We start from the raw sequence: 61,181 nt of genomic DNA, 5'->3' as shown, positions 1-61,181 counted from the left end.
ACAGCTGTACCCCCAAAAATTCTGTAGAAACACTAAGTATATGTACCTATAATATTTAATTATGTAAAACATTATCAAATAACAAATTCTTGAGCTCAAGTACTCATCTAAGATGATGGACTATAGCTCTTTCTTCTAAAGCCTGGGAATCCAAAGTTAACCTTGTGCACAAACACAAGTATAAGATAAATACGAACGAGTTTTACTAAAAAAAAGATAAATATGAAAACGAATTAATTGGACAGTTTTTTTTTTGGAAAAGTTGACTCTTTTTCCTTCCAAACCATCATTATAGTTTTAATTCGTGAAGTTTGAGTCTTGATTTTGTTTGATAATCAGACAATTTTTGGAAAGAAAAGTCATCTGTAGATTAGTCGACAAATAAATAATTTTACTTTTGTAGAACATTGTGGTATTAACAGAAACAATGATCTAGCATTTTTAATATATTACTCTATATACAAAGCACAAAAGATTTCTTGGTCTACCCTGAGTCAGCAAGAAACTAATATGCTTATGAAGACCTTGGCAATGACTATATCTGTATACTCCTAGATGAATGTTGGTTAATTGTATCCTTAGAGCATCGATCTCCAATAGTCTTTGTAAAATTTACACTCTAAATCATCATTTGGAGAGTTATTTTATGAAAAACACTTTCTATATCTCTGCACACTCCGCCAGCTTTTCTATAAATCATATGAAAGATATACAGTCTTTTGGAGTTGCTCTTAGTGAACTGCATCACTTAGATCGTTTATATCTTTAGTGAATTGTTTCACTTAGGTCCGTACCCCCGTGACTGAAATCATGGATCCGCCACTGGTAGCTAAGGTGTGAAGCCTCTTATCAAAATTCTAGAGACACAGAAGAAATATTCTCTATATTATTATACACCTTCTGTTACACGTCTGGTCCCGTTTTTTCTCAGGTTCACGCCATGCATAGTTTTGTAGTTTGGTCGGCGTACGTCCTAAAATGTGGCGTACAAATTAGATCATTTATGCATGGATTCTCACGCTTACACACGTCGTGTATGTACGTGCATGTGTATTTAGCCGCCTCGATTGCAACTCGAAAAGCAGGAGCCTGGAGCAAGGCGTATGTACACGTAGCGTGCGGCCATCGTTACATGCGCACGCCGTTGTTTCTGTGAAAGGGTCGGACGGCAAGGGCTGCTTTACATCGATTCATCAATGGTGCGCAAATGGAAGGCCGCCGCCATGGGCGGCGGGGGAGACTACCACCACCTGCCACGGCATTGTGTGGCGCTGTCGCTGTTCATCCTGGTCTCGGCCACGCTGGCGTTCCTTGCGTACGTCGCCTGCTCTCCGGTCCCGGGTGGCGCCGCCGCCGGTGGACTATACCAGTGGTGGAGGTGGCAGGGTTCCGCTGGCACGTCGTCCGGCGAGCTCATCCGGACCCACGTCGATGACGGCGCTAGGTCAGGCGTCGCTCGCACGCCGACGTCCCTGTCGCACATCGTGTTTGGCATCGGCGGCGCGGCTCGGACGTGGGGCCACCGCCGCGGGTACGTGGAGCTGTGGTGGCGGCCCGGGCAGACGCGCGGCCACGTCTGGCTCGACGAGGAGCCGGCGAGCCCGTGGCCAGCGGCCACGAGCCCGCCGTACCGCGTCTCGGCGGACGCGTCCCGGTTCGGGCGCCGGGCGTCGGCGTCGCGGATGGCGAGGATCGTCGCGGACTCCTTCGCGGCCGTCGTGACCGCGGCGAACGGCACAGCAGGGGAGGACGGCGGCGGCGAGGTGCGGTGGTTCGTGATGGGCGACGACGACACGGTGTTCTTCCCGGACAACCTGGTGACGGTGCTCCGCAAGTACGACCACGAGGAGATGTACTACGTCGGGGCGCCGTCGGAGAGCGTGGCGCAGGACGTGGTGCACTCGTACGGCATGGCGTTCGGCGGCGGCGGGTTCGCGGTGAGCTACCCGGCCGCGGCGGAGCTCGCCAAGGCCTTCGACCGCGTCGACGGCGGCTGTCTCGACCGGTACAGGGACTTGTTCGGCAGCGACGAGCGCGTACATGCCTGCCTCAGCGAGCTCGGCATCCCGCTCACCCGCGAGCCGGGCTTCCACCAGCTGGATTTCCGCGGCGACGCGTATGGGTTCCTGGCGGCCCACCCGGTGGCGCCGCTGGTGTCGCTGCACCACCTGGACCTGATCCAGCCCATCAGCCCGCACGGGGGGACCTCGCTGGACGCCGTGCGGTCGCTGGTCGACGCAGCCCGGCACGACCCGGCCCGAACGCTGCAGCAGACCTTCTGCTACCACCACGACGACGGCGGCCGAACCTGGTCCGTCTCGGTCGCGTGGGGCTACACCGCGCAGGTGTACTCGTGGGCCGTTCCGGCCCACGAGCTGGAGGTCCCGCTGCAGACGTTCGAGTCCCTGAGGAAGACGACGGCCGACGGGCTGTTCGTGTTCAACACCCGGCCCTGGAGGCCTGCAGACAGCGCGTGCGCCCGGCCCTTGACCTTCTTCCTCAGCCGCGTCCGGAACGAGACGGCGGCGGCGGCGGCCACCGTGACGGAGTACACGAGGCACGCCGTCGGGAAGCCGCCGGAGAAGGAGTGCGACATGCCTGGCTTCCGTTCGGCTACTGCTGTTCGGACGGTCAGGGTCCTAGCGCCCAAGATGGACCCTAGAGACTGGCACCGGGTAATTGACTAACCAACGCATCATCGGCTCGATCGTTTCTGTCATCTCGGATTCTGCAGGAATTGAGCGCTCCAAGCATGTTTTCAGGCACCACGGCGGCATTGCTGCGAGACCGAGAGGCATGGGCCGGGCACGGTTCTGGAGGTGCGGATACGGCGGTGCGCCGCCGGCAGAGGAGAGCTCGCCGTGGCCACGCCGTAGATCCATCCATTTTGTCGCGGCACCGAGATCGAGCGACGTAAGTGACACTCTATCTGATCTTGATGCTGACTGCCACGGTGAGTGATGATGGATGATTGTCATCAGAGCGATAATGTTCCTAATACAGGTTCTTTGTTCATTGCAGAGGCGGTGCGGTTCTCATCTTCTCCAAACCGGCAATACTATTCCAAATAACATGGCCGTGTCGATTGCATATACGGAGTATTTACTAATACCATAATGTCATTTTTGAGTACCAGTTATAAATTTTCTGCTGGTCTAAATCATCATTGTAAATCTACCTTTACAACAGGCACAGTTGATTGCATTTTTTACCATTAAAGGCTTGTTTGATGTCCATATATTTACCTCAAATCCACGTATGTTGAGGTCTTGTTTGGATGCATGTGTATCCACTTCAACCCACATGTGTTGGAGTGGATCGGAATGAAACTTAGTTTAATTCAACTCCAATACACTTCAAAACATGTGGGTTGAAATGAATACATGCACATCCAAACAAGACCTGAGGTGAAAAAATATCTAGATACATCTCAACATATGTGGATCGATATAAATACATGGGTATCCAAACAAGCCCTAAATTGTGTTGAAAACCCACGTGCTTAAACTAAATAAAGGTACCAATGTAGTAGTTGCGGGCATTTTTTGGGCACTGCCCCTAGAAATGGTGAGGTGAGATTCACATAAATGCTCGTTTATGCTGATCATGCATTTGCATATATGAGCATACTAAGGTGGCCACCTCTGTTAATCGTCGTTCTATAGGGGCGGCACTCTTAAAACGGCTGTCTCTAGAAATAGTTGTCACAAGAACAACCCATAACTTTTCATATCAAGTTGGATGGAGATGAATGTTATACCAAAATTGTTGATCACAATGTGACTTATAACTTTGTAGTTGACAATTGTTTTATTTGAAATTTTCGGTCCAAAAATCATTTTAAATCCTTAGATTTTGTAATTTAAAATCTATAATTTTTAAACAAACCTCTGATATTAACATAGTCTACACCATTGTATTTCACAATGCAATCTATAACTTTGTAATCGACAAAATTTTTATTTGAAATTATTTGGAGCACCAAATATGTGTTTTAAACTCTCAGACTTTGAAATTTAAATATGAGAATATCCAAACGGCATCAAATGTTGACATGATCAATATGAAAGTTGTAACGAGCTTGACAAGTGTTTTAATGTGAAGTCCATGACAAGTGGGGGCAAATATGTAAAACACCTTTCCATCAGCAATAATATTTGTGCTTGATACATCCTCTTCCTTTCTGGCATACATTGAGCTTCAAATTTCGAGTTAGGGCTAGAGGGTTGAGGTTTGGCAATTTTTGGACCAACATTTTGGTGTCAATTTCATCATATAGAATCTATCCAACTGAGTTACTCTTAGCTTGCGAATGATTCCCACATGGACCAACAGATATACAAAATTCTCCGTGTTGAAAAGAAAATAATGGAATGAACGAAATTATATGTATTAGTGTTTTTAGTCACTGTTTTAAAGGAACATACACTTTTGGTTTGTTTGGGTATACTTGTATCCATCTTGACCCATGTGTTTTGGAGTGGATTGAGATGAAATTTGAACTAAGTTTCACCACAATCAACTTCAAAACACTGATGGGTACAAGTGCATCTAAACAAGATCTTAGTTGAACAGGTGAACATACGGGGAGGGTGTTATAATCAAGTAAAGTAACACTTCCTCACCTCTAAATAAATTAATTTATATAACTAAATTTATAAATAAAATATCAATATTTATAGCACCACATATAAGCGTCTACTCTGTTGTCGCTCCTTGATTTAGCGATATAAATTAATTTGCGGTGCTATAAATATTTGCGGTGATGCATCTGGAGTGGACACTTGACTCTGTTGTCGCTCCTTGAGCCGGGAGTGGATCCTGGCCAGTGTCTCCCGGAACCTGCCGAGGTCCAGGCTCACGTTCTGCCCGCGCAGGTACACGTGCTCCACAAGCTCCCACTCCTGCTTCCCCTGCTCCCGCCTCGCCCGCGCCGGGTCGGCCACGACGACGTGGCCAGCCGGGTACTTGCGGCTCAGCGAGCTCTCGCGCGCGCTCACGTCGTACTGCTCGTAGTGCAGCCCCATCCTGGCCGCCGGCACGCCGAAGAGGTTGCGCGAGAGCATGGTGATCCCCAGCGGCGCGATCTGCGCCAGCGCCGCGCGGCCGCCGGGGCGCAGGAACAGGAACGCGGTCAGGTCGGCGCCGTGCACGCCCACCAGCGCGTCGTACGAGCTCACCGACGCCTAAACCGCCGAGAGTGGCACCCCGGTGGCCGTCTCCATGACCTCCACGTCGAACCCCACCGACGCCGCCAGCCGTGCCACGGCCTCCTGGTTCTCGATCACGCGCCTCCCCTTGCGCGACACGATCCCGAGCCGTGGCCGCCGCTCCCGCGGCGGCGTCTCCTCAGTCCTGCTTCTGCCGCTGCTGTCGTCGTCGTACACGCCGGCGAGAAAGTCGTGGAAGTCGACGATGGTCCTGTTGTCCCGGAGCCTGGTGGAGTTGACGGCGAGGTAGTCGTGGTAGCGCTTCCCCACGACGGCGCCCGGGAAGCAGTGCGTCCTCTTGTCCCTGAGCAGGTCGATGGCGTGGTACCTTGACAGGCCGGAGAGGATCTCACAGTAGGTGCCAGCCCACCGCGGGCTGTACGAGAGCACGGCGAGCACGACGTGGCGGCGGAGGTGCTGCGCCGTCAGCCACAGCGGCAGGAACCCGTCGTTGAAGACGTGGAACATGTTGTGGCTGTACCCGCCCGCCGTCACGACGAGGACCGGCGCGTCGTGCCGGACGTCGCACCGGTGCGCCGCCGCCTCCTCCGGCCGGGCCACCCGTCGGAGCCTGACCTCGTGGATGGTCTTGGTGATGTTGGCGTCCCACTTGCGCGTGTAGGGCCGTATCCGCTCCTCCGTCACGGCCGCGGCCGCGGGCTCCGGCGCTGACGACGATGCTCCTCGCGGCGGCGGGAACAGCAGGAGGGACAGGGACGCGGCGTCCGTGCGCACGTCTCCGGCCATGAAGCAGACGTCGGAGCGGTCGCAGCAGATGGTGTGGCTGGGCAGGGACGCGCACGGCGAGCCCACCTGGTTGTCAAGAACCACCTGCTGATGATGCTGGTGCTGATGGAGCGCGCCGCCGTGTCGTTCCTGGTCTGCATCGCCGCGGCCAACAACGTGCTCCTCCAGCCCAAGTGGTGATGCTGCTGACGACGGCGTACGGTTCGTCGAGCTGGGCCTGGGCGCGGAGATGGCGACGAGGGCCCGGAGACTAAGAAGCGCGGGGCGTAGACGACGGCGCACAGGGTGATGACGGAGAGCACGAGGAAGACGTGGGCGAGGAACTCCCCTCCCTTGGTGGCCTTGACGGCTGCAGCTGCCGCTGCCGCTGCGTCGTCCATGGCGGGCGGCTTGAGGCCGGACGACGCCTTTGAGGCCGAGGCCGCCATGCTAGATTTCTCGATCGGGTCGGTGTGGAACGGAATTAATATCAGAACGGGCCGGGGACCGGGGTCTCGCTTCGCGTGCGACGGATCACTGACGCTGCCGTCCTTTGTCTCTACGTCCTACACGATAGAAGTGCACCTTAAAATTTATAAAAACAGTAATTTTGTCTAGATTTTCACCAGTCCCACAATGCACACATCTTAACCTTGTCTAGATGCTATGCGAGAGAGTGGCCAACCGTGCATCTCAGTTCTATGCACATATATCTTCAATTAAAAAAGAACTGTAGCCGCATGGGAGGAGTCTGGAGCCTTGTACACGGAATTTTCTTCCTAATTTTCTAAACTTTGCAGTCCCGCGCATTCTACTCAACCAGACTCTATATATGCTACTCTTTGTTTGTTTATTGCCACTCTCGAAAAGCTGAAACAAGGTCGAATTTGCTTCCCAAGAAAAAGGGTTATCAGTGTGTGTGTGTGTGTGTGTGAGAGAGAGAGAGAGAGAGAGAGAGAGAGAGAGAGAGAGAGAGAGAGAAGAGAGAGAGAGAGAGAGAGAGGGCGGCCGCCAGCCCCCGCTGCTTCCGGTCCAGGTGTCCATTTTTTGTTTTTACATCGTCCAAGCATGCACATGCACTTGTGTCTTGGTAGCCAAAAAAAAAAAAAAAAAGGAAAAAAAAAGAGTACACTTCCAACCAAGAAATTTATATGGTTTCTATAGCATCAATTACTGTACCAACTAAGCAAAAGGCTAATACATCACTATAGTAGCTATATTGCAGACAGAGAAGTGAATGATTTGGTATATAGAAAACCATGTCTATATACACATGAACCAAAACATAAAGAGATGTGATTGGATGAACATTTTATTTATACTCATTCTAAATTATAAGGCGTTTGAATTTTCTAGATATATTGATATTGATTTTATTATGTATCTAGATATAGTGCATATCCAAGTGTATAGCAAAAGTTACATATTTAAAAAAGTTAAAACATCTTATAACTTTGGAACGAAGAGAGTAGAAAATATCCATTAGGAACTTACTTTCCATATGTCTATATTAATTTGCAAATATGAAAATTATCGCATAGTTTCTACGCTGGGACTACTCTTGCACTTAGGTCCGTTTGGATCCCTTGCATTTTGAGAATACGGGTTAAAAAAAATCTCACAATCAAAGATTCTCATCCAAATGGTCTAGATTTTATAGGAATTTTAACTCGGATTTTTAGAATCTCGAAATCCAATAAAATTGTTGGGATTCTTTTAATCCTTATTCTCAAAATTCCTTAGGATCCAAACGTCACCTTACATTCCATGATCGAGAGTACCTAAGATTCTCTAGTCTAACTTTTAGTTGACTAGAATTGAGGACTAAAATTTTAGACCACTTTATCTCACTTGTGTGGTCTAAATTTTTTGTGAGGTTGACTAAACTTTAGACAACACTTTAAACCACATGTTTGGAGCCTCAAGAGCCAAAGTAGTCTAAAGCTAGACTTTAAACCATAGGATCCAAACAGGATCGTATTGCACCTGTAACATCTCTTTATGCAACAGCAACAACAACAATTTATATTGTTAATTTAAACATGCATTTGGTGGATATTTTAGTTCACGTATTATAGTGAAATATGTGAATAATTTAGATGCAAATTAAAGGGTTACTCAAAATCATCTATCATAATTACATATGTAGATAATTTAAAAGATATTTTTTGGGTTCATCTAAATTATTTTTCATAATAACATATATAGATTGCTAGTTGATTTGTAGGTTAAGAGGTTATTTATGTTTTATTTATAATGGCATAAGTTGGTATTTTTTAAGAAAACATTGTCTAGCAATATATCTGATTATCACGATAATCGGAGAATTCATAATAACATATATAGATTGCTAGTTGATTTGTGAAGAATATGTTGAGGATCTCCGATTAGTAATATTGAGGTAAGTTGTCACCCTTTACTTTCCATCTAACGAGTTTTTGATATGTACTTAGTCGAAGTATAAGTTTAAGTTACATTAGCTTTTATTGTATCCAGGTGATGTCATAAATCTATATATTAGTTTTCAACTTTTGTGCTTATTAGTTACAGCAACAGAAACGCTAACGAGCAATCAGTTGTTTGGGCGTCTCCCAGCAACCGGATTTTGAGCCGTTGGATGTGACACATGGCCTGATATGGGACGTCCAATCTTCTTCCACCTCCCTCTCCCTTTCTAGCTCGCGATTTTCTTCGAGTCCGACGCCGCCCACGTCCTTGGGCCGCCGGCTCCCTCCGTCACTAGGTTGGCCGCAGCCGCCGCCCCTGCCCCTGGCCGTTCGCCGCCGCCACCACTCATCCCCGGCGCGCGAGCGCGGGCGTCCCCGGCATCGGTGCGAGCGCCGCCCCCTCCTGGTTGTGTGGATTTTGTATTTTTTTTTAATTTCTGAATAATTTGTGAACAATTTGACATATATTTTTCTAATGTTTCGAATCCATATAAAATAATATATTTGTGTTATTCGTAAATTAAATCACTCTGTCCAATAAATTACACTGAAGAAATTATCTTAAATATAACTATAGGACAATGTAAGTGCATGGACAAAAATCTGGTTGTTGGGAGGTGGCTAAAAGAACCAGTTGTTGGCTAGACCGTTCCTATTGCAATTATAGATATTTGTGACTTTTTTTTTATAAATTTGGTAAAATCTACTAAAAAATGATTTAGGGCAAAAACAAAATGGTTCACAGTTTGAACTTTGAAGTTTGGAACGGGAGAAAGTACAACAGAAGTTGATTTTTGAGGTAAGGTAACACGTCTACTCGGGGCCCTCCTCCCTCTCTCGTTGCCGCAGCAGTCGAGAGTGCATCCTGGCCAGCGTCTCCCCGAACCTGGCCAGGTCCAGGCTCACGTTCTGGCCGTTGAGGTACACGCGGCCGATGAAGTCCCACTCATCGGTGCTCCCCTGTCTCCGCTTCGCCCTCTCCGTATCGGGCACGACGACGTGCTCCGGTGAGTACTCGCGGCTCAGCGAGCTCTCGCGCCCGCGCACGTCGTACTGCTCGTAGTGCAGCCCCATCCTGACGGCCGGCGTGCCGAAGAGGTTGCGCGAGAGCTGGGTGACGCCCAGCGGCGCGATCTCAGCCTGTTTGGTTGGCTGGTTCGTATCGTTGCTGGTTCGTTAAGAAGTACTGCTGGCTGATTTGTGTGAGAGAAAAATACTGTTCCGGCTGGAAATTTACGATCGTTTACGACAAGCCACAGCGCAGGAACAGGAAGCTGGTCAGGTCCGAGCCGTGCACGCCCACCAGCGCGTCGTGCACGCGCACCCACACGCATGGCGGACACGACGCGCACCCACACGCATGGCGGCGCCATGGTGTTGCCCGACTCCAGGACGTCGACGTCGAACCCGATCGATGCCGCGAGCTGCGCCACGGCCGCCTGGTTCTCGATCACGCGCGTGCCCCTGCGCGACACGATCCCGAGCCTTTGCCTCCGCGGATGATGCTGACGTGCTCTCTCCGCCGGCTCTCGCCGCCTTGGGATTGGGACAACGGCTCGTACACGCTGGCGAGAAAGCGGTGGAAGTCCACGATGGTTTGTTGTCCTGGAGCCGTGCGGGGTCGACGGCGAGGTAGCCGGTGGAAGCGGGTCCCGACGATGGCGCCCGGGAAGCAATGCGTCCTCCTGTCCCTGAGCAGGTCGATGACGGGGTAGCCCTACAGGCCAGAGATGACCTCGCGGTTGTTATAGTAAGCCCAAGATAGTGTTTCTTTTCTTAGGAAGTAGATCAGTGCGCGATCTTCATGGCACGTCCTAGGGCGCTGGGATGGCAGTGGTCGATCACGGGCGTGCCGTGATTTTCTCGGTCCTTAGTGACCATGTAAAGATGCATGTATTTCCTTTACATAGAGATAAAAAGCAACTGAAAACGTTGCCACTTTGCAGCACCAAAATCATCGTGTGTCCACTGTGTTCGCGTGTGTTCATCGTCTTCTCCCTCTCGCCGGTTCGGGATTCTGACATTTGGTACCAGAGCCAGGTCCTGACGTCGCCATGTCGCAGTCACCATCCAAGAAGCTGCTGACTGGTGATGCCTCCGGCGAGAAGAAGGTCTAGCCGTCGAACTCGCCGCCACGTTGCCGTGGCCGCTCTCACAGCCGCCACTCGCGCAACTGGGACGCCGGGTCACGCGTCGTCGAGCGCATCATTGAGTGACCATCAGCGAACGTCGCGTGGCCGATGTTGACCCGGACCAACTATCCGGAATGGGCCCTGGTCATGGAGGTAAACTTCTAGACCCTCAGAGTCTGGGACGCCGTCCACCATGGCATCGCCGAGGACCCCGACGGAGATGAGTACCACAACGACCGACAGGCGATGGTTGGGCTCCTGCGCTCGGTACCCTCCGAGCTCTAGAGCACCCTCGCCGTCAAGCGCACGGTGAAAGAGGCGTGGGATGCGGTCAAGAACTTGCGGATCGGCGACGAACGCGCGCGCGACGCCAGCGCGCAGTAGCTCCGCCGAGAATTCGGTAACCTCTCCTTCAAGGAAGGGGAGAGCGTCAACGAGTTCGGCATCCGCATCACCGCGCTCGCCACCAACCTCCGCTCCCTCGTCGACAACATCACCGACGCTGAGGTAGTGAAGAAATTGCTGCAGGTGGTCCCCGAAAGGCTGAACCAGGCCATCGTCTCCCTCGAGATGTTCCTTGACCTGAACAAGGTCACCATCGAGGAGGTGGTCGGACGGCTGCGCGTGTTCGAGGAGCGCGCCAAGCCCAAGGAGGTCACGGACGCCATGGGGCGCCTGATGCTCTATGAGGAGGACTGGGAGGCCTGCTGTAAAGCGCGCCGTGAGCAGGAGAACTCTGGTGGCAGCGGTGGCCCCAGCAGCCGTGGGAAGCGTCGGGGCACGGACACTGTCGCGGCGGTGCGGGATCCTCGACGCGTGACGACCGTGATGGCCAGAATGCAGGCGCCGGGAACATCGGTGGCGGGAGGCCACCACCCGGTACCCTCTGCAACAACTATGGCAAGTCCGGCCATTGGGCCAAGGATTGCCGCGGGAAGAAGAAGGGCGCGACACATGTCGCGTAGGCTGAGGAGGATGAGCACGTGCTGATGTACATCGCCGTGGACGCCGAGGTAATCGCACCGTCCGTGTCATGCTGCCACCCTAGGTCGCCGCCGCCCATCGTTGAGCCACAGGCGCGTGTCCACCTCATCGAACCGAAGGTGCTCCTCCACCTCAGTGAGGAAGAGAAGGAGGCCGTGGTGTCTCGCTGCTGGGTACTAGACACCGGGGCCACGAACCACATTACAGGTACACGCACTGTCTTCGCCGAGCTGAACACCGGCGTCACTGGCACCGTCAAGTTTGGGGACAGATCGGTGGTCGACATCCAGGGCAAGGGTACTGTCCTCTTCGCCTGCAGATCGGGTGAACATCGTCGCCTTGACGGGGTCTACTACATCCCGCGCCTCACCACGAACATCGTTAGCCTGGGGTAGATGGACGAGGACGGCTACAAGGTCGACATCGAGTCCGGCATACAGTGCCTCTTTGACCTGGAGCGGCAACTGGTGGCGAAGGTGCACCGATCACCGAGCCGGCTCTACTTCCTCGACATGAACATCGCCGCTCCGGTGTTTCTCACCGTGCATGTCGACGACATGGCATGGCGCTGGCATGAGCGGTATGGTCACCTCAACTTCTAGGCGCTGCGCAAGCTCGGGCGTGCGGACATGGTGAGAGGACTACCGGCGATCAACCACGTAGATCAAGTCTGTGAGGACTACGTCCTGGCAAAGCAGAAGAGGACGCCGTTCCCCAAGGCCGCCAAGTACCGAGCTCAGGAGGAGCTTGAACTGGTCCATGGTGACCTTTGCGGCCCGATCTCACCATCAACACCGCCCGAGAACGCCTACTTCTTGCTGCTCGTCGATGACATGAGCCGCAATATGTGGCTCACTCTTTTGCGCTCAAAGGCGGATGCACCGGCGGCGATCATGACGTTCCAAGCATGCGTTGAGTGCGAAACTGGTAAGAAATTGAAGGTGCTCCGCACCGACAATGGTGGTGAGTTCACCTCAGTTGAGTTCGGTGAGTACTGTGCAGGAGAGGGCGTCCAGCGTCACCACTCGGACCCATACGCACCACAGCAGAATGGCGTGGTGGAACGTCAAAACCAGATGGTCGTGGCAATGGCGAGGAGCATCCTACGCGCGTAGGACATGCCGGGCCACTTCTGGGGCGAGGCGGTGCACACCGCCGTGTTCCTCCTCAATCGGGCGCCCACCAGCGCTCTCGACGGGATGACCCCGTACCAGGCATGGTACGGGAAGAAGCTGCCCGTGCACTTCTTCAAAGTGTTCGGGTGCGTCGCCTACATCAAGCGCATGCGCCCGCACCTCAGCAAGCTCGACGACCGTGGGCAGAAGGTTGTCTTCATCGGGTACCACGACGGGTCAAATGCGTACCGTTTCTATGACCCTGTCATCGAGAACGTCCATGTCTCCCACGACGCCACCTTTGACAAGGGCGCGCGCTGGGACTAGGAAGACGCCTCGATTGCCATCATTAAGCACCCCTTCACCATCGCGGGCGACTATGAGCTGCGGCGCCAACGTGTCGAGGCGACGGCCCAAGAGCCGACGTCTCCTAAGCAGCGCTCACCGGCTTCCTCACCACCGACCGCATCACGCTCGTCATCGTCACCTGGCGCACCGAGCTCACCGCCACCCGCGTCGCCGGTCTCGACACCATTGATGGCTAGGACACAGGTAGAGTTCGCGACACCACTCACTGCTGACCCAAACCTTAATGCCGATGATGATGAGGAGGGGGAGCACTGATACTAGACGCTGGACAACATCCTTGGCACGGATGCAGCACCCGGACTGGCACACCGCGACGCCGTGGAGGCTGAACTACACGCAGTGAGCCACGCCGTGAGCGTGGAGGAACCCAGGCCGCTGAAAGAAGCCGACAGTGACCCCAACTGGGTTGCTACGATGGAGGAGGAGATGAAGTCAATCCACGACAATGAAACATGGTCACTGGTTGAACTTCCGCGTAGACACCGAGCCATCGGTTTGAAGTGGGTGTACAAGGTTAAGCGCGATGAGAACGGCGGCATCGTCAAGTACAAAGCTCGTCTCATTGCTAAAGGCTATGTGCAGCGTCTCAGCATCGACTTCGAGGAAGTGTACGCGCCGGTCGCTCGACTGGAGTCGGTGCGGCTGGTTATCGCCATCGCGGCGCACTACGGGTGGGGCATCCATCACATGGATGTCAAGTCGGCGTTCTTGAATGGAGAGCTCCAGGAGGAAGTCTACGTCCAGCAACCTCCTGGCTTCGTTGATGACAAGCACAAGCACAAGGTGCTCCAACTTCACAAGGCACTCTATGGCCTCCGTTAGGCTCCACGCGCATGGAACCAGAAGCTGGATGCCGAGCTACTGTCGCTCGGGTTCATGCGCTGCGTCGACGAACACGAGATGTACACCCGTGGCAAAGGTGAAGGGCGCCTGATCATGGGCGTATACAGTCGACTGATCTTATCATCACTGGAGGTAACGCAGATGTCGTGGGGAGGTTCAAGAAGCAGATGCTAAGCACCTTCCGCATGAGTGATCTTAGGCTCCCTCTCCTACTACCTTGGCCTCGAGGTCACCCAAGGAGCTCATGGGATCACGCTGCACCAAAGTGCCTACTGCCACCAAGATCCTCGAGAAGGCTGGTCTGGTAGGTTGCAATGCGAGCGCCACGCCCATGGAGATGAAGCTGAAGCTTCTAAAGGAAGGCTCGATGCCAAGTGTGGACGCCACCGTACGCAGCCTCATTGGCAGCTTGAGGTATTTGTGCAATTCTAGGCCAGACCTGGCGTACACGGTGGGCTACCTCAGCCGGTTCATGGAGGCACCATGGCAAGAGCATCTGGCAGCTGTGAAGCGCATCCTTCGCTATGTGGCGGGCACGGTGCACTAGGGGTGTGCACTACCATCCGAGAGGAAAGAAGGGAGCAGTGCCTGGGCTGCTAGGCTACTCCGACAACGACCTAGCAGGCGACGTTAACGATCGGAAAAGCACAAGCGGTCTCATCTTCTTCCTTGCCGGTGGGCCAATTGCATGACAGTCGGCGAAACAAAAGGTGGTTGCGCTGTCGTCCTATGAGGTGGAATACATCATGGCTGCTGGAGCTGCATGCGAGGCAGTTTGGCTGGCACGGTTGCTGGCTAAGCTCATTGGAGGAGCCGTCCTCGCACCCAAGCTCAAGGTGGACAATAAGTCCGCCATCGCCTTGATGAGGAATCCTGTGCATCATGACCGGAATAAGCATATCGATGTGAAGTTCCACTTCATCCGGGAGTGCTGCGACAGGAAGCTGATTGACGTTGAGTTCATTGGCACTGAACTGTAGCTGGGCGACATTCTCACTAAAGCGCTCGGGCGCGTTCGGTTCCAGGAGCTTCATGGTGACATCGGCATGAAGAATTTAGTTTAGGTACTCCAGGGCTTAGGAGGAGATTGTTATAGTAAGCCTAGGATAGTTTTTCTTTTCTTAGGAAGTAGATCAGTGTGCGATCTTCACGGCATGGCCTAGGGCGCTGGGATGGCAGTGGTCGATCATGAGTGTGCCGTGATTTTCTCGGTCCTTTGTGACCATGTAAAGATGCATGTATTTCCTTTACATAGAGATAGAAAGCAACTGAAAACGTTGCCAATTTGCAGCACCAAAATCATTGTGTGTCCACTATGTTCGCGTGTGTTCATCGTCTTCTCCCTCTCGCCGGTTCGGGATTCTAACAGCGGTGTTAGTTCTTAGATCGTCTAGTGGGTGAGTCCTTTTTAATTTAGGATAAACGAGCCTAGATCCGACCTAGAACATGAATTAGAGAGAAAAACTAGAGAGAGAGGTGCAGAGGTAGCTGACTATCGGTGGGCTTGGCGGAGGAGCTTGCCATAGTGACGGTGTCGGTGGTGGGGTCGGTGAAGAGGGTTCAACGCAATGCAGGGCGGTGGCGTCCCAGCGACGGCGAGGCAGTGGGGCTTTCTATCGCTGGCAGCGCCTCCCTAGATCGGTTAAGGTTGTGGGTGGGGTTGCTAGCGGCACAGTAATCCTTGTACTGAGTGTCCTGGCCCCCATCTCCTTTTATATGGTGTTGTGCGACGGGCCCTACCAACCATGGCTCGGTTGGGCGCCTCCAATCTGGCGCGGATCAAGGCCCCGACTCGGTTCAATCTAAAAATTTTCCCCTTGATCTCACTTTTCAACTTGAACTTAAATACTTTATCTTTTTTCATTCCATCATAAATTAGTGCACTAGAGCGTGCCTCGTCACAATAGTTAGTACCATTTAATTAACAACTATAATACACCTCTCTGTCTTGAAACAGATTCTCAACTAGGCCCTCATTGCCAAGGATCATAGGTTTTCCCGTAAACCCATGCCGGCTAAGTGTTCTCTGAACATATTGGGCGGTAAACCTTTTATAGGTGGATCCGCAAGCATTTTCTTTGTACTTATATGCTCGAGACTAATTGAATGATCCCGGACTTTGTCTTTCACAATATAAAACTTTATGTCAATGTGTTTGGTAGCACCACTTGATTTATTGTTGCGAGCATAACATACAGTTGGCTCATTATCGCAGTACAACTTGAGTGGCCTATGAATGTCATCGACCACTTTTAACCCAGGACATAAATTTCTTTAGCCAGTTCACCTGCCATGTGACCTCATAACATGCTACAAACTCGGCATGCATTATGGACGATGTAGTGATGGTTTGCTTGGAGCTTTTCCACGATATAGCTCATCCTGCGAGAGTAAATATATAGCCTGATGTGGATTTTCTATCATCTACATCTCCCGCAAAATATTAATCTTAGTACCCCTCTATATGAAGGAATCAGATCTTCTGTATGTTAGCATGTGATCTTTTGTGCCTTGCAAATAACGCAAAGTTTTCTTTACCATTCTCCAGTGTTCTATTTCTGGATTGCTCTGATATCTGCCAAGTATCCCGGTAACAAAAGATAAGTTAGGGCGTGTACATACTTGAGCATACTATAAGCTTCCTACAGCTGAAGCATATAGAACCGCTTTTATTCGATCGATCTCATATTGGTTCCTGGGACATTGAAATTCCCCAAAACTATCACCCTTGACTATAGGAGCAGGTGAAGGCTTACATGCATGCATACTATATTTCTTTAGAACCTTTTCTAAGTATGGGTTTTACAATAATCCTAAAATCTCCTTTCTTCTATCTCAGTGAATCTCTATCCCTAAAACAAACGAAGCTTCACTGAGATCTTTATGTCAAAATTTGAGGACAAGAACGTCTTCGTCTCCAGCAGTAGATTAACATCACTACTAGCAAGTAAGATGTCATCCACATACAGGATTAGGAAAATGAATTTCCCATTCTTGAACTTTGTATAAATGCAATTGTCCTCTACATTCTCTTTAAACCCAAACTTTCTTATTGTTCCATCAAACTTTAAATACCACTATCTAGAGGCTTGTTTTAAGCCATAAATGGATTTCTTCAGGCGACATCCCATACGTTTTTTTCCTTTCACAACAAAACTTTTTGGTTGTGTCCATGTAGACATTCTCATCTAAATCCCCGTTAAGGAAAGCCATCTTTACATCCATCTAATGTAATTCTAAATTGTAATGCGCCACTAATGTCATTATGATTCTAAAGTAATCCTTACATGAAACTGAAGAAAAATATCTCATTATAGTATATTCCTTCTCTTTGCGTGAATCCTTTCGCCACAAGTCGTCCTTTAAATCTTTTAACATTCCCTTTGAAGTAATATTTAGTTTTGTAGACCTATTTATAGCCTATTGTCTTGGCTCCTTTAGGAATTTTTAAGTCCCAAACATTGTTGGTACTCATTGATCTCATTTCATCTTGCATGGCTTCAAGCCACTTCGACGAGTGAGCGCTTCTCATGGCTTCTTCAAATGAGGTGGGATCACCCTATATTTGAAAATTTTCACATCCATATACTTCGTAGTCATCAGGAATGGCTGATTTTCTGGCTCTTTGAGACCTTTTTGGGGGCCTCATTAGTTGGTGCTTGTTCCATATGGGTCTGTTGTTGCTCTTCCTCATGTGCAACAATAGGTTCTATATGATCCTGAAGGATAGGTTCCTCATGTTCATTTATTGTTGCCATGGGAGAACTAACAATAGGTGCTATCACTATAGTGTCATGTACTGTTGGTGCAGCAGCAACATGTAGTGAGAAAAATGGTTCCTGAACCATCGGAGTGGACACGTATACCCGCTTCATCCTCAAAGTTAATTTCTCGCGCTACCATGCTCCCCTTGACCATATCATGCCTCCAAGAACACCTTTTGACTTATCTGGATAGCCAATAAAATGGCAACTAACTGTTTTGGAGTCTAGCTTCCCAATATTTGAGTTAAATATTTTAGCCTTAGCTGGACAACCCCACACACGTAAATGGTTAAGTGAGGGTTCCCTTTCTATCCACAACTCATATTGTGTTTTGTGCACCGACATGTTTGGTACCCTGATTGAGAATATGAATGGCGGTTTTTGAAGTCTCTATCTACAAACTTATCGGTAAAGTGGAGTAACCTATCATACTTCTCACCATATCCATTAAGGTACGATTGCGTCTTTCAGCTACTCCATTCTGCTGAGGCTTCGCCCGGGGTAGAGTACTGGACAACTATGGTATTTTCCTGTAAGAACTTTGCAAAAGGTCTAGAAACTTGGCCATATGGGGTATAGTCGACCGTAGTACTCCCCTCACGGTCGGATCTTACTATCTTAATCTTTAAATTAACCTGATTTTCTACTTTAGCCTTAAATATCTTAAATTTATCCAATGCTTCTGATCTTTCTTTAATTGGATAAATATAGTCATAATGAGAATGATCATCTGTGAATGTTATAAATGAATCATAACCATTTACACTTTTCGCAAGGAAAAGGACCACATATATCTATGTGAATTATTTCTAAAATTTCTGCACTTCGTTTGGTGTCTTTCTTTATTTTTTATCATACTTTCCTTTAATACAATCAATGCATTGTTCTAAGTCTAAAAATTCTAATGGCGGAAGAATTGATTTCTTAATCAATCGTTCTATTCTCCCCCTTGAAATATGGCCTAAACGACAGTGCCATAATTTTGATGATATGTCATTAATTCTCTTCCGCTCATTACTTACATTCATCCCAAAATTTAGGAGATTTTTTTAATCGATTTGAATCATCTCCTAAATTCTTCCCCTATCTAGATCTACATGCTAGTGTAGGCGACTAATACTATTGTTAGTTCTTAGGATCATATAGGCGTAGATCTAGTGGGTGTGTCCTTTTCAATTCAGGATAAACAAGCAAATCCGACCTAGAATATGAACTAGAGAGAATAACTATATAGAGCGAGGGGGTGCAGAGGTAGCTGACCATCGGTGGGTTTGGCAGAGGAGCTCGCAATGGTGACGGTGTCAGGTGGTGAGGTTAGTGAAGAGGGTTGAGCGCAGTGTAGGATGGTGGTGTCTCGACGGTGGCGTCTCAACGGTGGCTAGGCAGTGGGGCTTCCCGTCATTGGCAGTGCCTCCCTAGATCGGTTAGGGTTATGTGTGGGGTTGCTAGCGGCATAGTAAACCTCATACCGAGTGCCCCCCACCTCCTTTTATAAGGCGTTGTGCGACAAGGCCCACCAACCATGACTCGGTTGGGCACCCCCGATCAGAACGCGGATCAAGGCTCCGATTCAATCGTTGGAAGAGTCGGGAGGAGATCAACCTTACGCGCCACCCCACCGCAGGCTGTATGACAGCACCACGAGCACGACGCAGGTGGCAGAGGTGCTGCACCGTCACCCACTACGGCAGGAACCCGTCGTTGAACGCGTGGAAGTAGTTGCCGTTGTATCCCCCCGCCGTCACGATATGGAGCGGCGCGTCGTGCCGGACGTCGCACCGGTGCTCGGCCGCGGCATCCTCCCCCGGTCAGGCCACCCGGAACCGCACCTCCTGGATATCGCCCATGAGGCCATGAGCTTGCCGTCCCACTTGCGCGTGTACGGCCGTATCCACTCCTCCTTCGCGGTGGCACCGGGCGCCCGCGGTCACGCCTGCCGCGGGAATAGCAGGAGCAACAGGGACACGATGTCCGTGCACACGTCGCCGGACATGAAGCAGACGTCGGCGTTCTCGTCCGAGCGGTCGCAGCAGATGGCGTGGTCGGGTAGCGATGAGCACGAGGATCGCACCTGGTTGTCAAGATGAGCCAAAGCACCGGCGTTACCTGTACCGCGCGGCCTGAAGAAGCCGGTGGCCCCGTATGGGACAGGCATGGGGAAGCGCAAAGCGTAGAGGAGGATGCACAGGATCACGGCAGAAAACACAGCCTCAAACTGCATGAACCGCCATTTGCCCTTGTTCCTGTCGACCGCATCCCCCATGGCCGGCGGCCGGCGTCCAGGCCTGAGGTTGCTAGATAATTTTTTGAAGATGCTTGCTCGACGAGAGGAACGAATCAGTCACGGTACAATATTTTTCTCTCACAACGAATTAGCAAATAGTACTTTTTAGCTTGGCTTTTCAGTGAAGCAAAGATGGCCGAACATTATACAAATAGGATCCCCGTCTAGCGGATGGATAATCTGACCCAAGAACCATTCGTATTCCTCTTAACAAGGACACTGTTATATTACGTAGATATGGCCAGGCTAGCAGGTGTGAAAAATGTGGCGACTTCATGCTTAAAGTCGTCGTGGAGTAACGAAATCTTATTTGCTTTCTACAAGTTCCGGTGACACTTCTTCCCCGACGCATAGGGGTGTTTGGCTGCAAGAATAAGCGGCTGCATCTGCACCCGCTTATTCTTCTTTCTCAAAGTACTGTAGCTATATTACAATACTTGAGAGAGAAGAATAAGCTGTTGCGGCTAGAAAAATACGAACGTTCTTTCGAGTCGAGGAATTGAATCATGGGATAAGTTCCACCACAAGAACGAAAAAAAACATTTCTCTGAAATAATACAAAACATGAACCAATAGTTTCTCACAAGGAGGTCGATTCATCAACACTAGAAGTTGAATGTTGTTAGAGTACACTAAAGACTAGAACACTAATAGGACGCATCAATGCATCCTCCGCATGGGTTCCTTCTTTTTTCACTGAAAACAGCTCCAAATGGCCTTTCCTACTAAACCGTTTGGTAGGGCTCCTCCTCCGTAGGAGTCGAAGCCAGAGCCAAAGAGGAGCCCTACCAAACGAGGCCTAACTATGCTATAGTTTGTCCACATGCGCACCCCATAAAAAGAGATAAATGATTAGAAAGACAAATCACCTTCCATTTTTGGACTTACCTACTGTCATTAGCCTCGACCACTACCCTCGTAGCTAGTGGCAATCTCGTTGCTCAACCCACCCACTTCCTCCCGTTGCCTCTCCAAACTGCCTTAGCTAACTGGAGCCGCTTCTCGCCCCTGCCTTGAACTCACCGTGGCCGCTGACGGTGCCCTTGCTGCTTCTCCTCACCTCACCGCCCATCATTGAGTGACTGATACCCTAACATCCCTTTATAATTGCCAGACACCCCAAATCCCTAACCCTAAGGCCCTACAGCCCGTTCGACTCGACTTGTCTCGCTTGTTTCAGCTTATTCTCTTTCACAGAACACTATTGAATCAGCTGAAACCAGCCAAAACCAGCCGATACACAGTAGTTTTGTGTACCAGCCGAACGGGCTGCTAACCCTATATCCAACTATTCATCTTCAACTCCAGCCACCATCGTGTCCCCGTTTGATAGAAAGAGAGGGAGGGAAAGAGGCTGTTCCATGCTAATTGGAGACCTCCGCTACCATTAGAGTCGGAGCACTATCAATTCGAGGATTTCGATTTGTGCCTACATGCTAAAGCTCGCTCACATGGTGATGAATTTGGCGGGGAGTGCGGGGGATGGGAGGGCAGGAGGATGAAGCGACGGTTGATGGCCTCATGAGGTGATCTGATAAGTGTTAAATTATTTAAAAAAGTAGCAACCCTACAATAACATAAATAAGAAACTAATTACTACTATTAATTATTAATAGCATAATGTATCATGCTAGCCAGAGATACTTATACCAGTGGAGGATTTTTGCCTGCTAAAAATGCTTACATTCCTAAGTGGAGGGAGTAGTACCATAATCTTTGTGTTAATGGGAAGGTTACTAATTAGTTGGCACATTTAATGGTGCAATGGCTCATTGGGGGCTGTCACTTCATTCCCTATAGATATGTTGTAGATGTCCTAGTTCATTCACCCAAAGAAACAAAACTTTCAATTTCTCTACTTGTTATTGGCCTAGTAATAATTTTTCGGTGCTAAATGGTATTTTTCTTACCAGCTTTTGTCCTCGATGAGTGAAGGCTGCATGAGGATGAGGGGCATCAATGTGTTTTCTTGTCATCATCAAACCCGATATAATTTCATATTTATCTTGACGATCACTCAGTAGCAAGTTATATGTAAACATAGTATGAACTTCTGCATAAAGTTTACTTGCAATTTACATAAAAAGTTACTATTAACCAACAACAATTTTCAGGAGAAACAACTTGTCAGAAAGAAAACTAGCTAAAAGGAACTGGGAAGATGTGAAAATGTTTTGTCAAGTTAATGTTTTCTAGGTCGACTTTTAAAACTTGCAAATCCTTTTATAACTTCTGAGTCCCTAGCTTCCTTTTTTTTCCTTTAGGCAACTTAACTGTATGTGACCTGTTTGTACTTAGGTAGTAACTTCAGTCAAAATATTTAGTAGGAACTTATGTGAGGGTAATGTGATAGCTTAAGATTTGCATACAAGAGATTTTTTTGTATGAATGAGCCTTTAATCAATAACTTGTATTATATCAACAACAATCATTAGTATTTGGTAGCAAATTATTATGTAGAAATTTCACTATCAAGATTACTTATAACTCTTGCAAGCACCGTTGCACTAAACTTACCATTAGACATGAAATATTTTCAAAATATATACAATGTGGATCCAGTTTTATAGATCCTGTCAGTCATAGAAAACGCTAGTAACAAATGGATGCTAAATGATAGGATGCTAATAATAATACTCCTATAGTAGAATGAACTAGTACGGACATCACATATTTTGACGTCACATGCGTGCTAATCTCAATTCTCAACCCCAAGAGTAAACAAAAAAAAAAGGAAAAAATCTACATAAACCCCCAACTATTCAGGGTGCCTACTTCACTCCCAAAGTATAAAACCGGATTTTCTATCCCCTGAACTTTCCAAAACCGATCAAATAACCCCCAAGCGGTTTTGGACAGTGGTTTTGCTACAGTGACAATGATTTTGTCTTTATTTATTTATTTCCGTTGAATCTTTGAAAAATCATAGTAAATCGCAGAAAAATAAAAAAAAATAGAAAATTCAATTTTGTTGGACTCCACATGAGTAGATATACACAGTGAACATTTAATATGGTATTCTTTAGCACAAAGTTTTTGTTGTAACTTTAGATCTATGTTTTTTTATAATTAATTGGAATAATTCATAGCTGCAACTTCTATGGTCCAATTATGGTGAAATTTTTATGGTGGGCTAATTATTGTATGCTTGAACTGTAGTAAAAATTTCATACTCATTGGATCATGTATAATTTAGTTATAGATTTATTGAGGTTTATGCTTGTTAAATCTATGCTTTAACAAAACAGCATTTTTATAGATGCTTCCTAGTGAGCTGCTTCAGGTTGCGGTGGGCTTGATCTTAGGGGGGCAGGAGGCGGGAGGCCCATCCCCTCACGGGCCCGCGGTCAGTAACGGCCCATCTAATCCACACACAGCAGGCCAGCAACCGCTGCACCAGTGGGCTGTGGCTGATCCAACCAACCAAAGTATCTCTAATCCAATCCTTCATGTTCCTTTTTAATGGTCAGTTGATTATATCATGGTCGACACTCGACAAAGCCAATGCAAGCTGGATAGGGGTAGAACATGATTGCTATATTAGAAAGGGGTACAACATGATTGCTAAATTATATTAGAATTATTGGTTGAAAGCGGCTGATTCACAGCCTGGGCCCCGGGGGTGGCGGCTAACTTTTCAGGTCACCGGGAGACGACCTCATCGAGCCACTGTAGTGCAGAATTATTGAGCGGAGAAAGTGGGGCAGATGAGAACGCTGAGACAAAACAGCCAGCAGCTTGCAGCTACCCCAGGCCCAGCGTGGATAAAACTGGCCTTTCTCTGTCCGGATAGCTACGGCGCATCAATCCAGCCACCGTAGCAAGCCAAGCAGCCATCGTTACCAATCTTTCCAGGTCAGAAACACTACGCTACAGGTAATGGTTGTGCGTACTGACGTACTGTCACCGCCACTCCACCACACCACTCCACACCAGTAGCAACTAGCAAGCGATTGTGACGACTGTGAACAGAGATCACAAAACAACAGCACATAATCCTATCCACACCTTTTCACCGTACTGGCCCTGTTCGGCTTACTCTATATTCGACTTTTTTTTTACCGGAACAGTGTTTTTCAGCCAGTTTCAGACCGACGAACGGGGCCAGCTCATAGTCACAATAAATTCCTAGGTGAGAGTGACATGAAAAATACCCATGCTAATGCTATATGGTGGAGTCATGTCTGTTCGGCTGATAAGCCTGCTAATACTGTTTCGTTGTGAGAGAAAAACACTGTACCATGTCTGATAAGCCGGATTGATAAGTTCAAACGAACAGGGGTCGCAGAAAGCATGCGAAAGCAGAGCAGCAAAGCCGGAACAGGTTGATGGTTCCCCCACCGATGAGCCGCCTCGTGTCTCACCGGGGCATGCTCCTAAAGATAAGAATCATTGCCTCTCCCGCATAAGGCCACAATATGAGTGCAATGTGTGTGTGTGTGTCACTTGTGGAGAAGAGGGAGTGAACTTCTGAAAGGAAAACAATACAGGAAACATTCTGAATATTGGAAGAACAGCTAGCTTGCTTATTCGTTATTGATGTTCTTAGTATCTATTTACACTTGGACTAGCGAGAAATGTACAGGACTCAAGGAGTAACATAGTTGAGTCTTCTATGTACACCAAGCCAGACAGGAAGCAACTCATCAACTATATACGCCAGGGCAATGGATGTTGGTCAGCAGTCAGCAGCCACACTCCAGGTGCTGCTGTTTCTCAATCCTGGCAGATGCCACCGCTACAGCTACTACTGCTACATTACTTACTACACATTACCCATAACAGGTCGCTGCAGGTTTTCCAACAGGCCCATCTGGACATCATTAGATCCACCATATACCCTACTAATCGTGCCTACCCAAAAATATAGTCGGTTTTGGTTCAGATGCTACACACGAGTATTATTACGTTGGAAGGATTACTATCATAGCCTCTTCTGCTGATGATGCCTCGGCCCTTCTCCGCATACGAGCGCCCCACGACAGGTTCTCTTCTGAATCCTTTGTCGTGCTCCTCCTCTTCAGCTCTGCAATCTGGTCTTCCCAGGACCTTCTCCAGCCAGATTCTCTCTTCCTGCTCCTGTGGTCGACATGGATAACAGATTTGTGAGGAAAAATCCAAAACAGAGCTTCTGGGACTGGAAACTTAGAAAACAGAATAACAAACGATGGCCTTCCACATCATGAATGATTCTACTGTACGACTTTTGCATAAGCCATCAACACACAGGAAGATAAGCTTGCTACAGCAATTGTCAGTCTTACACGTAAGGCAAGGCCTTTCGAATTATTTCCCAGATAATCTTTTGTGTGACATGCATGAAAACGACTTCTCCAAACTCTTCTGCATGTTGCGATCCACTCATTATCCGCGTCCTATTTGTACAGTTTTTGTATCACGGAAAATTCCTGGCCGTTCCCTATTCATAAGTATAAATATCGCATCAGAGCGAAATTATGTTCATTGATTTTTTTTATTGCATATGTGAAACAAAATGGTAAATTTCACCCACTCATGGATCTTATTTATTTTTTGTCTGTAATAGTGAATTCGCCAATCTTTGAAGCACTGTAAAGTTAAAGGCAGCCTTTGAGCACCCAATATCCACACTAAGTCACAAACCATAAGAGATGTTCCTAAAAAATCCACAACTGTAATCAAATTCAGTCATTCACTGCCTGGATGAATCAGTCATCTTATGTTGAGCTTCTGAATCCACATATAAATGTCATGCCAATGCCATGACATGAAAATAATATGTTGATGAGTGTCTAAAGTTGCATAGACAGAAGATTATCATGCTAAAATGAACCTAAATATGACCCTATTGGCCGGCCAAACACGGAATTATTTATTAACTACAAAGCATCAATGCGAAAGCCATGCTTCAACAAACACATTAATTAGGGGGGGCATCCAGACCTACAGTTTTGTAAAGGTTGCAGTTCACTCATGATGCATATGTTTGAACTCCTATCAAGGACTGTAGCTGAAACAACTAGATTTCTTCAAATGACAGATTAATTACTAAAATGAGCCAGATCGTACAGCCCTGAAGAACTGATGAGTCCTCTCATGTACAGATCAAAGATCTGAAGTCTGCAAACACCCCCCTGGCCTCCATTAGAATACCAACAAATTTCAGGCTGAGAGACGTTTGCTGAACGTGCGAGCTCAACAAAGTTCAGCAAATTCGTTTCACGTATAATTAGGCATAATTTAACACATATTTTTCTTCTGATGACTATGCCAGTAGGTTCCTCTCCAATTCAACAGAATCATAAATAAAAGAATCTAAGGATCCCAGCATCCATCCAACAACGCCACAAATCAATCGTAATCTGACTACGAGATTCGTAATCCTGACTACTGACTACGAGATCACATCTCTACCAATCGGATTGGCACGCAATGCAACCAAGTGCCAACGGCATGAAAAAAAAAACCAACAAGTACCCAAGTAACAAGTGAGGAGAGCAGTGATCCACACCTGGTGGTGGTGGTGGTGGTAGTAGGCGCGGTGGGATTGGGAACGGCGCCCGGAGAAGGCGAGGCGGCAGACGCCGCGGGCGAGCGCGCGGTCGTAGCTGGCGCGGCGGCTCGGGTCGGAGAGCGTCTCGTAGGCCTCCTGCACCTCGATGAAGCGGCGGGTGTTCTCCGCCGCGGCGCCCGGCGGGGACACGTCCGGGTGGTACTTGAGCGCCAGCCGCCTGTAGGCCACCCGGACCTCGTCGGGGCTCCCCTCCGCCGAGATCCCGAGCAGGTTGTAGAACGTCCGCGATGCCGTCTGCTCCTGCTCCTCCGTGCGCACGCCGCCGCCGCCGTCCTCACGCCTGACGCCCCGCGCGCGCACGCGCAGGCGCGGCGTGTTCCACGGGCGCCGGAACGCGACGCGGCCCGCGGCCGTGGCCTGCGCGGTGGGGACCACGGCGGCGGACGAAGTGGGGGGAGTGGCGGCGAGGTGGGGCATGTGTGGTTTCCGCGCTTTGCTTTCTCCCAGAAGAAACTGTATGTACTGATTGATGAACAGTGTATAGATTTTTATACAGGTTTAATGGACAGTTGCCCGTTGATAAAAGGTGTCTCTACGGGATCTAAAGTTGTCTCTACAGTGAACCATCATTAGCAGTTGCTAATGACAGGATTAACTAATTGATCACAATTTATTTAATCTTAACACTCCCCTTGATCAATTGGTTCCCGTAAACGGCTTTGTTTGTTCATCAGTTATCATCTTGAAGCTTTGAAAAAACATGTGGAAAAAACATAAGTATACCGATATACCAAGCAAAACTCCTTAAAATCCAGTGGGAAAAAAGTAAGGAGAAACACCATGATATATATAACTACAATGTTAGTAGACCCTTTAGCTATTCCCAAAGACAGTCTAAAAACAGTTTGATCAGAGATCAATATATGTCATAAATATTATCTTTGAAAAACCACTGTGAGAAAAAATAGATAATATGACATTTACTATGTGTTAACATTACCTCATTAAAAATTTTATGTGAGAAAACTCTAGAAGAGTTAAACTCATATAAAGGAAATATAGTGTAATGTGATATCTGAAACATGTTATATTTTAGGGAGAATTCTTTATTTGGCACTGAAACAAATCGATCTTCCGTATTTGGCACTGAAAATTTTGAACTTCCTTATCTGACATCAACTTGAAAATTCCTTCCGTATATGGCACTTCCGTCCATTTGATATAGTAACGGTGTCAAATGCCACCTAAAATGACATATATGCCCTTCTATGTACCAGTAGCATGTAGTGCCAGATAGAAAAAGAATAAATAGACATAATGTCAAATAAGGAAAGCACAAATATAACAAATATACTTGATGCACAAGCTTCACAAATCTGACCACATTGTCAGCATATCTAAATAGAGAATCACATTACAGTTTACATGTCTAGGTTCATAAATATGCATATATTACCAGGTTCATAAACATAAACACATAAAGGTTCATACATTGGGGGTCTAAGTTCACATTACAGTTCATAGAGCATATGCCTTACACATTGCCAAGCACATCTACATAGAGAATCACAAGCTCAACCTTCTCTTGCTTCTTGTGCTATTTGCAGAACTAGCAAGCTTAACTATTTTATTTCTGGTGCCCATTGCAGGGCTATTAATTTTTTTCAGGTTTGAAACAAGCTGTTTCTTGGTTCTTTTAGCCTTCTCCTTTGTTGGAGATTGAAACTCGGTGGAAATTGGCTCGGGTTGATTGGAGCAGCTTCTTGACCTGCACATGTACATTCAAACTAGGATGACATCCTTGATCTTCGTTGACTACAGAATAATATTCAGAAATATGAGACAAGGTTGGCAAATTCATACTACAAAGTAAAGACATCAACTGGCACAGAGGTGACAATCAGTTACTTGGTTAACAGCTGATTCCAGCATATGTAGCACAAACCCAACTTGGCAGCACAGAGACTACAGCAAAGAATTGTAACTAGCATTTGCTACAGCCTCTGATGGCATATATACTAGTAAAACTTTGGCTGTACTGTTCTGAAGTTGATTTTACATATATACAAGCAAATAAAGAATTCTCCACAGGCCTGGAATTTCAGAAGCAGCTCAAAACAGAAGGCATCCGGTGGTTACAACGGCCTTTTGTGATCATGCTTAGAAAACACATCAAGTTCTTGCGCACATCATGTGAACTTCCATAAACCCAGAATGCATAGTATGGCATATAAAAAGAGAAGTCGTATAAACAGTACCGTGCTACTTATCCATCATACACGGGCTATAAAAATCCAAATATGTTGAGAGAAATTCCTACTTCTCAAAATCACAAGATTAATCAAAATGCTAATAAACAAGTTCAAGACTTCGATTTTAGAACATTTTGTTTCGTTATTTAATGGATTTATTTCTAGATAGAAATATTCTCTATATATGACAAACCAATTTCTTTAATCCTAGGTGGCCAAGTCAAGATGCCAGCATAGAAGGGTGATTCTCTCTGTGTGTATATTCTATGGGGGGGGGGAAATGCAAGAACAACAAATTAGTCCTCTGTGAAGCCTTCTCCCTTACTATTTGCCATCGATTTTCAGTGTTTTATCTCATCCACTTAAGGCCAAATAGACAACCATCTTTGGTGCATGGGTAGAGCTCCATGGCACCAAAACATTCCTTAGAAATCAAGGATATTTTGTTGTCACTTGCAAGTTGCAACACTAGCATTACAAAATTGTCTCATACTATAGAAAGTTTCTTCTCAGTAGCAATTTGGCCACTAACTGAAAGTACTAGTTTAGGTTCAGTGAAGTAATGTACAATGCAAACATCAGTACAAGTAAAAGTAAACAACTCAGCTAAAAATGAAACAGGGAAGTGCCAAACAAGTATCAGTGACTAGTGTATAGGAAAAACAATGGTTGAAATAGAACATCTTGGGCAAGCACGATTAGAGAAAAGGGAAAGCTAATCCTGTCAAAGTTGAAAGTCCCAGTAATTAGGTAATTACAAGGACCTAGCAGAAGAACAACTATGTTAAGTACACTCTCCAGTGTGAAGATAGTGAGTTACCTTTTTGATGCTCTAGAGCTGGAGTTATCGTGTGTCGACGAAATATGGTCGGCAGTCTACCTAGAGGTATGCCCAAGGTAGTAGATTGTCGGTAGACAGATGCGCAAGCTACAAACAAGATGGTGACGCAAGACAGACACGAGGTTTTATCCAGGTTCAGCCGCCAAGGAGGCATAATACCTACGTCCTGCGTCTGATTTGTATTACTGTATGTCAATGAGAGATGTTTTTTAGAGGGGTCCCCTGCCCGCCTTATATAGTCCAGGGGCAGGGTTACAAATCTGGAAACTAATCATAGCCAGTTACAATTGCCATATGTGTCCGGATAAGGATTCCTATTCTAACCGACTAGGATCTTGCTTGATCGCCAAATCTGTCTTGACTCCTTACGCGGGACTCCGAACAGGTTGGCCGGGCCGCGCGTCATCTTTTGGTGGACCAGACCCATCGATCCGGACCGGCCCAAGCTTAGCTGTAAGGGTATAGGGGTTAATACCCCCACAGCTAGTCCCCGAGCACCATGTATTATGCTACGACACGCCATTTTAACCTTCTCCGGCAAGTAAGGCTTGAGTCCTTGACATCTCTGACCACCGTTGTCGCCAGAGAAGTAAGTTGTCCGAAGAATGTATGGTGCTCTTAAGAAAAAAGAAAAAGATTTCCGTCCTGAGAAGTGTGCCCACTTGTATTTCTGAAAAGAAATGTAAGTGGTCTTGAAGCGTAACATCCTTGAACGTCAGAGGCGTAGGGGTCGAAAAACAAACACATTCACCACAAGGTGAAGTGTGCCCACTTAGTCCCCTAGCCTGGTAGTAGGTGACGTAGGCACATGGTGCCAAGGTCTAAAAAGAATTCCCAGTTAAGTTAAGAACCCAATTACCGTACAGGCAAAACGAGATGCACCGGCAGGTGCATCATACCGATGTAGTCCCCGAACTTGCTAAAAGGCAAAGTATGAGCCTTGTAGCAAGGTCTAAATAAATGTCTCTCAACTGTATGTGAGTACAAATCACATGTAACCGAGGAGAACCATTCTCCAAGCAGTGGTCGGGACAGTCCCCGAGCACATTAGTAATCCTTACAATCATTCAAAGCATAGGGGTCAATTAAATAAACACATTCACCGCAAGGTGAAGTGTGCCCACTTAGTCCCTAAGCCTAGTAGTAGGTGGCGTAGGCACGTGGTGCTAGGGTCTAAAAAAGAATGTCTACTGAAGTTAAGAATCCAATTGCCGTATAGGCAATACGAGATGCACCGGCAGGTGCATCGTACCGATATAGTCCCCGAGCTTGCTAGAAGGCGAAGCATGAGCCTTGTAGCAAGGTCTAAATAAATGTCTCTCAACTGTATGTGAGTATGAATCACATGTAGCCAAGAAGAACGATCTCCGAGCAGTGGTCGGGACAGTCCTCGAGCACATTAGTAGTCGGAGCAGTCCCCGAGCACGGTAGTGGTCAGAGCAGTCCTCGAGCACGGCAGTGGTCTGGGCAATCCCCAAGCACGACAGTGGTCTGGGCAGTCCTCGATCACAGCAGTAGTCTGGTCCATCATTGAGCACAAGACATGCAGCAGAAAAAAGAACGCCGCTTGTATTATTATTTGGTGTATTTATTTGTCTCCTTACTCTATCAAGTCCAATCCGCCATGTCTGGTCAAAAAAGCAGACGGATATAACACGTCACTCTACCTTCTTACTCTTTCTGGCAAATAGTCGCTTGGCACCTGTATGGAGGTGCGTCAGTGTGGGCCCTCTCACATTATCAACGAAGAGGCGCGTACACTGGAAATGAAGGGGCGCATTTATTGGCGTAGATCTCGAGGTTGTGAAAACAACCATCTGCGGCGTGTGCGCACGTCTCCCAAGAATCTTAGGCGGACAAAATGATAGAGCTCTTGGTTATTTATAATATAGAACTGGCAAGTTACTTTTTACCGATCCCCATTGTCATTCATCGCTGCAACCTTCTTCTTCCTCTTGCCGAACCCTATTCCTCCGAAAATCGTCACCAATCCCCCCTCCACCGCATCCACCCCCTTAGCAAGGGTAGATTAATGGCGAAGAGAGATGCCCAGAAGAAAGGCGGAGTCATGGTGAAGGAGTGGTGGAAGTCAAGGAGCAATGAGTAGACCATCGAAGACCTCGTCGCCATGGGAGTGCTTCTCAACAAGGCACTCGTGGGATGATGTGCGCCGGAAGGAGAAAGCTTCCCCGATCCACAACCAGGTGAGATTGTGGTTTTTGAGGATTTCTTCAAGCGGGGTTTTGGGGTTCCAGTGCACCCTTTCCTTTAGGGGCTCTGCTTGTATTATGAGATTGGGATTTGTAATCTGCATCCCAACTTGATTCTTCTTGTCTCCACCTTCATCCATCTTTGCAAAGCTTATGGTGGCTTCTAGCCCCATTTTGACCTCTTTCGCCATCTGTTCTGTCTGTGGAAGAAAGGGAGCAGCGGCTTGAAGATAGCCGGAGGCATATACCTCAATCTACGTGATGGTATGAAGGCCCAGTACTTGCACTACCCCTAGAACACCTCACTGGATGAATGGTACAAGAAGTGGTTCTACATCCGTGAAGAGCCGAACACGATCACCCTGTGTGACGTGGGGTTGATTCCGGAGAAGAAGAATAGCTGGTCAGAAAAGCCCAAGCACTTGGAGCAGATCGTAGAACTGCTCAGGATGATCCCATGGGGAAAGCTGGATGGTCCAAGCATGGTCGAGAACTTCATCAGCCGAAGGATCTAGCCCTGCCAGAAGAGGGTACATCCTGACTTCAAGTACTAGGGGAGCGCAGATCCAACAAGGACTAGAAAAGAGGCGCTCGACAAGATAGAAGTCAAGGCCAGGATTAGGGAGCTATTCAACCTAGCCGATCCCAATTATGTCAAGTTAAACAACATCGAGTAGCCTTCAAGCTAGCCCAACCTCCCCCAAAGGTAAATGATGCTTCCTTGTACCTGTAGAATTATGTTGTAACAAGAAATTGATTGTTGTCTCCTTTATGTTTCCTAGAGTAATGGTCGTGACTAGGCAGCAGTGTTCGTGTCTCCGCCCCCTGGTGTGGATTGGCCGCAAATTGCCAGCCCAACCGCCCAGACCAGTGCCAGGACCGAAGACGTTGACTGGGCGGTACTCGGGATTGGGGAGGATGCAACGGCCAGAGCTGCTGGCAAGCGGTCGGCTGCCACTAAACGTCGCCAGGCCATCTTCTCCCTTTCAAACGACGAAATAGAGGATGCGGACATCTTCCGACTCATCCCTCGAAAGAGGAGGAGACAAATGGGATCGACGGAGCAGGGTGGCTCCTCTGTGCCAGCAATGATTGCCTCACCGACCACTGCAGCACAGAGGACAAGCGGGGGAAGTGTCGAGCACCAAACCTCGGCGCCAGTACCGGTCATGGAAAAAGACCCAGTGGAACCTGCCGAGCACATGGAGCAGGCGCGATCGAAGAGATGCTCCTTCGCCACGTCATTCCGTGCTTCCAAGCTATAAGTATCTGTAACTTTGATGTAAGCTTATAATTGTTATTGAATACTATTGTCTTCTAAACTTTTCTCTGGTATGTCAGGTCGGCGTCCACCGAAAATCCCGACCAACTAGCCGAGTGTGGCACAGCTTTGCCAGTACTGGCAGAAAGAACTGCTCAGTAGCCGGTTGTGGAGGAACCTATAGAAGAAATTCCGTCAGAACCTCAGCAGACGAGCGGCCAGACGTCAGTTCCCAAGCAGCTGGTCGAGAAGACAGCCGAGCAAAGTACAAGTGCTCTGAGCACTAACCCTGCTGAAGCAGATACCTTAGCACCAAGGGAACCAGACCAAGCCGAGGAGCAGCAACCGGAGTTGGCACAGAGCATGCTTACCGATGCTACGGCTCATGGGAAAGCCATAGTGGTCGCGGAGACTACAGACTCTAGACCAGCGCTGCCCCCTGAACGAGAGGCCGAAGAGGATGAAGTAGAAGAGATCCTGGGCCATCCCCAAGACAAGCGACAACATGTATATGTGTCGCGCTGGCGGAACTACGAGTGGGTTATGCATGAAGAAATCCCAGAGGTCGAAGAGACCCTAAAAGTTGAACGAGCGGCAAAGCGTCTAGTGATGGAAGTCTAGGTATGTTTGGCTTGACCACTTGACCTTGCTATGTAGTCGAACTGTCTGACTTAGCTTGTTTATATGCAGGACTTGATGAAGACCGCAAGGTACTGAAAGAGGTGCTTCGACTAGATTGAGGGAATCACGACGAACAATAGAGAACTGGTGGCCGAGGTGGAACACTTGCGCCGCCAACTTGAAGCCGCTGACCAGGAGAGGATAGAGCGAGAGGCACAGAACCAGAACCTGGTCGACCAGCTCAATAACAAAGAGTAGGAAAAAACAAGTAAGTTGTCATTTTATCACAGCAAGTGTATGACATGTGTTGTTGCGTTGTTGGTAGTGACAGCTGTAATGCAGGCTTAGAAGCTAAAGTAACCCGCCTCCAAGAGGAGAAAAGCCGCGTGACCACAGAGTGTGGTCGCCTAAAGGAGGACAATGAGAAACTAGCATGCAACCAGTCTCAACTCCAGGACCACACCACCAAAATGAAGGAGGAACTGAAAAGTAAGTATTCCAGACCACCTTTCTCATTCTGTTGCCCGCCTTATCTTGTCGTGCCGTTACATTTGATGTCTTGTATGGTTTGCAGTTTTAAAAGTCAATGCCAAGAGGCATCTAGAAGCCATGATGAAAGAGCGTGACGGCTAGAAAGCATGATGCCTCGAGGCCATCAAGGATCGGGACACATGGAAGAACCGGTGCTAGGAAGTGGCAACTGGCATTTTGCCCATCCTCGACCTTATCGACTCGGCGCTCATGGAGGAAGAGCCAAGGACGCCCCAGCTCAGACTGGTCGAGAGATGCAGAAAAGCATGGGGATGGTTCCAAGAGTTTGTAAAGGAGGCGGGTGAGTACACGGGTGCCCATGTGCTAAGCATGGTGCGTGCCCACTACCCCCTGATCGATCTCAAGCGCTTGGAGGCTAGATACCCGAAAGAGGTAGACCTAGACAAGGCGGAGGAGCTTCGGATGGCTCAGCTGGACCTGTCATCAAAGATAATTGGCGACATTAACCTATGTGGAGGTGGGACAGCACCTGTACAGGGTACGCCATCGACAAGTTAGCTAGAAATGCCATCAGTTGCAAGCCTACCGACGAAGCCTGCGGTCTTGACCAGCCAGGCATCGGCGGGGCCATCCCCTTCATCTCGATTAGCACAAGAGTCCTCAAGGCTCGAGTATGATATCGGAAGTAGCAAGTAGTAGGTGCCGCGTGCCCTGACTAGCCAATGTAATAGGCTTAGAGCTGTAGAAGGAGGACATAGTTGTGTTATTGTAAACTTGGGCCTCTTCAGGCAAGCTTGTAATAACGTAACTGTATATCCTTATAAGCTTGTTTGCTTTGTATAAAACATATTTAAGCTTGAAACTTATGTTGGTGTAACTAAGTGAGAACATGTTAATGTTCTATTTAGTTGTACCATTTTGCTCGACACATCATCCTGAAAAGTTTGTGTGGCCCTAGTTTGCCATGTGGTCAGAGTGTGAGGTTCGTGACCTATGCACACATAGACACGGACAAGTCAAACCAAAGGGGACTTGCCGATCACCCGTAACGTAGAGAGCGGATCCCATGCACGTGTTGGGAGGAACCAGAGACAGGGCCTGCTCCGAAAACCGTAGAAGGAGTGGTGGTTGGCTTTTACTGGCTAAGTTAGAATAACCATAAAATTCGAAGTGACACATTAGAGTAGTCGGAGAAATCATAATAGCTTTACTGAAGTAAATCGAAAGTACAAGAGGAGTACATATCTCAGTAGTTAAGCATAGAAATGTCTAAGCTTATCGATGTGCCACGAGTTTGGTACGTCCATACCATCCAGGTGAGCTAACCTATAAGACGTTGGTCGTGTGACTTCCTTGATCATGAAGGGCCCCTCCCATGGGGTTGCGAGTTTATGGACACCAGCCTGGTTCGTCTTCCACTTCAGGACCAGGTCCCCAACCACAAAGAACTGCTCTTTAACGTTCTTGTTGTAGTACCTGCGCAAAATAGCAAGGTATTTAGCCGTACGTACACAAGAATCAAGCCGCTTCTCTTCTGTGCTATTCACTTCTAGCTCCCATACTTTATTGGCCTTGCCTTCATCGAAGTTCTCTACCCGTGCTGATCTGAAAGCTATATCTACAGGGAGGACTGCCTCAGCGCCGTAAACCATAAAGTATGGCGAGACATCGGTATTACGACTGGGCTGAGTTCTGAGGCCTCAGACCACGGCTGGTAACTCTTTGAGCTATCTTTCGGGAGCTTTGTCATTTTCTCTATACATCCTTTTCTTCAACACGTCCAAGATCATGCCATTTGCCTGCTCGACTTGTCCATTAGCTCTAGGGTGTGCCACCGAGACGTATTTTACTACTATGCTCCTTTTATCGTAGAAGTCCCAAAAAGCATTCCCGGTGAACTGAGTACCCAGATCAGTGATGATGCTATTGGGTATGCCGAAACAATGGATGACCTGGTCGAGGAACGTGACAGCCTTCTCTGAGGATGCCTGTACCAAAGGCATGTATTCTATCCACTTAGAAAATTTGTTGATAAGCACAAAGACGCATGTAAATTTCCCTAGAGCCGGTTTGAAGGGCCCGATCATATCCGGTCCCCAGCATGCAAAAGGCTAGGAAGCTGGTATTGTCTGGATCTCATGTGCTGGTACATGGATTCTCTTGGCGAAGAACTGACAACCCTCAAAGTGGCGGACTAGCTTCTCTGCGTCGGCTACTACTGATGGCCAATAGAACCCTGCTCGGAAAGCCTTACCGACCAACGTTCTTGAGGCCACGTGGTTGCCGTAGGAGCCAGAGTGGATTTGGTCCAGGAGATGTTCGCCATCCTCCTAGGTTATACACTTCATCAAGATTTCCTCCTTTGCATTCTTGCGCCATAGCTTACCATCGACGAGCAGGTACTGCTTACTGCGACGCATCAGGTGCTCATTTTCTGTCCGATCAGTGTAACCGCTGCCATCTATTAGGTACTTGATGAAAGGTATTCTCCAGTCGGGCTCATGAGTGGTCGGAGGCGGCTCGGCGGTGCTTGACACCGGAATCGTAGCCACCAATTGCTGGTCTAGAGGCATATCTGCCATGGAATCTTCATCTTCGATGGAAGGCATGAGCAGATCTTGGATGAATATGCCATGTGGGATTTTGGCTCGAGATGATCCTAACTTTGACAGCGCATCCGCTGCTTGATTTTTGTTCCGGACCACGTGTATGTACTTGATGCCATAGAACCTGCCTTCTAGCTTTCTGATCGATTTACAGTATGCATCCATCTTTTCACTGGTCGTGTCCCAGTCCTTGTTGAGTTGGTTAATGACTAGAGCTGAGTCTCCATAGACATAGAGACATTTAATGCCAAGCTCAGCCGCAATGCGCAAACCATGTAGGCATGCTTCATACTCGGCGGCATTATTAGATGTTGGGAAATAAATCCTGAGGACGTACCGGAGCTGCTCCTTGGATGGTGACACAAAAAGGACTCCTGCTCCCGCACCATCAATGTTGAGAGAGCCATCGAAGTACATCGTCCAATACTCGTCGGATCCAGGAGAGGCAGGCGTGCTTAAGTCTGTCCACTCAATGATGAAATCGATGAGTGCCTGAGACTTGATTGTAGTGCGGCTTGCAAATTCCAAGGAGAAGGGGCATAGCTCCATTGCCCATTTGATGATGTGCTCATTCGCATCCTTGTTGCTAATGATGTCTCGTAGAGGGTACTCAGTCATGACCACCATACGATATCCGTTGAAGTAGTGTTTCAACTTTCGGGATGTTATCAGTATGGAGTAGATCAGCTTCTGAATCTGTGGGTACCTAGTCTTGGACTCATTAAGTACCTCACTGATAAAATAGATTGGTCGATGTACCTTATAGACGTGGCTGGGCTCATCTCGCTCGACCACCATGGCCGTGGAGACCACTCGATTGGTAGCCACAATGTAAAGTAGGAGTGTTTCGTCTTCTCTAGGAGCAGTGAGGACCGGAGGTGATGTAATGTATTGTTTCAGCTGTGTGAAGGAAACGTCTGCTTCCTCCAACCACTCAAACTTTTCGGATGCTTTGAGTAGTTTAAAGAACGGTAATCCTTTTTCACCTAGTCTTGATACGAAATGGCTGAGGGTGGCCATGCATTCGGTAAGCTTCTGAACATCCTTCACCTTTTTGGGTAGCTTCATATCCAAAACAGCTTTGACTTTGTCTGGGTTAGGGCGTATGCCGTCGTGACTGACGATGTTGCCGAGTAGTATGCCAAAAGGAACACCAAAGATGCACTTCTTTGGGTTTAACTTCCACTGAAATGTGTTAAGGGCTGCAAAGGTGTGTTCTAGGTTGTCAACAAGGGTATGTGCTTCCTCGGTTTTGACAACTATATCATCAACATAAGCCTCGACAAGGTCGTCTTTTATCTCATCTTTGAGGCAAGCTTGTATAGCGTGTTGGTAGGTAGCCCTAGTGTTCTTGAGCCCGAACGACATGGTCGTGTAGCAGTAGGCACCAAAAGGCATGATAAAAGACATCTTGATCTGGTCGTCCTTTTTTAGAGCGATCTGGTGATAACCAGAGTAGCAATCGAGAAAGGAAAGCAACTTGCAACTGGCGGTTGAGTCTACGACCTCGTCTATGTGAGGTAAGCCGAAGGGGTCCTTAGGGCAGTGTTTGTTGAGATCAGTGTAATCAACGCACATTCTCCATTCATTATTCTTTTTGCGTACAAGAACTGGGTTGGCTAACCACTCCGGATGATACACTTCTTTGATAAATCCGGCTGCCAAAAGCTATGTAACTTCTACCCTAATCGCCTCCTTTTTGTCGCGAGTGAACCATCGTAGCTTTTGCTTGATAGGTTTGGCCTTGCCGTTGACATTCAAGGAGTGCTCGATCAAGTTCCGAGGTACACCGGGCATGTCAGCAGGTTTCCATGCGAACACATCCACGTTGCTCCTCAAGAACCTAACGAGCGTGTCTTCCTATTTGGGATCTAGGTTGGCCCCGATAAGAGCCGTTTTGCTGGGATCACCATCGACCAGCTGGATCATCTTGTGCTCCTTGGACTTGATGTTCTTGCGTGGAGCCTCGAGCTCTGGGATCTCCAGGTGGTCGGTCGAGGTCTTCTTGGCGTCGAGCATGGTCTCGGCCATGCGAATAGAGAGGTCGTGTGCCTCTGCTATTTTGAAACTATCATCTTCACAGGTATAAGCTGTGTACACGTTGCCTCGGAGGGTTAGGACTCCTTTCTCGGTAGGCATCTTGAGCACCAGATACCTGTAATGAGGTATGGCCATAAACTTGGTGAGCGACGGTCAACCAAGAATAGCATGGTAGGTGCCGTCGAAGTCAGCGACCACAAAATTGACGTAGTCGGTGCGGAAGTGGTCTGGGGTCCCAAACTACACAGGTAGCATGATCTGCCTGAGAGGTGTAGAGCTCTGTCTGGGGAGAACACCCCAGAACTATGCCTCGTACGGCTTGAGGTTCGCCTGAGCTATCTTTAGGGCGGGCAAACTGTTCTTGAACAGTATGTCGATGGAGCTGTCGCCATCGATCAGTACTCTGTCGAACTAAACCTTGTTGATACAAGGATCGAGGACTAGGGGAAAACACCCTGGCTCAGGTATTGTGGCCCATTGGTCCTTTCTGCTGAATGAGATTTCGCGGTGAGACCACGGAGGGAGCCGCGGATCGATGAGGAGATTGTCAGTGTTGGCCATGTTCAAGCAAGCGTGGGCGAGCAACTTGCGTTCTCGTTTGGTCTCGATGGACACTTTGCCTCCAATGATGGCATGCACGTGATCGGTTGGCTTGACGTACTTGTGATGAGGGTCTGCATCATCGTCGTCGTTATCCTCGTTGCGCTGTTCCCCTATGTTGTTAGGCTTGTCGAACGTATCCGGAGCCTATTGACACGTGTAGATAGACTTGAGGACGCGGCAATTCTCCATGGTATGGTTTGACTTAGGATGGAGCTGGCAGGGCCCTTTCAATGCTTTGGCGTAGTCGTCTTCGTAGTTATGGTGTCCACCACCCTTTTTAACGGTGTTGACCTCGCCATCGTCTTCCCGAGCACACTTGCTCCTATAATCATCATGGCGGTTACGCCGCTGATTACGTTGGTCACGGTGGTCGTGGGAGTCGTTGCGCTAGTTGCGGCGGTCAAAATTGTCGTTCCGACCATGGTTGCCGTGGTAGTCGTCGCGGTGTGGGGGGTGGTCGGAGCGTGGGACCCTTGCTGCTTCTTCAATAATTATCTTTTTAGCGTCGTCGGCGTCCGCATATTTCTTAGCGGTGGCTAGGAGCACTATGACTGATTTAGGTCTCTTGCGGAGGAGCTTGTCCCTTAGGGCGTTGTGGAAGTAGAGGCCAGTGATGAAAGCCTCGATTGCCTCGTTGTCGGAGATTGATGGGACCTTGATGCGCATCTCCGAGAAACGCTGGACGTACTCGCGTAGTGGCTCATCTTTTTGATCTCGAATCCGTTGTAGATCGTATTTGTTGCCTGGTTGTTCACAAGTAGCAATGAAGTTGTCGATGAAGGCTTGCTTGAGCTCCTACCAAGAGTCGAAGTAGTTCGCCAACAAGCTGACCAGCCATTGGTGAACTGCATGGCCAACAGCGACTGGGAAATAGTTAGGCATGACGTGCTCGCCAGCCATGGGTGATCTGCACGCAGTCTCATAGAGCATGACCCATAATTCGGGGTTTTCCTTGTCATCGTACTTCTGAAGTTTCTCGAGCTTGAAATTCTTGGGCCATATGACTTGGCGAAGGTGTGGAGTAAACTGCTTCAAACCTGGCTGGCCATGGGCAGTGTCATATTCCATACGGCAATAACTTTCATGGGATGCTCGATCGTCGGCTCTCTGGTTGATGTGAGCGCGTAGATCACGTCCACCGAGGTAATGGCAAAGATCGTTATTGCCATCGCGGCGATCTCGATTGCCATCTAGATTAGCCCTGTGACCGTGGTTATCGTGGCGATTGTCGCGGTTGTCCTAGTGGTTATCATCCCGGATGTCGCGGTGGTTGTCGTCTCGATGGCGGTTGTCATCTCAACGGCGGTTGTCATCCTAGCCACCATCATGGCCACCGTTTTTGCCTTGACGGTTGTCTGATGGGTCATTATTGCATGAGCCACGTTGGTTGAGTGGCTGTGAGCGACTTGGGTGCTGGCGGCTGTGGCTTGACTCGACTGAGACAGATGGAGCCTGAGCTTGGTTTATGATCTCTGCAGTCTGGGCCATAGCAGCCGTCAGATAGGCTTATATTTCATCATGAACTGCTTAGGTTTCCGGGGTATTGGGTAGCCGTTGCATTGTCACCATGGCGACGGCTATGTTGGCACTTGGAGTCCTGAAGACCTGTTTGTCCCCCACCCTGTCGAAAGCATCGTTGAGGTCATGTGGCTAGACCCTTATGCGTCGTGCCTCCTGGTCTGCTTCGGCTTCAATTTGTCGGCGATTAAACCGGTCAATATTGTGTGCTTCGCATGCAGTCCTTTCTTGTTCTATTTCACCAACCGCTGGCAGTTCGTCATTGCTGACAACATAGATCAAATCCCCTTGTCTCGGCGGGAAAGACAGGAATTGTGAGAACCCCGGGGTATGGTCTGGGATATCCAGATCGTACTTGACACCTTCATCTTTGTGATGCTAAAGCTCGGTGTGGACAGATGCATTAGATGCGATGCTAGACGAGGAGCTAGAGTCGCCTTCTTGGATTGTGTGGACGGATCCTTCTTGATAATCTTCAATCCGGATCATGTTGACAAAGTTGCGTGGCCTCGGTCGAGGTCGGTGCATAAAACATAGATCCAAGCGGCGTTGTAGGTTGTACACGTAGCTAGAGGCAGCATTTCGTAGGCCGTAGGGCTAGACCTGGTGGTTCTCTGTCGAGGCTTCATACTCGGAGAGCCGAAGACCCATTGTGAAGGCCGGTCGGCGACGAGCGGAGCACCCTTTAGGAGTAGATGTGACCACGAGATCTGTACCAAGTCGTGCAGGATGACTGGTCCAAGCTGGTCAGGTAGATCTGTTGTGGGGAGCGGTTACCTGCTCATTAGGTTGACTTTGAATCGTACTTACTAGAGCTAGGGTTTCAGCAAGTTTGGTGCCGACCCGATCGATGGAGTCGAGCAGGTCGGTGTTGTCGATTTGCTTCCCTTTGTAGCGAGGAAGCGGGTGACGAGTTGTCGGCGTGGTAGAAGATGATGCAGGTGTGGTCGGAGCTAGATGTACCGTGGTTGGAGCTAGATCCATCATGGTCGGAGCCGTATCCGTCATGGTCGGAGCCGTATCCGCCGTGGTCGGAGCCATAGCTGATGCAGAGGAAGTAGTGGTCGGCGCAGACTGTATCCACGCCTCCTCCGAGGTCATGGCGATGAAGTCGTCGGAGCCAGTGGTCTAGGTGATCTGGCCAATGGTGAACGTGAGGCCATTCAGCGTAGCCATGGAGCCGGAGGTGATGACCATCTTGTTTGCTTGGAGAGCAGTACACACACCCCCTACCTGGCACGCCACTGTCAACGAAATATGGTCGGCAGTCTACCTAGGGGTATGCCCAAGGTAGTAGATTGTCGGCAGATAGATGCGCAAGCTACAAACAAGACGGTGACGCAAGACAGATACAAGGATTTATCCAGGTTCGGCCGCCAAGGAGGCGTAATACCTATGTCCTGCGTCTGATTTGTATTGTTGTATGTCAATGAGAGATGTTTTTTAGAGGGGTCCCCTGTCCGCCTTATATAGTCCGGGGGGCAGGGTTACAGATCTGGAAACTAATCCTAGCCAGTTACAATTGCCATATGTGGCTGGATAAGAATTCCTATTCTAACCGACCAGGATCTTGCTTGATCGCCAAATCTGTCTTGACTCCTTACGTGGGACTCCAAACAGGTTGGCCGGGCCACACGTCGTCTTTTGGTGGACGAGACCCACCGATCCGGGCTGGCCCAAGCTTAGCCGTAAGGGTATAGGGGTTAATACCCCCACATTGTGTTTCTCATTTTTCTTGCTTGTAGTCTCCATGCTTTGGCTATGGTGAGAGAAGATTGGTAATTAGGTTCTCTAATTAGATTGGAAACCATGTTTCATTAAATAAAATACAAAAGAGATCTTAATACCAGTTTGAACTCTTTGAAGGTCCAGATGTAGAGTCAGGCTTTTTTCTCTTCTTCTTACGTATTATCTTCTTAATTGGAGACTTCTTAGTTGTAGTTCCCAAGCTATGACTATGTTATCAAACAATATAATTACAAATCAGCATAGGTGAGCAGATTTTGTACATAGAAATCAGCACAAGTGAGCACAAGTAAGCAAATTTTGTACTTAGAAATTTACCTAGGTGGAAAAGACATAGATAGCGCTGGTACTTCATCCTCTAAAGGCATAATATAACTTTGAGCAGATTTTATAGTCTTTGCCTTCTTCTTTCATGGTCCTCTACATTGAGCAATAAGAGATTAGTAAGTGCATTGTAGCAAATTATTTGATGTAGCAAAATATGAACACATTTCTTACCTCACAGCCTTCATAGCTTCAATGTCAGTCGGGTTGCCTTTCTTGCAATTCTACCAATGATGCCCATAGTCCAGGCAAATAGGACACTGGTGCTGGCCCTTTCTTTTTTTCTTCTCAGTGTCACCTTTATGCCTCTCAATTTTGGGCCTACTAGCTATGGGTGTCAATAGTGGGGGATGCATAAAAACCCCATGGGAAGATTTAGGCCATTGTGTCTTATCAATCATAGCATGTATTAGTCGGGCATAGGCTGCTCTAAATTTTTTAATGGAGTAGTAAGAGTCCACATGCATCTCTATTTTACCATTAGCAAGAGCTGTGATGAATGCAAGAGCATGTTTGCATGGAAGACCAAAAACTTGCCACTCTCGACAAGAATAAGTTCTATCTTCCAAGTTAACCACAAATCTGAAGGCACTACCTCCTAGTGCAGTTATTTCAGCAACATGTAGTCCACATTCAAGCACTTCCAAGTTTAGCTCTCTACTCTTTTCATTAAGCTCCTTGATTATGTGTGGCAGAATCAATCCATCTAGTTTCTGTCCAATCAGCCTCCTTTGATGCCACTTTGTCATAACCATTTGTCTAATCTTGTCCATCAAGTCATATAAGTTCATGGATTTGTGAGGCTTGATCCAATTATTGAAGCTCTCTGCCAAATTGTTTGTAACATAGTCAACTTTGCATATGGTCAAGAACTGACTCCTAGTCCACAACTTTTTGTGGCATTGCCTTAGTTAATCTATTGTGTTTGGCCTAGCCACCTCCATTGCTGCCCAATGCTTCTCAAATAAATAGGAGTTCCACGAGTATGCTACAGCCCAAAGTAAACAACTCGGCTAAAAACAAAATAGGGAAGTTCCAAACAAGTATCAGTGACTAGTGTATAGGTAAAATAATGGTTGAAATAGAACATCTTGGGCAAGCACGGTTAGAGAAAAGGGAAAGCTAATCCTGTCAAAGTTAAAAGTCCCAGTAATTAGGTAATTACAAGGACCTAGCAGAAGAACAACTATGTTAAGTACACTCTCTAGTGTGAAGATAGTGAGTTACCTTTTTGATGCTCTAGAGCTAGAGTTACCATGTTTCTCATTTTTCTTGCTTGTAGTCTCCATGCTTTGGCTATGGTGAGAGAAGATTGGTAATTAGGCTCTCTAATTAGATTGGAAACCATGTTTCATTAAATAAAATACAAAAGAGATCTTAATACCAGTTTGAACTCTTTGAAGGTCCAGATGTAGAGTCAGGCTTTTTTCTCTTCTTCTTACTTATTATCTTCTTAATTGGAGACTTCTTAGTTGTAGTTCCCAAGTTTGACTATGTTATTAAACAATGTAATTACAAATTAGCATAGGTGAGTAGATTTTATACATAGAAATCAGCACAAGTGAGCACAAGTAAGCAAATTTTGTACTTAGAAATTTACCTAGGTGGAAAAGACATAGATAGTGCTGGTACTTCATCCTCTAAAGGCATAATATAACTTTGAGCAGATTTTGTAGTCTTTGCCTTTTTCTTTCGTGGTCCTCTACATTGAGCAATAAGAGATTAGTAAGTGGGTTGTAGCAAATTATTTGATGCAGCAAAATATGAACACATTTCTTACCTCACAGCCTTCATAGCTTCAATGTCAGCCGGGTTGCCTTTCTTGCAATTGTGCCAATGATGCCCATAGTCTAGGCAAATAGGACACTGGTGCTGGCCCTTTCTTTTTTTCTTCTCGGTGCCACCTTTATGCCTCTTAGTTTTGGGCCTACCAGCTATGGGTGTCAATAGTGGGGGATGCATAAAAAACCCATGGGAAGATTTAGGCCATTGTGTCTTATCAATCATAGCAGGTATTAGTTGGGTATAGGCTGCTCTAAATTTTTCAATGGAGTAGTAAGAGTCCACATGCATCTCTATTTTACCATTAGCAAGAGCTGTGATGAATGCAAGAGCATGTTTGCATGGAAGACCAGAAACTTGCCACTCTCGACAAGAACAAGTTCTATCTTCCAAGTTAACCACAAATTTGAAGGCAACCTCCTAGTGCAGTTATTTCAGCAACATGTGGTCCACATTCAAGCACTTCCAAGTTTAGTTCTCTACTCTTTTCTTTAAGCTCCTTGATTATGTGTGGCAGAATCAATCCATCTAGTTTCTGTCCAATCAGCCTCCTTTGATGCCACTTCATCATAACCATTTGCCTAATCTTGTCCATCAAGTGATCTAAGTTCATGGATTTGTGAGGCTTGATCCAATTGTTGAAGCTCTCTGCCAAATTGTTGGTAACATAGTCAACTTTGCATATGGTCAAGAACTGACTCCTAGTCCACAACTTTTTGTGGCATTGCCTTAGTTAATCTATTGCGTTTGGCCTAGCCACCTCCATTGCTTCCCAATGCTTCTCAAATAAATAGGAGTTCCACGAGTATGCTACAGCCCAAAGATGGTCATCAAATACCTTCCCATGGAATTTCTTCTTGAAGTTTGACACCAAGTGAAACATGCATTCTCTATGTTTAGCTTATGGAAACACTTATGCTACCCCTGCCATCATAGCCTATCCAGCATCAGTGCATATGGCTAAACCCCTCGGTGCTCCAATCGCCTCTCTAAGCTGAGTCATGAACCATATCTAGTTATCATTTGTTTTAGAATCAAAGACTCCTAAAGCAACTGGATACAACCAATTATGTCCATCTACAGCAGATGCACTAGCCAATTGACCTTTGAATTTGCCTGTCAGAAATGCGCTATCTACTACCAAATATGGCCTGCAACCACTAAGGAACCCTTCTATGCAAGGTTTCAAGGCGAAAAAATCTTCTAAATCTAATTTCTTCTACAATAGTGTGATGATCAATAATTACTAAACTACCAGGGCAGCAGCTCTCAACTTGTGCCTTAAATCTATATAGATTATCAAAACTGGAGTCCCAATCACCATATAGATGCTTCAATGCAAGGTTTCTTACCATCAAATACTCTCTTGTAGTGGATGGTAACCTTGTAGTGTTCTTTGAGCTTTTCTTGCAATGCACTTGCTCCTAGAGTTGCATCCTGTATGAGCCAGTCCTTCACCTTTTCACAAATCCAGTGTCTGGTGGCATTCTTCACTTTCTTCTTTCTTCTACTACTAGAGCAGCAATGAGCACTAGGGTTCTATTTCACCTACACAAAAAGGCAAACATAGTCAATTAAATATACATATCAAGTTTGCAATAAAAGCAAGATGTGCAAGTTTAAACAGTAGATAATTACCATTACTATTATTCGATCAGCCGTTGTAGAAGCATGTATCCTCCATGGACAATTATCGGCTTCTTTCCTTGAACAATAAGCCCTTAGCCGTTTTGGTCCACTTCTCTCTGTATTATACTCAAACTCATTTTTGATTGCATGCTACGAAAGAGCCAACTTAAACTCTGCCATATTGGGATACATACTGCCTACTGTCATCGAAGGGTCTTCTTTGTCATATTCCACATGCGGGCCATGATTTGGATCTTTTTGCATCTCATCTTCTGTCATCTCATTCTTTGTCACCTCCTGTTCACTACTAGATTGTGCCTTATCTTTAGTTAATGGAACATAGGTCTTCTACTTCCCTTTATCAGAAGGGACAGCTACCACACGGTCTTCCTTTAAGTACATACCCTCCTCATCCACACCAACATGCTCATTGTTTGGTAATGGATTCATGAGATAGGTATCCAACTCTTGTTCTGTGTCATCCTTATGTTGTGCTTCTCCTTCAAATTGCCATTTAGTGATAGGCTTGTAAGGTTCAGATAGATCACAATAAGCAATGAATATCTTGATGACCTTTTCCTTATGTTTATTAAACATTACCATCAGTTCTTGGTCTGACATTACTTCTGGAAAAGTTTTTAACTCAGCATCATAGTATTGCACATGTGGAACTTCCATGTACCCCGAAGGATATTGTTGAACAATGGATTCAACAAGGTCCATATAATTTGTGAAATCAGCATCCACAACCTTCTCTAAGGAAAAACATTTCACATCCTTTCTACTTTTCTTTGGATTGCCAAGAAGGTGAATTTTGAGCAAGTAACTTGTATCTGTATCCATTCTGTGTGTCCAAACAACAAAATAGGAGTTGATAAATAGGAGTAATAACCTGGAGGATCAGATGGCTCTAGAGGAAGTAAGCTAACTAGTACCCACAAATTCAGTGTACAAGCTAACAAAGGTTGTCACTGTTACTTTCCCACCTTTCTTGAAATAATTAATTAACATATTACGATTATTGTAGTTGAACTTAATAAAGAACACTTCAAAGATCACAAGATCCCAAATTAGTATTAAAAAGCATAGGAGTCTAGAATAACTCGACATGTCTACTTTGATCCAGAAACAGTGATGCTAAGATGTATGAATCTAATCCTTTACCTAACTAATTTTATATTTCCAACTTCACTACTTCCAATCAGGACTCAATGCAAAACAAAGGACAAATATTGGTCCCATCATCAGTACTAAAATAGGGAAGAAGAGGATGCCTAACCTTAACGAGAACAAAACCAATTCAGTTCAATGAACAGAAAGAAGATGGAACTAAGACATGGCAGGTTGAGAACTGTCTCACACTTGAACTAAGAAGCTAAACCAACACAACATGTTCAGTAAAATATTGTGCATGCAGTTATAAGAGATAATGCATTAAAGACTCTGATTCACCTACTGCAAGAAAACCTTTTCCACGTATGAAATTGATGAAAGGAAGAGCTGTAGTACTCACTCTTTGGTGGCAGCGGAGCCTTCTCCACGACAGGCTCTGGCATCGTAAGCCATGTGGTGGTGACAGCGGCCGCCTCTCACGCCGTTGGACGAGTCGGCCGTTGCGTCACTGGGACTGCTGCTTGGGGAGGCCACGATGCCCAATCCGTCGCATGGTCTGGCCGGAGCTCCGGTGGGCGAGCTTGCCCCACCGCGTCTGTCATGCCATGACCTGCACCCCACGCTGTTGGGCGAGGCCGCCCCACCGCGCCGCGAGCTATCGCTAAGAGAGGCCACCCCCCTCACGCACCACGTGCCACGAGATAGGGCCAGCGTCGGCCAACGAGCCTACCCCACCACTATGTTCCCCGTCGGACCCACGCCTTGATCTACGACCATGGGGCAAGCTTGGCTGACTATGGGGCGCCTTGAGCTAGGGGACCTGCCCCATGAGTTCCTAGGCACCGGCGGCCGGTGCCTCCTTTTCCCCATCCTCATCTCCTCTAGCCTCCATTCTCTCTAGGGTTTCGGTTTGAGAGGTTTCATGTCTCTTGTTTCTCTTTCAAAATAGAGGAGCGACGGGAGAAAGGAGCTCAGGGGAGACGGACGGACGCACGAGACCAAGGACCCATGCGCGACCAAAATAAACATGGGCATTTTGGTACTTCTAATGAAAACCTGACATGGTCTTCCTAGTCAACTAACGGAGGGACGCTTGAAATGGATGGAAGTGCCATATATGGAAGGAATTTTCAAGTTGATGCTAGATAAGGAAGTTCAAAATTTCTAGTGCAAAATACGGAAGAGTGATTTGTTTCAGTGCCAAATAAAGAATTCTCTCTATATTTTATAGGGATTCTCCCCCTAATTCTTGCAAGTCTTCAAGTCTTCTCATACCAATGCCCTCAACATATTTACGAAATGCGGAGTACAGTAGATATTTTGTGAATAAATCTGCTAGATTATCACATGACTTAGTTTGTAAGATTTCAATTTCTTCATTCTTTTGGAGCTCATGGGTATAGAATAACTTGGGAATAATATGCTTAGTCATATTACTCTTAATATAACCTGATTCCATTTGTGTAACATATGCCGAATTATCCTCAAAGATAATCGTCGGTGTCTTAAGTGCACCAATACCATATGATTGTATTATGTGGTTTATCATTCTGCGAAGCCATATGCATTCGCGTGATGCTTCATATAAAGCAATTATTTCAGAATGATTGGTGGAAGTGGACACCAAAGTCTGCTTTGGAGACTTCCAAGATATTGTTGTTCCACCTTGCAAGAATACAAAGCCTGTTTGTGATCTGTCATTCTAGGGATCGGATAAACAACCAGCATCTGTATATCCTAACAAAATTGGATCTTGATTTTTACTATAGAATAATCCAAGATCTCTAGTGCTATTGAAATATCTTAAAACGATTTTAACTCCTACCCAGTGATGTTTGGTAGGTTCAGCACTATGTCTTGCCAGCAAGTTTACTGCGAATGCAATATCCGACCAGGTGCTATTAGCAAGATACATTAGTGCTCCAATGGCACTAAGATATGGGACATATGGTCCCAATATCTCTTCTTCTTCTTCTTCTTCCCGTGGTCTAAAAGGATCCTTTTCAACATCTAAGGATCTCACTACCATCGGGGTATTTATTGGATATGACTTGTCCATATTGAATTTCTCCAATACTTTCTGAACATCGGTAGCTTGGTATACAAATATACCAGAATGTAAATGCTCAAGTTATAAACCCAAGCAGAATTTGGTTTGACCCAAATCTTTTATTTCAAACTCCATCTTTAAATGATGATGTGCTTCATTAATATCAGGTTCGTTGCCAAAGATATTCAGATCATCAACGTACACCGATATGATACAAAATCATGTTGATGATTTTTTAATGAAGACACACGGACAATCATCATTATTTGTGTATCCCTTCAACTTAAGGAATTCACTTAATCGATTGTACCACATTCGGCCCAACTGCTTTAAGCCATATAATGACTTCTGCAACTTGACGCAATACATGTTGTAATTTGCTTTGGGATTTGGTATACTGATTCCATCAGGAACTTTCATATATATCACAGAATCCAATGACCCATACAAGTATGCGGTCACTACGTCCATCAACTGCATAGATAGATGATTTTGTACTGCCAGCGATATTAAATATCAGAATGTTATTCCACTCATTACCAGAGAGTAAGTTTCGTTGAAATCAATGCCGGGTCTTTGCGTAAAACCTTGTGCCACAAGCCTTGCTTTATATCTCACCATTTTGTTGTTTTTGTTCCTTTTATGGATGAAAACCCATTTGTATCGCATAGGAAAGATACCAGGGGGTGTTGGCATTATAGCCGAAAACACTTCCCTTTTATAAAGCGAGGCAATCTCTATTTTGATTGCTACCTTCCACTTATCCTAGTCCGAGTGCTTCTTGCACTCCGTCATAGACTTAGGATTTGAATCAGTTTAAACGATATTTGCAATTTGTTCAAAGAAATAAATGTCAACTATTATGGACTTATGATTATAAGACTCTCCAGTTTCTACAAAATTTATAGCGATTTCGTCTATCCTTAAAGATTCATCATGACTTCCTAAAACGATGGATCTAGGGTCTTCCGATGTTCCAGCCTCAGTGTTTATGCGCATAACTAAGCTAGATTGTGGATCACTTCTATCCACAAGACATTGTATGTCCTCTAGGTGTCTTTAAACCAAAGGTTGAGTTGCATTTCCAGTCTTCTTTTGCTTGCCAGCAATCACATCTTGCCTCTTGGAAGTGCTTCTCCCCCTCTTTTTACCAATTTGGGGGTGAGTGGTTTTATTAGGTACCTCCACTCTTTCAAGCACATTCCTTGCAGGATGGAGAGACTTTGTAACACCTTTATAATCAGAGAAAGCATCTGGTAGATTATTTACAATATTTTGTAAATCAATAATTCTTTGAACTTATAGTTCAAATTTCATAGTATGTGGATTAGAAAATGGAATGACTTCTGCATTCCAATCAATTTCCTAGCATTCCTTTTGGTACAATTCTCCCCCTAATGTTGGGAAATGATCCTCATTAAAAATACAATCAGCGAACTGGGCTGTAAATAGATCCCCTGTTAGAGGTTCTAAGTACTTAATAATCGACGAAGATGAATATCCCACATAGATCTCCAATTTCCTATGAGAACCCATCGATGCCCACCAAGGTGGTGAGATGGGTACATATACTGCACACCCAAACTTACACAAATGGGAAGTACTCGGAGGATTCCCACGTACTAACTGTAAAGGGGATGTTTCAGGATATGTAGTTGGTCATAGTTGGATCAGGTCGGCAGTGTGCAGAACTGCATGACCCCAACACGACGTAGGCAATTTGCAATTCATTGACAAAGGTCTTGCAATGAGGTTGATTCTTTTAATCAGCGATTTAGCCAAACCATTTTGAATATGTACATATAGAATGAAATGTTGAACCTAAATTCCCAATGCTATGCAATAATCATTAAAAGCACAGGACGAGAATTCAGCAGCATTATCCATTCAGATAGATTAAATCCGATGTTCAGGATAATGTGCCTTCAACTTAATAAGTTGGGCCATTATTTTGGCAAAAGCATGGTTGCGTGTCGATAAAAGAGACACGTGAGACCATCTAGTAGATGGGTCTATCAATACCATGAAGTACTTGAACGGCCCCGACAATGGTTGGATTGGACCACAAATATCTCCTTGAATTCTTTTAAAGAATTTGAGTGGTTTAGCTCGAATTTTAAGATATGATGGTCTTAAAATTAATTTCCTAGTTGCACAAGCAGTACAACAAAAATCTTTATTTTGGGGAAATTTTGCATTTTTCATATCATGCCCAATAGAATTGTTGATAATTTTCTTCATCATCCCTATTACAGGGTGCCCAAGTCGATCATGCCAGTTTTGGAATGTATGGACGTCTTGGAAAATTATCTTATAAGCAACATGTTCTATGGGCTTTATATATGTAAAGTACAATCCAGTTTGGAGTGAAGAAATCTTTTTGCAGATTTGTTTGCCATATCCAGTAAGTTTGGTAAAGAGAAGAAATTCCTCTTTGTTATCCATATGTGTTTCCACATGGAAACCATTCTTATGGACGTCCCTAGAACTTAGAAGGGTACGAGTCGAGTCAGGATACAACAATGCAATCTCCATCGTAATTTGTGTACCATAGGGAGAGTAATAGTGACTCTTCCTGAACCAACTATTAACGCATTGTGACCCGCGATGATCATAATATTTCCTTCTCGTTTCTTAAGAGTCTAGAAATATTTCATCTCTCTAAGTATAGAGTTTGTGGTACATAAGTCCACAAGGCATAATTCTTCCTCCTTTGGATTGAGATCAACAGACATCTATATGTAAAACAAATGTAATCCAATACTCAAATATAACATATAGAATTGTACATACAATATATTGAATATTAAGTATAATAGTATGATATTACAATATCTATGAGTTAGTACAACTTAACAACAATATAAAGAAGTTTGTGTACAACTCTCAAGCACGCTAAATAATACAACTCGAAACAACTATATGTTTGTTTGACTTAAACTATTACAACATATGTATCTAATGAGATATCAGTGCTGGACCGAGATTACTCTAAATCTCCAAACATGTCTCTAGAACCAAAGTCTAGAAGTATGTTGTCCATCGATGGAAGGTTCTCTTCAATGTTAAGAGAATTGTTGTTCACTTGTTCTTTAGAGGCCTGATTGGAACAACCCTCTTTTGGGACAGCCTCAGATACAAGATTGAAGTGTGCCTCATATCTTGTGTTTTCTGCTGGCTTAACCTCTTTTAAGGACTTTTGGTACAACACAACCAGATGCTTAGGTGCATTGCAGTTCTTAGCCAAAAACAAAAAATCTCCACATCTATGACACTTATTGTCATTTTTGGATTTTGCATTGTCCCTCTTCCTCTTGTTTGAATTAGGCCTTAGTCTCCTATTGTGTTTGCGTTTACTAGTTTTGTTCTTTGGAAAAGATCCATTGAACTTATTCCTAGTATTTTTCTGTACGTTGTGAACCTCAGGTAGAGGCGCCGAACCAACAGGGCGCTTATGATGATTCTTCAGAAGAAGTTCATCATGTTTTTATGCCTGAGTCAATGTATGAATAAGCTAGGAATAAAGCTGGTAATTATGAGCCCTGTATTGCTGTTGCAATACTCTATCAGACGGAAGCATAGTGGAAAGTCTTTTCTCTATCTTATCTGCATCCGTTGGCTCTTTCTCACAAAACTTCAACTTAGAACAAATCCTATGAACAATGTGATTATAGTCTGCCATAGATTTGAAATCTTGAAGACGTAAATGATTCCATTCATGATTAGCCTCATGCCAAATAAGTTCTTTTTGCTGCTCATATCGCTCTTTAAGAGCGACCCATAATTCGTGAGTATTTTCAATCATAAGGTATTCATATTTAAGGTCCTTATGAATACAAAACCATAGCAAAGCCAAAGCAGTATAGGTATGCTTATCTTGCAGAACAACCCCAGTTTGGGGTTTCGGAATTATAGCCAAAAGACTACGAGATGCAAGCGCTATATTGATATTAGAAGCCCATGTAGGGTAATTGCTGCCATTTAATGTGAGTTCCTCAAACTCCTTAGTGGCCATGATCCTACGTGGACAATCATGGATTAATTAATTTACCATATGGTAAATTAAAATCAACATGGTAATGTTATAATACTAAATGTAATATTTTTAAAGTTTATATCTTATCATAGTTTTGGAATGTTGTAGGTAATCACAAAATTGTGTAGATCATACAACAAATCATCATAGATTTTTGATATACACAAGACAGATAGTCTCTAAGTCAAAGACAAAGAGTAGATCTTTATGGTAGGCAAATTTATTGCTGCCTAAGTACGGTCTCTGGGCAAGATAATTCAAAAGTGAATTAAACGAAGCCATTGCTTAGGTCTCTACCATCTCGTGTAGTAGCAAAATAATATGATGAAAATGGTAATCATCGCATGGATGTAGACCATTTATAACAATCCAAAACCATTATTTTATGTAAAAAACACAATGTAGGTAATCATCAAGTCTCGGAGGAAACATGATGTAGACCTCTCAGTAACGGGTGATTTAATCACTGCTATGAAACGGTCTCTAGGTAGGATAATTCACAAGGAATTAAATGCAGCCAATGCCATAGACTCCATTATCTTGTGTTAATTAACCAAAATAATCAAGATGTTTATTACAATTTTAAACCTACAGTAATTAAAGTTTTCTAATTCTGTGGATAACTTTATTAAATTGCATCTAAGTCACTAGCTAATTTAACATGTATGTGGTGCAAAAGGGGTTTGGGGGCACCAACATACCCAATTCTATTATAAAATTACAAATGCAACATATATGTTGGTGCAAAAATAGGGGGTTGGGGGCACCAACATATTCCAATTTAATAATCAAAGTCACAGGTATAATATAATAGAATCACATATTGTATTGTAATATAATAAAATCAAACCACATATATATACAATGACAATGTATAGCAAGTACAGAGCAATATCAAACAATATAGATAACTGATGCTTTTGTAGAAAATGAAATTAGCTAAACCATATGCTAATTAGTTGTACTACTGCTAAAAGGAAAACATAACTAAGAAATAAAATTTCTAGGCATCAAAACAGGGCAAAGTCAGCCTAGACAAGCCAGTAGCCCAGCAGCTAGGCCAGGCGCACGGCCTAGCCAGTCGGCTAGGCGCGCGGCCCAGCCAAGCCAGCGGGGAAGGGGCAGTGCGCACGGGCCTCAACCTGGGCCTGGGCTGCCAATCTGGCCCAGGTGGGCACCCGCGACGTGGCCTATAAAGCCGGCGGTTAGGGTTTGGGAAACCCTAACCGCCCAGCCCAACTGCCATCACCGCCGTAGCCGCCTGCAGCCATCCCGACCACCGCCACCGCTGCTGCTGCTGTTCCTACTGCCTGCATGAGTGAAGCCACCGTCTTGTGCCTCGTCTTCCTCCTCTCATGGTGGGCGCGAGCCGAGGCCCGTGCACCGGCCATGGAGGCCGGCCGGCGGGGAGGAGCCCAGCCATTTCCGGTGAGCTTCGTCCATGGAGGTCGTTGTTGTGAGCTGGGAACGACAGATCTGCCCCCACCGGCCCTTCCTAGGCGACTCAGAGGCGGGGAACCGCCCCTCCTCGTCCGAGGAGGAGACGAAACCGGCTCCGAGGGCGTTTCTGAGTGCGAGGGCGTTTTGGCGCAGGCCATGGCAGCGGTTGGACGCCACGTCAGTGTAGGAGCGTGGTCTGATTGGTGGAGGTGGCGGTAGGAGCGCGATGTCGAGGTCGTAGGCGAAGCCGGTCGGCCACATCTCCGCGTCGGCGCTGCGGTTGGGGAGCGGAGGGGCGCCACGGCGCGCGGCCATGGAGCCACCGCCTCTGTTCCATGGCAGCGTGAGCGGGGCCAGCGGCGTCGGTGGTGGTGGCGACAGCAGCGTCACCGGTAGCCTCGGCAGCGTCGATGGCATCGACGGCGTCCTCGACGGTGCCCCCATGCGCCTAACGAACATGGTTGGGCCATGCGTCAGGCAGACGCCGGAGGCGAACTGCAGTGGAGACGACGGGTGCGGCAACGAACGGCGGCCACTGCTCCCTCTAGTGCGGACTCCGTGGAAGTGACGAGGAGGGATGCGGTGGTCGGAGATGTCCCGGAGGGCACGGCGGACGACGCCTAGGAGCTTGAAGCTGCGAAGGCCTCCGGCGTGGTTGCCGCGGGCGATGGCGGTCTCCATGGCGTCGGTGATCAAATCCACCATCGCATTCATGGAAGGTATGGGGTTTGCCATCTTCTACCTTGGGTTGAGATGCAGCGACGCCATCGAAGTCTCGACAAACTCCCTGTCCTTCTCTCTTCTATTCGCGTCAGCGGTGTAGAGCGTACGTGCTGATAACGTATTAGACGAAAAGTGTCGATGGATGAAAATGATTGTCTGCATTGATTGATGAACAGTGTACATATATTTATACAAGTCCAATGGGCAGTTGCCTGTTGGCCAAAAGGTGTCTGTACAGGATCTAAAGTTGTCTCCACATTGAACCATCATTAGCTGTTGCTAATGACAAGATTAACTAATTGATCACAGTTTATTTAATCTTAACGCTTTCCGCGCGCAGCTATTAAGCGCCAACTGCCAAGAAATGTATCTTTAATTAAGATATTATAATACAAAAACAGTGGGCCCCACTTTCAGTACGAACACAGACCGTTGTGCCACCACACCAGCGGCGACCGTGTAAAAAGATATGATATTTTGCTGATAAAAAAAATCTTGTCGCGTGGAAATTGCTCTGTTTCATATGGTAAACATAGAGTATTCCAGATCGGCTGAAATATGAGATATTTTCTGCTCAAATCTTTAGTCGCGTGAAAATTAAGCTGTTTCCCTAAAAAAAAGAAAATTAAGCTGTTTCATATGATAAAAGTAGTATTTTTTGTTGTAAATCTGTGTGCCTTTTGTATATAGGTGCGGAGCCTACTCCCTAAACCTTGTATATTTTTTTGTTAGCCTCCTATAAATTTATCCTCAAGCTCCATCACTGTTTGCAGGAGAACAAGACAAAATTTACCACCCCAATACTCCCTAAACGGCTAAACCATGCATATTTTTTGTTAGTCCCCTCTATATTTATCATCAAGCTCCACCATTGTTTGCAAGAAAAATACAAAATTAACCACCCCAACACTCCCTAAACTGTGTATATATTTTTTTTGTTAGCCCCCTCTATATTTATCCTCAAGCTCTACCACTGTTTGCAAGAAAAAAAGACAATTTTCCATCGCATTCTCTACATAAAAAAATATTGGAACAAATATTCACTTATTGTTTCTTGACTTGAGCAGAGGACCTAGGCAAATCCCTGCTCATGTGTGCTGAAGGTTGTCTTCCCACATCGGTGCTAACGGTTTGTTTGGTGCTGAAGGTTGTTGTCGACGTAAAAATACGGTGATGCGCCTGACACATTGCAAGCCGGACGATCTGAGCGGAGTCAACCCAGAGATCTACTTGGCTTCAACATAGGACCAGTCGATCCTGAAAATCCCGAAAGCGTGCTAGTCAATTTGACCTGCAATTGACAAGGAGAAAAAATTTTATCAGTAATTTAGGGTAAAACATGTCGGTGTTACCCAGACAGTTCCAAGTATGCTGCTTCGAGAGCCGCCAAACAGGAAAATCGACTCGATAGCTGATACGAAGAGAAATTTACTGTTAAGGACTGTAATGCTCGTGGGTCATGATTGATTTATAATAACAAGTACAATACATCAAGATATAAGTAATATAAAGAAACGTCATCAGCTAGATGGATATAACCAGTATAAAGCATTGAGCCGATAAGTTTAACGAGAAGGGATATAACATGCGAACAAATCGATTGTCTGGTACAAATGGATCTATAAACGCTCTGAATCTAATCGGTTACCATCAACAGTGAAGTTCGGCCGGATCGATACCATTATGATAATGATAACAAACTAAAGCCAAAGAATTCATAAAACCATCTATATATTGACAGGCTCATGAAAGTGTACCATATATGTGAAAGCACAGACGAATCGGCTAAAATAGCCGATGCATGCATAGCAAACAAACAGAGTATATATCTCGACCATAAACAAAACCACTAATCGATAATCTCTAACCCAAAGTCTTACCAGTGAGGTTCGACCGAATCGATGCAGCTATGGTAGTGCCATTAGGTTGGATCTCATTAACTAGTGAGTTTATTTAGGATTGAAACATGTCTTTGAATGCATACTATGTTTGATTAGAATAGAGATAAAACAGCCGATCTAGCAGAATCAAGTCATCAATCATAAGATTCAAAGTGTGACCAGACTAGAAGACGACCAATTGTAATGATATGATGCCGATCTATCTCTATCTCAATCAGGTGATTTGTTATAATTAATGGAACATTAATTATAACAAGATCGATAACTGGTGAATCAACCAAAAATAGCAAGAAAAATCTTACTAATCTTAGCAGATTCGATAACCGGTGATATTGTATTAAACAATAAGTTGTTTAACACAAGATCGATAACTTTGATCTATATTATGATTAGTAAGAGATCAATCAGCTGATGCAGCCTTACAAATAATGATACAGATCGATAACTAACTTATATTATACTCGTAAAAGATCAATTGGCTGATGCAGCTTTACAAGTATGATACAAGTCGTGACGGCACACACAGACAAGCCGGAGGTCGATCGGTCGATGCAGTCCTGCTTGTTGAAGAACTCATCGAGATCTATAGTACTCCTACTCCTAAGGGTTGGCGTGAAGCCAAAAAAGTAATTGTATTGATTGATTGAGAGATACTTTTACAATAACCGGGGTTCAATATTTATACCCGGAACCTAAATATGAATCGTACTCAAATACGACTCATTATAATTCTCGGAACAAAAGAAAACATTCCTAAAATAGCTTGGACCCTAATCTTTTCCTTTTTATAGAGTCCGACATATTTTTCCCCAACGTCATCCGTACGTAGTCCATCGACGTTATCTGCTGACGTCATCTATAAAATAGCCGATTCCGACACTGCCTCAAAACCAACCGATATCGATTCACGTCTGATTGATTCGTTGATGATACAATCTTAGAAGCCTCGAGTTTCCGCTTTCTTCTTTCCAAATTTTAGTGTAAACAGTTGTCTTCACACATCGGTGCTAACGGTTTGTTTGGTTTGTAGGTTGGAACTTATTTATTGTATTGGTTTTCTTTTGTGTTGTGATTTTTTTCTATATGTAGTTTATTTCTTTAGGGATATAACAGCATGGTTAATTAACTCTCTGATTAGATTTATGTTTTTCTACATCCATTCAAACACCCATTCCAACAATATTTCTGTGTTTTTCGAGTATCTGTTTTCCATAAGCGTTCCTATTTACTCTTGTGTTTTCTATATTTCTGCACTTTCCAATGTAGCATTCCAAGAAGGCTTTAAGCTCTTGTCTCTTAAAGAACATAGTGTGAAAAAGAATTGTCCTACTTCAATGAAAGAAGCCTCCACTCCGATAGTCCTCTTATTTTCTTTTGTTCTATGGGTAAAACTGTCGTAAAATTACCTCCAAACAGAGTATTATATAATCGAACAAGAAGTCAAGGAAAAAACAAACATTGCACAAAGATAGTCTTAAGGCCTTTTGACTTTATTGGTTAAATGGCCTTATTGTGCATAGGCGATAGGAACCCCTTTGCCTCTTATATATGGGCTTTTGGGAGAGTGTTTCATTTTCTTCACAACCAAACTAAACGAAGAGTTCGTTCGGTTGTTCCGGAACGGGCCATTCCAGGCCTAGAACTGTTCCTCTATAGTACAAATTTGTGAAGGGAAGGTTCGGCTGGGAATCAATCCTAGACAACCGAACAGAGCCTTAAGCAAAAAGAAACAACATATTAAGTATCTTCACAAACTAGGGTGGATCCAAAGATGACATAAGTATTTCCTTAAAGGTCTTCGAAATTTATAAGCAAGAGTAATCAATTGATACTACGCTGTTTCTTTTGACTTTTAAGTGGTACGGCTGTCACGCATGATTTCAATTGGAAGTCATTCCAATTAGAACACATGCTAGCAAGACGTTTGATCGGGAACATAAAGTCAGCATTATTGAGCTTGTCATTATAAAGATTTTTTTTCCGAATACGCAAAAGATTTACATATCATTATATTAAGTAGAAGATTTTAAGCAAACATACAACGCGTTTCTATCGAGCACCGAAGAAGGTTGACCTAACGTAGCCGTAGCTGGACCATCCTAGTAAAAGACCTCTTGTTTCGATATTAAATAAAGGAAACAACCAATACCAACACAGCGATGCGACCTAAGAGGTAGCCTTGCGTCTTCGCGGTTGCCTGGACGAGCTCTTTCCAACGGTCGAGAAGAGCGCGTCCAGCGCCTCGGCGTTGGACGTGGTCAGGTTGCCATCGAAGAGCTTGTCAAAGGCCTCGAGCTCCGACACAAATGGCGTTGTTCGACCCTTAGTGTAGCCCATACGCTGCATGATCAGCACCTCTCCTCGCTTGAAAGCATGTACTTGGGAGAGGCTCTGAGCCGCCAACTGCCTACTCCGCCACGACATCACCGGCTTAGCAGGGGGCTGCTCAAGAGGCTCACGAATCAGCGGAGAGTCCCTCTAACGCGTCACTTTGTTGATGAAGCTGTCGAGGCGGCGTTTGGCGGACCCGTCGTTGTCCACAGTCTAGTGCCCATCCACCGACGGTGAACTGGGAGGGCCAGCATCCACCGTGAGGTCCGCTGGTCCGAAGCCTGGCGGGTAGTTGTGCTCCGTGTGTGTCTCTGACGAGTCTATTGCTCACTGAATGGGGGCGTGGGGGTGGAGTCCGTAGCTCGCAGGAGACCGTCGTTGGGTCCTCATCCTCCAGCTGGGGGGACACCACCGCCGGGGCCGCATCTTGTAGCTAGGGGGCGCCGAAGTTGACAACAGGCGCTCAAGGGAAGGCCACGCGACGATCCGACAGCCAACGAGCGAGGCTGTGAACTCTTCTAACATCGGGTCCTCCGTAATGTCGCGATCATGTGTATCGTCCGGGTACAATGTCAGCGTCAATGGGTCGGGCTCGACGAAGCCCGGCTCGTTGGCCAGCTCACCGTGTCCTGCCACAGTGGTGGGTTCATCGTGACCTTCCCGGGTAGCACTGTCGGCGGTCGCAGTGTTGTCCGGCGCTGCAGTGTTGCCATCATCCCTTGGCCGCACCCGACGTCTGCAACGTCGACGTCGGCATGGGCGTCTGCGTCGCCTTCCTTTGCCGCAGCGCCCAGCGGCGTCCGGCACGGCTTCGCCCGAGCATGGCGTACCTCCTTCTGTGCCCAAGCCCGATGTATCAGCGTGGGCGCGTGGCTGGTCGCTACGACCCTGGGAAGGACGTCGACGGTGTGGGCCCAAGTTGTCAGGTACGGCTTTCCTTGCCGAACTCGTCCTCCGCGGCCGCTTGCAATCACGCGCGCGGTGGCGGAAGCCCCTGCAACGCAGGCAGCGCTGAGGCAGCCTGCAGGTCGCCACCCTGTGCAAGGTGGAGAGGCAGTTGAAGCATTTTCCCTGCAGCTCCGCGGGGAAACGAGGCGCTGGACGCGGCGGTCGCAGCGGTGGAGCCCCAACTCAGCCTTCGGACGGCCCTCGCGAAAGGACCTCGCGCCATCCGTCGGCGTTTGGAGACGATATTCATATATGTGACACCTATTTGGGATAGTATAATTTAATAGAAATTGTGTCTAGAAAATATGAGATTCTGGCTTTACATGTCCTCTTCCCAGATGCATGGG

General features: G+C 46.4%; 2 protein-coding genes and 1 pseudogene across 2 annotated transcripts; 1 reads left to right on the top strand and 2 right to left on the bottom strand.

Moving 5' to 3' along the window:
- Positions 1-1,196: 1,196 nt before the first annotated feature.
- On the top strand, positions 1,197-3,311 carry LOC136454444 (uncharacterized). The gene is made up of 3 exons (XM_066454867.1): positions 1,197-2,675; positions 2,763-2,913; positions 3,022-3,311. Exons 1-2 carry the CDS (start codon positions 1,197-1,199, stop codon positions 2,874-2,876), a joined length of 1,593 nt encoding a protein of 530 aa, XP_066310964.1. The 3' UTR covers positions 2,877-2,913; positions 3,022-3,311.
- A 1,137-nt stretch (positions 3,312-4,448) lies between these two features.
- On the bottom strand, positions 4,449-23,893 carry LOC136449736 (xylan glycosyltransferase MUCI21-like; annotated as a pseudogene).
- Positions 23,894-24,370: 477 nt separating this feature from the next.
- LOC136449737 (uncharacterized) lies at positions 24,371-26,899 on the bottom strand. The gene is made up of 3 exons (XM_066449902.1): positions 26,365-26,899; positions 24,806-24,950; positions 24,371-24,728 (listed from the first exon to the last, which is right to left on the bottom strand). Exons 1-3 carry the CDS (start codon positions 26,842-26,844, stop codon positions 24,640-24,642), a joined length of 714 nt encoding a protein of 237 aa, XP_066305999.1. The 5' UTR covers positions 26,845-26,899; the 3' UTR covers positions 24,371-24,639.
- Positions 26,900-61,181: the final 34,282 nt, after the last annotated feature.

This window comes from Miscanthus floridulus, chromosome 5, assembly GCF_019320115.1.
Source record: "Miscanthus floridulus cultivar M001 chromosome 5, ASM1932011v1, whole genome shotgun sequence".
NCBI classification, from domain to species: domain Eukaryota; kingdom Viridiplantae; phylum Streptophyta; class Magnoliopsida; order Poales; family Poaceae; genus Miscanthus; species Miscanthus floridulus.
Note: the sequence above shows the minus strand (reverse complement) of the source record. Positions and strands in the feature narration are given on the sequence as shown.

What these genes read in the sequence shown, in the direction of transcription:
- LOC136454444 (XM_066454867.1), top strand. Translation starts at nt 1,197, where the DNA reads ATGGTGCGCAAATGGAAGGCCGCCGCCATGGGCGGCGGGGGAGACTAC. An exon ending in ACCCTAGAGACTGGCACCGG is followed by an intron (nt 2,676 to 2,762) that starts GTAATTGACTAA and finishes GCATGTTTTCAG; the next exon opens with GCACCACGGCGGCATTGCTG.
- LOC136449737 (XM_066449902.1), bottom strand. Translation starts at nt 26,844, where the DNA reads ATGCCCCACCTCGCCGCCACTCCCCCCACTTCGTCCGCCGCCGTGGTC. An exon ending in ACCACCACCACCACCACCAG is followed by an intron (nt 24,951 to 26,364) that starts GTGTGGATCACT and finishes CGACCACAGGAG; the next exon opens with CAGGAAGAGAGAATCTGGCT. An exon ending in AGGCATCATCAGCAGAAGAG is followed by an intron (nt 24,729 to 24,805) that starts GCTATGATAGTA and finishes ATTTTTGGGTAG; the next exon opens with GCACGATTAGTAGGGTATAT.